The sequence below is a fragment of the Uloborus diversus genome, chromosome 2 (assembly GCF_026930045.1).
Source record: "Uloborus diversus isolate 005 chromosome 2, Udiv.v.3.1, whole genome shotgun sequence".
Taxonomy (NCBI): domain Eukaryota; kingdom Metazoa; phylum Arthropoda; class Arachnida; order Araneae; family Uloboridae; genus Uloborus; species Uloborus diversus.
Genome location: NC_072732.1, coordinates 165,686,654 through 165,758,742, shown reverse-complemented (window position 1 = coordinate 165,758,742; position 72,089 = coordinate 165,686,654). Strand labels below are relative to the sequence as shown.

At 31.8% G+C, this 72,089-nt stretch overlaps 1 protein-coding gene across 1 annotated transcript; it reads right to left on the bottom strand.

Moving 5' to 3' along the window:
* Positions 1 to 18,981: 18,981 nt before the first annotated feature.
* Positions 18,982 to 67,745, bottom strand: LOC129216133 (histone acetyltransferase KAT6B-like). The gene is made up of 15 exons (XM_054850289.1): positions 67,650 to 67,745; positions 67,127 to 67,208; positions 64,987 to 65,134; positions 60,179 to 61,257; positions 58,819 to 58,916; positions 52,457 to 52,566; positions 50,265 to 50,337; positions 47,483 to 47,713; positions 44,111 to 44,204; positions 43,006 to 43,155; positions 38,410 to 38,497; positions 34,857 to 34,968; positions 34,326 to 34,770; positions 29,191 to 29,669; positions 18,982 to 23,286 (listed from the first exon to the last, which is right to left on the bottom strand). Exons 1-15 carry the CDS (start codon positions 67,698 to 67,700, stop codon positions 20,743 to 20,745), a joined length of 5,784 nt encoding a protein of 1,927 aa, XP_054706264.1. The 5' UTR covers positions 67,701 to 67,745; the 3' UTR covers positions 18,982 to 20,742.
* Positions 67,746 to 72,089: the final 4,344 nt, after the last annotated feature.

Genomic DNA, 72,089 nt, shown 5'->3' with positions numbered 1-72,089 from the left:
CTATACAAAAAATGTTACAGTGTTATAAAAGACATTCGTGAAAGATAAATCATTAAAACTAATGGAAGGTTAAAAATGCGCTATTTTGAAATTTACTTCAAATGTTTCTGTAGCAATAAAAGACTAAAAATATTCTTATTTTTCTTTTAGTTTTGGAAGAAAAATTAAATACTTGGTCATCTTTGACTGTCCTCTCGATCAATTTATATTCGGTAAGACTTTTATTAACTTAATCCGGTTTTAACCATACAAAAAAAATTACAAAAATTTGAAAATGTTTTCACAGAAAGTATTCGACGTTGAACAAGAATAGCATAAAGTTTAATGTCATTTTTGATAGCATAACGATGAAATCTCGTTTTAGAATAAACAAACAACTTAAATTGACGAATTAGGAAAGTGGTAATTATTCCTCGAACATCAAGTGAAATTCATCTTGTGCAGTATTTTAAGTACTTTAACATGCTACAAAAATCGAAAAAATATGACCTTTTTTCGATGAGATACTCTCAAATTTACAATTTTCTTTAAAATTGGAACAAAAATCACGGAATAATTTTTTTTGAACGAAAGGTACCCTCTGCTTTCCCCTCCACCCCTAATCGGTTGAGAAGGCGTGGAAACATAACAAACTAATAAACAAGCAAATAAATTCATTTTAGCATTTATAATACTTTAATGAAATAAAAAGAAAGGGGGTATTTAATGAAGAGGATGTAGTTACTTTGTGGATGGGAACTTTGTGGGTGGGAAGAAGGGGGTATTTAATAAAGAGGATGTAGTTACTTTGTGGGTGGGAACTAACGATGTAAGCCATAGTAACAACGATGAGTTTACAAAGGAATGGGATTCTTTGTTGGACAAAGCAACCAACTGTTCGGCAAATGTCCAAGTGGTTGATTTGCTTCCCAGGTATGGAGTGCATAGGAGTTGGTTAAACCAACGGGCTAGGTATATGAACCTGGTACTCAAGGAAATTTGCGTTAAGCATAGTATCAGGTTTATTGATGTGTGGAGTAAATGTAAACGCGATTGGATTGCTAGGGATGGCCTGCATCTGAGCTCTACAGGGGTCAAAATGGTTAGTGGTTTGGTTTTAGAGGCTTCAGAATCAAAAAACTAAGTTGGAATGGGGGGGCATGGTTTAAGGAGCAGAATTCGAAAGGGTACTAACTATTGGAATTTTAGTAGAAACGGAAATAGGGTGGCTAATAAGAGAAGAGATTTTAACAGTTGGGATTCAAATAATCGTGCAGCATTAAATAAAAGTAAGATGGGCTTACTTAAGGTTTTTTATACAAATGCTCGTAGTATTAGGAACAAGATGGAAGAATTGAAAAGCATAATTATAGACGAGAGGTTGGATATTATTGGAGTTACCGAGACATGGGCTACCGAAAGTGATGATGATTTATTATCTAATGTTGGGTATAATTTGTTTAGACAAGATAGAGTAGGTAAAAGAGGTGGTGGGGTTTTATTTTATGTCAGAGACACTTTAATTTGTAATGAATTGGTAATTAATGATAAACCTAATGAGATTGATATGATTTGGCTGGAGTTGATTAGTAATAAGGGCAAAAAACTACGTTTAGCGAACATTTATAGGCCACCCAACTTAATCCAGGGTCAAGACGAACAGATGTTTAGTATTATTAGTGACATTTCTAGCGAGGGGTCAGTCATCATAATGGGAGATTTTAATTTTCCAGGAATTGATTGGAATAATTTTTACCATAGTAATAGCACAGAAGAGGAATTTTTGAAGGTAATTGGTGACTGTTTCTTAGATCAAATTGTAACTCAGGGTACTCGACAGGACGCGATTTTGGATCTAGTTTTCTGCGACATGGAAGGCTCTGTTCAGGGGTTATGTGTAGGGGAATACATTGGAGATAGTGATCACAACAGTATTAGGTTTGGGATTAAATTTGATATGCATAAAGTAGAGAATTTTAGGTTTGTGTCCAATTTCAGAAATACTGACTTTGTGGCACTTAGGCAGAGTTTGAAAGCAGTTTTTTCTTCTGGATTGGACAATAGCGATGTGAATCTTCAGTGGGCAGAGTTTAAGGAAATTCTAGCGAATACGGTTGGGGATCATGTTCCTTTTAGGAGAAAGGGTGTCAACACTAAAATTTGGCCAATGTGGTTCTCCAGGGAAACTAAAGACGCTCTAAATTACAAGCAAGCTGCTTTTCATAGGTTTAGAGAAACAGGTCACAGTGCAGATAGGCTCCAATATTGTAATGCAAGGCGTAAATTTAAGTATTTGGTACGGATTCAGAAAAGAGAGTTGAAGCAAAGACTGGCAGATAACATAAACAGGAATCCCAAGAGGTTTTTTGCATACGCTAATTCGGGGAAAGTTCGAAATAGTCATATTGGGTCACTGGTTGCTGAAAACGTAATTTTAATTCAGGACGATAGTGATATTGCTAATGTTCTTAATAACTTTTTTTCGAGTGTTTTTAACGATAACTGTATCACAACAGTTGACACCAACAAGACACAAGCTATAGTACAGCTTGAGGACTTTGTATTTTCCAGGGATGACGTTTTACTTCATTTGAAAAAAATTAAAGAGACTAAGGCTCCGGGACCAGATAATATTTATCCAAAAATTTTAGTTGAATGTGCAGAGGAATTAGCAGATGTAATCGCAAACATTTTCAATGTTTCTTATAATTCGGGGACAGTGCCAGAGGACTGGAAGCTGGCTAACATTACACCGCTCTTCAAGAAAGGGTCTAAAGGGAGTGCGGGAAATTATAGACCTGTGAGTCTAACTTCGGTGGTTTGCAAAATTTTTGAAACATTGATGAAAATTAAGATAGTACATATTCTAGAGACTAATAATCTATTGACTAGTTTTCAGTACGGTTTCAGGAAAGGTAAATCTTGTGCAACTAATTTATTACATTTCTATGACAAAGTTACCATGGCTTTGGACAATAAGAAGCCTGTAGATGTTGTTTGCATTGATTTTCAAAAAGCTTTCGATAAGGTACCGCATGTTGCTCTACTGAGCAAATTAGCTGATATATAGGAATAGGAGGGAAAACTTTCATTTGGGTAAAACCTGGCTGACTGGAATTAAACAAAGAGTAGTTGTAAGGGGAAATTATTCTAATTGGAGTGAGGTCTTAAGCGGGGCTCCTCATGGATCAGTGTTTGGGCCTGTTTTGTTCATTGTCTTTATGAACGATATTCCCAAAAATATTTCTGGGAACATGAATTGTTTTGCTGATGATGTCAAAGTTATGGGGACTATAGAAAATGAAGAACAAGCAAATCAGCTGCAAGAGGATCTAGATCATATTACGGAGTGGGTTGATAAATGGGGTATGGCTGTTAATGTTGGGAAATGTCAAGTGCTACGTTTAGGGCATGGAAAAAAGTGTACAAGTTATTATTTGCAAGGTTCAGTCATTAGTCAGGCAGACAAAGTAACTGATCTGGGGGTCTTAATAAGTCAGGATTTAAAGTTTAGCCAACGGTGCAACATTGCTAGCAACAAAGCCAATAAGATGCATGGGTTTATCAATAGATCTATTTCAAACAAATCTAAAGAAGTTCTTCTGCCCTTATATAGAAGTTTGGTAAAACCCCATTTGGAGTATGCTGTTCATTTTTGATCTTCTTATGTTAAGAAAGACATTAATGTATTGGAAAGGGTTCAAAGGCGGGCTACAAGGCTAATAAGTGGACTTTCCCACTTAGATTATGATTCCAGGCTTAGAAGGCTTAAAATGTAGTCTTGAGCAAAGAAGAGACCGAGGGGACATGATTCAGCTGTTTAAATTTATTAAAACGAAAGATGTTACGGGGCTGAAGTTTAGCAATGAAAACAGGACAAGGGGTCATTGTTTTAAGCTATTTAAATCTCAGGCTAACATGGATATTAAGAAAAATTATTATTTTAGCAGGGTAGTGGAACCTTGGAACAGCTTACCGGAAGAGGTGGTAATGAGCAAGGGAGTAGACAGTTTTAAGAGGGCCATTGATCTTCACTGGGGATTGTAAATTGACTAGGACCAGTCTAGCTGGGCCCAGAGCCTGTTGCTGGTCGTCACTTTTGTATTTGTATTTGTATAACATATATAAAGAATTAATTATTTTCCACACACACACACATACACACACACAAACAATTTCTTTTTTAAAAATCTCCGTTCTTCACAAAGAAAAAAAATAGTCACGAAAGAGCTGTTTTCGTTATTCAGTTCATTAAGTTTTCCGGTTAGTTTGAGAGAAGATATCATTTACATCAACTGACATTTCTAAAAAGGTAACTCTAATTAACAAAAGATCAAGCTACCGAGATCATTTTTACATTTATTTTTTGTTTTCAACAAAATTAGCCATTTGCTTCTGACTATATGAACTTGCAAAAAGTCAGGAAGGAAGTAATTGAATTGGTTGAAAAAACCTTTTTTAAAAACTCTTTACGAAACCAGAACTTTTTCCAATTCACTTTATAATACTCCGAATTAACACTGTCTCATAATGTTTTTGTTTTCGCCCTCAATAAAAAATGCGTACGAACAAATAACTCTTTCCTGCATGTATTTCCAACTCAATAATTAACATGACTTCTTTTAGTGCATCATAGTTAAACCTTATTTGTTCAAAAGAAACTGCTCTTCGTAATTAATAACTATTTTAAATGTTGAAAATACTTTCGGGGTATGGCTAATGAATAATAAAATAAAACTTTTTTTTTCTGGCGTGGAGCTGAAAAGGTTAATCAATTAAGAAAAGGGAAAAAATCAGACAAAACTGTTTGTTTGTTTGCTTTATTAAAACTGCGTTCGTGAATTTATAATTTGATTACTATACGCTGCAAATTTCCGGTACACATCGGGAACGTGTTTGGAACACTTCAATTCAGAAAATAGGGTTCTAGTTCTAGTTGACTGAATGTGAACTATGAAGTGTTCCGAATGTGTGCGCTGTTATAAAGAAAGTGTACTAAAATGTTTAGTCTGGTAATGTTTGTACAGGGCTTTAGGAACCCCTGCTATATTCAGTATGTATACTGTACTGTAAAGATGCTGTTTTTATTATTATTATTATTATTTATATATTTATTTTATTTTAGCACCGCAGTCTAAACACTACCCTATTCTACCGCAAAGTTTTCAAAGTGTATTATCGGTCGGAGTAGCGAATGCCGACAGGATGTACTTAGACCAGTGTCACTCCGATGAGAGGTCACTGACCTCCGAAAAAACTTTCTTATTCGGTAAATTTGGAAACAATACTGAAACATTGAGATTCTCTTTTTTTTTTTTTTTTTTTTTGTTTGTTTTTTTTTTTTTCCCCCAAAATTAAAATCAAATTTTCAATAATTCCTAGTTTTCCTTTTCGTTAGATGTTCACGTGTAAGACATGTGTGCAATGTGCATGCCCGTATTTTATCATTCGGCAAATTGAGAAACTCCCCCCTTCCAAAGCTTTTAGTTCGGGGTCCCTCGCCTCAGATCTTCTGCGGTGAAGGGCTGGGCCCTGCCACTATGACTTTCACAGTGTAAGTATTGCACTAACATATGCACTGGAAGAAGACGAGTGCTCCATAAATGTTTTAAGATGTGTCCCCATCTCCCCAAAAAAGTGAGATGCAAAGTGCTGTAAAGAAAGAGGTTATGTGTCAGTATTTAAAAAGTGTTCTCAAATGCGGATTTAAAAGGGTTTAAAATGCATGCTAAAAAGTGCTTCCGAAAGTGTTCTGATTTTTTTTTATATAATTTTCAAAACAGTATTAATTAATTTATTAATTTTTATGTATACATATTTTTTAAGGAATTTATTTATTTTGCTCAGTAACGGACGTCTCACATAAAATACGTCTGATAGATATTGACTGAGTCAAAAAATATTTTTTGAATACCAGAAGGCTCAACCATCTGCTCCAAAGAGGTTATGTGTCAGTATTTAAAAAGTGTTCTCAAATGCGGATTTAAAAGGGTTTAAAATGCATGGTAAAAAGCGCTTCCGAAAGTGTTCTGATTTTTTTAATATAATTTTCAAAACAGTATTAATTAATTTATTAATTTTTATTTATACATATTGTTTAAGGAATTTATTTATTTTGCTCAGTAACGGACGTCTCACATAAAATACGTCTGATAGGTACTGAGTCAAAAAATATTTTTTGAATACCAGAAGGCTCGACCATCTGCTAGCTTCGCTCGCCATCCGTCTTTCGCCACCTGCAGCGAATAATAATAATTGATGATTTTAATGGTTTTTCAGTGTGTCAGGAGGACATCCTTTGATGCTCAGTCCCTTAAAGTTTAAAGATGTTGGACAGGGCGGAATCTTTTTCCCTGGATATCCTGTATCCAATGGCACCAATATTGACCTGATAGACATTGGCAGTCCCTAGGAGATCGGGTTAAAGACACACGCACACAGGTTTAATGGTGTACGTTGCTTCTGAAGATCTTCCAAATTAAATTACATTGTATAAAAATTGAGTTCATGTTCTTCATAAAATTCATGCAACGGAACATGGATCAAACATATGGGGAATCGTTGTAGGGTGTTTTGTGCAGCCACTAATACTTCTATCAAAATGGAATTGCCGTTAGTATCATCGAGAAGAAATAAAAGGTGGAGAGAATGAAGTCTTTTATTCTTGAAGCAAAGATGGTCAGTCACATGACAACATTTGAAGTAAAGTATTCGATGAAATCAGGTTTCTTTCAATAGTTTTACGCAAAACGTGTCCCCCATTCTTCGGTTTTGAATCACTTGACTTGCGATCTTTGCCTCAGCTTTTCCTAAGCTAATTATTGGACTTGCTCTCTCCAGTTACTGACTCCTGCTGTAATTGTATCTAGTCAATTTCATCTTTTTTATTTTAGTGCAAAACGTTATTTTTTATTCTGAAAGCAAGACTGAATCGAGTACCTTTAAATTTCGATTGCCATCAAAAATCATGAATATTTTGGAATAAAAAAAAAAAAAATAACATCCCTCAGTGAAACGCAAATAATTTCTAATTTATGGTTAAAATAAATTAACCTTTATGCAAACCTAATTGGAAACTGGAAGTTCTCCAGATTATCAGTTCAATAAATTGAACCTGCTAGGAATACGAAAACTATTTTATCCCTCTGTTATCTTTTCATTTCCGTTAATATCATTATCTACTGCCACATCCAGCATTCGGTCCACAGGATATCCAATAATAATTAAGTATTTCGTATTAGAAAAGCACCCGTTAGGGATGTGTTAATGTATACATGGCTAGTTCTCGATTTTAATGAAGTTCGTAGATAATTATAAAACAAAGCATTACTTCCAGAAAAATCGGCAATTATTTCTGTCAGGGATATATTTTAGAATAGGTTATTGCTGAAATAATTCATGTGGTTGTTTAATTTTCATTTAAATCGGTGTCACAAAAAATAAAGGTTCAAAAATAAGATTCAGTTTATGCTTTCATGTTGATTCTAATTCTTCAAAGGGTACCGGGAATCTGAAAAGTTTGGGAACCTCTCTGACTTATATTATTAATTTAATAGGTTTATTGTGCCGTATAATTGTTGCTGTAGTGAACTATTTAATCATACTGTATTATGTTACTGTACTGCATTGTTAATCTAATCAGTTTTAGATGTATGATTTTGTTGCTGCGTTTGAAATGCAGGAATAAATCCGCATGAAACATTCATTTTGTCTAAACCTATAGAAAAAATCAAAAGATAAATAAGAGCAATAAATCTTTAAACCGATATCATTTTTAACTTAGAGTCTTTTAATAAGGGGTCACAGTACCTTTTGATAATTTTTCTTAAATTTCTGTAAATTTTGTTTTTCCTTGAAACCGTAACATACACACTCCTTTCGCTATCAATAATTTATTTTCAACATCTTAAAATATTGCCTACATTTTTTAAAAATTAAAAAAATAAGGAAATTTTCAATTCTTTAAAATCCCTAAGGCTTTTTGGTTTTTACACTTATTTAAAAAAAGTTTTTTGCTAAGCAATCACAATCATCATCTCTAAAAATCTGTGCATTCATTTGTTTAAATATGTATTAGAACTTTTTCTGTGATTAATTATGTAAAAAATCGTAACTTTTTTTTTTTTTTTTTTTTTGAAAAGTTTCGTTTTTAAAGGTTTAACATGATCTAAACATTTGAATAATTTACAAAATGTTTATCCAATGCACATTTTTGTTAAATACATTATCCGAACTGCAAAAAATATTACTACAAATCTCTATCTTTAGTAGAAAAAAATCCTTAGGGATTCTAATGACTTGAAAACACCGAAAAACGATCACCGAGAAAAAGCATTTTAAAGTTTTTCTTTTGCATAAGAACACATAGCGAGCATGACCTAAAACTAATCATAACTTTTTAAATACTTGTACTAAAGCGATGAAACTTTTTTTCTGTGTTTGGAATAATTTGAAGTTTTGAAATAAGCAATACAAATTTTTTTTTTATTGTTTGGTCATTTTTTCATTCCACTTAACGACACAGAACAAACAATAAAAACTTTTTTTTTTCTTTAAATTACGGTTTCATTACACTTCAATATTGGCTTTACAGTTAAATATAGGCTGCGAATAAAACGCATTCCCAACATGAAAAAATTCTACTTCATTTCACCGAGATGAGCAAAATTAAGAAAATAACTAACGTTTGAAAGTAGTTGAAACCACCTGAAATTCTGCAGCCGTTTCTTGAACTATGAACACTCGTTGATTTAAAATAATAATAACTTTTAAAAATCTCAACGGAAAAGAAAAGTATTTTATTAATGAAACTCTTATGATTACACTGATTTATTAATGTACACTGTCAGTTACACAGAAAAATGCTAAATTAATCTGGATTGGTTAACTTTTTCACGTCAAGGGGGGTAAAAAATTAAACGTCATCATACACTGTTTAGTGTTTTTTCACCATCTTCATATAATTAGTCATTATAGTTACAGCATCGTAATTGCAGTGTAAGGTCATTTTAATTGACATATTTTACTATGTGGCACTTTCGTGAACATATTTGCGGGACGTTAATTCAATAGCTAGCATGCTTCAAATCTGACGTCCAATTTAAACTGACACATTAAGATAATTTATTTCTGAGAAAATAATATAAAAAGACGACAAGGTTCCAGAAAATGTCATCATTAATTAACTATGATAAAAGATAAGTTAATTTGGCATTCAGCTTCGACGTCTTAATCAAATTCTAATTAGAAATTACCTCAAGCAGATGACAGATTGATGATGTCAGTTCCACACAAGCGCAGAGCCTCCATCAAGTTGCAAAAGCAGATGCTTTTGGCATGAACATTGAAGCAGAAGTCCAGAGGTACAACTTTAGTGCAACTCTAAAATTGCAGTTCGACAAGACATTGCTTGAGGCAACAGACTTGTTATTTCAATCAATGTCTCATCAAAACGGGAAACAAGAACTTTTTTTAACAGGCAAATTTGTAAGCGTTTTTGAGATTGAAAATAGCTACCTTTCGATCATGTTGATCTTCGGCTCATCAAACAGATAAAATATTTTTTAACATAACTGTCAAGTTTCGAAAATACTTTTGAAGGGAAACTTTTAGTGCGAAGGCTTTGATAGCCTGATTCGTTTCTTTTGTGTGACGGCAGCGACGTACAGTTGATTTTTGTGTGACGAAAAGTCGCAAATATGCTCTTCTCACTTTCTTTCTTTCTCGTTGTCCTTGGTTGCGCTGAGATCATCGAGTACAGCTGTTGGTTATACACAGCATCCGATAAAACACGTGTGTATAACCAACGACATTCGAGTAGTGTTCTTGTTGTTTATAGTATATTTTCTTCCTTAAAATATACCCTTTTGTTGAGAATATGCCTAAAACGTCTTGAATGGGACTCGATCCAGGGTCCGATGGGTTCGAAGCTTAGCGACCTGTCGGTTGAGTCACTGTGATTGTCAGTCAGATTGCGCTGTTCAGCAATATTAGAATGTATACGAAAACCGCGCTAGAGAAAATTGGTATCGGAACTTCAGATGTATAGTTTGATTGTTTCAGTTAATAAAAAAAATTTCAATCGTTCACATTTGAAACAAGTTATGTAAGAAAATCGGGTTCTTAACGGGAAATGTTTCACGTGGAGCTATTATTTATTTTAAGAAATTAGTTGTTTTGCTAGATTTTCTGAAAGGGCGTTTTACTAAACTTTTCATCAATTGCTTGTACGACCTAGAAACCAGCAACAATACTAAAGTATAAAGTACAAGAACTTAAACAAGAGTGGATCCAAAATGAAGGATAGGTCGGCCTGTCCTCTGGAAGGGTTCTAGGACGAGTCTCTGGTTCATCGAGTTCGTCAAACTGACAGACAATACAACCCATCACCCAATTTAAAGCTTCCCCGTAATACAAAAGTTTCAATAACTATCGCGTGTCTTTATCGACATACTGCATTTTTTTTTTTTTTGTTAAGCCTTCTTTCTGAATTTGTTGATCTTTCGTACAATTGAATTTGCGTAGGTTCATTTACTGTAACTGCTGACCGATTCACAGTCCCAATCGAAAGAATTATCTAAAAAATTAATTTTTAAAGGACACTATCCTTAAAATTTCTGAATTTTTAAATTTTGTGGAAATTTTTTTTCTTAAAATTGATCAAGTTGCATACCAAATTAACGAGCATGTAATTTTCCTTAAAATGAGCTATTATGCAACTCTGTAGTTCTCATAGAACTTGAGTCATAACGTTCAAAAATTAATTACTCATCAATTATGGATGATAGATTAAAAAAAAATAAATAAATAAATAAAGATGCTTGAAACATTTTTGCGAATTAATATATCCTCCTTGGTTTCAGTTTTGATCCTGACCAGGAGATGTGTCAGAAAACTTGTGGCACTCACACATTTTTGTATTTTTCTGGGACCTATTAGAAAAATACACAGGCCCAAGTTCTGCGTTTTGAGCACTGATTTCCATTTGTCATCTTATAATAAGATTCTTCCGCGGTTACAAGTTTTTTTTTTAATTGTAATTCTATCTAGCACTACCTGAAAACAACGCAAAATATTTAGCTGAGTCCTTGATGTTTAAGTTTGCAATCAGCTAGAAAAGAGCAAACAAACAGAAATCATATTCGTTTAGAAGCGAAATTTTAATAAAGACAAGTGGTTTTCTGTAGTAGACCCTCACTTAACGGATTGTATACAGTTTGAGATTTCAAGTCTTGATTTTGTTTTAAGCGAATGAATTTTGATTTTAAGCGGAAGCGGTATCGCAGATTTTTTTCCACTTCCTTCAAAATCCAACAAGCATTTTGGAGTGCTACTAAGTGAGCTTTGGTCACTGCAGACATTTTTCGCAATTGTTTTCACTAGAACCCTAACTTCCAAAAGCAAAGTTATGCAACTCACACAATTCAGGGCTCACCGAGAAGCTTTTGGAAGTGACAAAGGACAAAGTCGACGAGGATACCGACATGAATGTCATGCAACCCAAAACTTTCATATTAAAAGTTAGAGCCAACATAGATGGTAAATGATCTTTCTGATTTTATTAGTGAAGGAAGATAACAAAATGGAAGTAACAAGCGAGCGGAAAATCTTATATTCGTTCATGTTCAACAAAGAATTTCACAGAACAATGATTACCAACATTCTCTATCAAAACCAGCTATTTTTTTTTTTTATCACCAGTAACTTTATTCATGTTTTCTTTGTGCATGTACGTATATGCATCGAAATAATTGCACATTAAATTTGTTAAAAATTTATCAATCGCTAGAATGAAATATATTTTTTTCATCTATGAAACCTGAACCCCTACTATTAAGTCTTAATTTAAGCGATTTTGATCTATGTGGCGCTCCCATGGAACGTAATTCCCGCGTAAAATGAGGGTGTATTGTACATTATTGATTTACTAAAAATACTGGCTATCATTAAAAAATTTCATAGTTGAGATATCATTCTTTTTTTCTTTGTGGCTTCAATTCACATTCTAACTATACCGATAAGTCGAAGCAAAAAAATCTCACCTTAAAACATTGGCGGCTGGTACACCAAAAAAAAGTGCGGGGTCAAAAGAAATGTGTGAGATAAAGGGGCGTGGCCTCAGCTGTTTTTTTTTTTTTTTTTCCCTCTCTTTTTGTAAAATTGGGTTATGTCAAAGGCTTTTAACAGGACAGATTCTATTACCTCCAAAAAATGTGGAACATGGCCTTAAAAATCGGAACGGGTGGTCAACGTAGACTTACTCCTTCCAATTCAAAGTAGGGGAGACCGGGGCAAGATGACGAGCCGGGCAAGATGACGAATATCTTAAATTTTCTGTTTTCCAAAATGTAACAGCATCAACTGGATACCAATGGCTCTCCTATCCGCTGTTCGCTCAGAAATAGTATAGAGTCGCTGAAATCGCCATATTTGTATTAGTTCTGAAGCTCTGATTGTTTACCGTTTCCACGATATAACTTTTATGCATATGTAAATAAGGTCTGCTATAGATACAAATAAGATTTCTCGTGTTTCTTTAGTATTTATGAGTAATTTAGTTTAAATACTACCTATTGCCATGAATAAATGTCAATTAATCGCCATCCTTTATGGCAGTAGAGACGAATTCGTTCAAACAGGCAGTCCGGGGCAAGATGACCGGGCGAAACGCGGGGCAAGATGACGACCTCGTTGGTGATGAAACTGAGAATAATAGTGCTAATCCTCAGACCTTGGTCGTAGAAAACCAACATATAAACCCTCCAGACGAAGCAGAACTTACGGCAGTTGCCGATTTCGATGCACCAAAGAAGCCTGTTAGTATTTCTGATTTCAATGCATTGCCTACAGCAACGCAATAAGAGAGAAGAAAAGGCAGAAAATTGAGCTCGAACATTCTTACAGGCACACCCATCAGAGAAATGTAAGAACAAGGAGCAAAACGGAAGGAAAAAATAGATTATTAAAATTTAAAAAAAACACGGAAAATAATCCCGTGAAGCTAAAAGGGGAGTAAAAACAACTCGAACTAAGTTCTTGTAGGTCCAAGTCTATACAATTTGTGCCAAGCAATCTAGTTGCATCAACTTCAAAGGATGGTGTTATAATATGCCCTGCTTGTCCAGAGGAATATTGAGACCATCCAACAGATGAATGGATCCAGTGCTGTAAAAGTCAAGAGTGGTGGCATGAGGAATGTTCCAGTTATGAAAATGGCATTTTTTTTTTTGTCCATTGTTAGTTGCACAATTTAATACTTCAACATTACGCTGCAATGTATTATACGCTTAATTTGATACTTTGTAAGATGTAAAAACACAGTTATCATTTGTTAAACTAAATAACATATTCAAATCATAATTTATGCATATCCTTTTTCAATGTTGTCATCTTGCCCCAACGTCAAAGTCATCTTGCCCCAGTACTGGGGCAAGATGAAGATTTGTTAAGGTTATAAAAAAATAAAAAGATCCTTCATTCTTTTTATTTTAAAAACTAAATGGTGATATATTTAATGTTACAAAGGACAACTTTAACAGCTCATGTAAAATTAATTTTTCTATTCTTATAAATAAACTAATAAACAACGAAAATTGTTAACATAGTCATCTTGCCCCAGTCTCCCCTACCTTTTTTTTTTTTTTATCAAAGATGGAAAAAAAAAGTCAATTTATTTGAAATTTTTAGTTTTTACTTTCGTGAAATAAATCAACCCATCCTGCAAAAACTCATCTTTCAATCTTTTATTTTTAACTCTGAAAGGGGGGGGGGTGAACCCATACGACCCACCAATGCCTTAAAAAGTTAAACTACGAGCATGTTTCTAAATATTTATTTCGAATCGTTTAAATAAAATTTTTAGATCGTAACAGATATTTCTGCTTTTAAAAACATAAATGTACGCAAATTTGTAAGAGATAATTGAAATGCTTAACTGAACGTCCAAAATTCCAGACATGTTTTTTAGCTATTATTTAAAAATTACACGTTAAAAAAATGGAGGGAAGAAAAAAAGAAAAAAACCCAGACACATAAAAACACAAGTCGATGTTTCTTAGAGATGAGATTTTTATTTCTTACATTATATAACAACTAGGAAGTAAAACATTCTTTCAATGCTTAGAACAATCTATGAACACTATACACATATTTTTATGAAAATTCATTTTTTAAAAAAACAATTTAACACAGAACATATAATATTTTCTTGTACAAACAGATTGAAGTATCACATTTGTTAATGATGCTATTTTTTTTTTTCCAAAGAAGAATTTAAGATAAAATCACAGACATTTTTCAATGCGAGATGGTATGCATTTGGTTAATTGCTAACACTAGATTTTCCAAACTCTACATTCTTTCCATTTCTAAGATAAACGGTAACACTTTTATGTGTTTCATTTCAATACAACGTTCCAAACACACTTAAAACATATATACATTGAAAGGATAATTTAGCTAAAAATGGCATGCTACAAAACTGTTACATCATGCATATAATCAAATTACTAGAAAAACAACTGATTTAAAATTTAAACGTACAATTAAAATAATTTGATTTTATCAAACTCTAATAATACGAAAAACACAAAAATTATCAGGCATAAGCTCATAAAACAGAAAAATATATAATATATATATATTAAAGGTATTTTTATGAAATTGTATTCTTTTGTAATAACTGGATAATTTAAATTGCATCCACATAAACATTTTAAAATGATTTTAAATTGGAATGGGACAAAAATCATTTGGTGACATAAAATCCATAAAAATTTTTAAACCTTAACTCAGTCTCTACGAACAAAATTGTTCTGCAATGTAAATGTGAAAAACTGTAAATAGTATTTCAGACTACTTTTTAAGACAAGATTTTGCGCCTCCATTTAAAAATAGAAACCATGTTTTTCAGCAATTTTAAAATGATAATGATTATTATGCTAAAACAAATTTTTGTAAATTTTACTCTATTACAATGTTACTTGTACTTAAAAACAAAATTTAAATTCATATAAAAGTAATTATATTGCCAGAGATCAGGTAGCTTTAAACACTGAGACAGAAAAACCAGGTGGCATTTTGGGCTAAATTTCGAATTTGTCTCGATTTATTACTAGACTGAAAAATATTTATCCTTCTAGTGATTGTAATTAAAGACACAGTCAATTGGCGATAACTCGAATCTAAAAGGACCGAAGAAAAACTTTGACTTATCGGAACTTCGACTTTTCCCCAAGTTTCGGTTTTTGACATTTTAATATTAAAAACCATTGAATATTTTAAATATACGCATCTAACAGAGAAAATTACAGATTTTAAAAGTTTTTAAGCACAATATGCGCAGTTTAATCAAAAATATTGAGAGAAAAAAATCAAAATGCATGGTTTTGCTTCGATACTGCTGGAACCACTTGAATACTAATTTTACTTCAGGAAAAGTGCACATCTTCATTCATTTTAAATTCGGATTCATGGATTCTACCACTTTAGAAGTTTCTCTTTTTCTTTTAATATCATTGACAGAGTACTTGCTTAGACATCTTTAATAGTAAAGAAAACTCACTCTGTCTCTCAGGAATTTAGCAAATGATCGAATTAAAGAAAGAAGAGGAATGCATCTTAACTTCAGTCAACATTTGAGTAAAAGTACAATCAGTTGACATGACAGCTTAAAAGCTAATTCCTAATCCAGCAACATGTCAAGGCCCTGGTGCAAACAGTACACTACAACAAAAGAAAACAAGCTAATTCACTTCCGCAGGTGTAACTCCTTTATCACACATTGGCTCAACAGGTGCTCTTCTTGCTTTAGAAGGGGTGTAGGAATTTTTTTGTGCAGGAATTGCAAGTGAAAGTGAATTAATTTTTCTCTCATATATATATATATATATATATATATATATATATATATATATATATATATATATATATATATATATATATATATATATATATATATATATAGTCACTTGTTTGTTTCTTTTTTTTCCATTCTTTCAAAATAAATTTTGAGTCATCTTGGAAATAACTTCGAATTAAAGGCAGTTAACTTTGAGATATTGAGAATACTTAGCATGGAATTAAAGACAAAAGGGTCGGGACTTGATAAAAACTTCCAGTTATAGTAATTTTCGAGTTATCACGAATCGACTGTATATAATTAATGAAAACTGAAATGGGATGCACCTTGGGGTTTGGGAGGACTGGGGGACTCACTTAAGAAAAGCCATTTTGAAACCATTTTTTAATATTTTTACAAAATTAAAAATATATATTGCTCGTTTGCAACAATGCCACAATACAATTTTTTTATTTTTTCACTTAAAGGGCTTCAAATGACGTTATCGTCTTTGGAAAAAAATGACAGATTTTTTGTTCTTTTCTTACAATAAATTTCCTGAAGAGTTAAATTTCAAACGCTTTTACTGTAAAATTCAACTTTTTCGCATTGTGACACTATTCTTCCAAATGAGCGATATACAGTTAACCAAGGGCGCCCATATGCAAAATTTTAAGGAGGAGGGCTCAGATATTTTCCCCATTGTTTAGCAGGATGTTTTCCCCCTAGAAACTGATTTCAGTGCAGGTTAGAGTTATTAAAATTTGACATTTTTAATAACTTATTCATTAATTGCTGAAGAAGAAATCTTTTTACCTTTTTGAGCCCCCATTTGCCCCCCCCCCCCCCATATGGGCACCCTTGCAGTCAACTCTCGATAACTTGAAGTCCCAAGGGATCGGCTAAAACGTTAGAGTTATTGGTAGTTCTAGTTATGGGAAGTTTCTACAACAGTCTCAAAAGTATGGGACCCAATGAAAACTTTGAGATAAAGGAATATTCGAGTTATCCAGATTCGACTGTATATATATATTTCGGGGACTTCCCCTGCCTATACTATTTGGAAATAATTCTGCAAAAGTTAACTTTAGATCAAAGTGGGCAAAATACCATTTGTGTGTTGCATTTTTAATAACTTACCTTTTATATTGTATTGATGTTCAAATTCATTTATTTGTTCTCAGTTGCCAAGTATTTAAATACATCAAAGGTGACAGAAATTTGTTAAAAACAAACAGTGACCTATTGGAGCCATAAAAAGCACTGGATAGAGCATTAAATATTGATTAGTATATTATATTTGGGGGTTAGGAAACAAAGATTACACAATGGATTTAAAACCTCATGTTATCAGTGCATAGGATGAAAAAAGAATAAATAATACATACAGGGTGCAGCGAAAGGTATGCCCTCATTTTGGAGAGCAATAAATAAAATATTATTAAATGTAGAGGATTGAAATTTTTTTTATTACCTTTGGTACTTCAATTTTTTTTTTTTTTTTTTGCATTAACGTTTAAAAACAATATTGGAGAGATGTCTGTATGGGTATCGCCCCTATACACTACAAGAACTGAAAAGGAAAATCATCAAAGAGGTGAACGTCATGCAGATTCAGATGTGCCAAAATGCAGCCAGAAGCTTCCAAAAACGGCTACATCAGTGCATTGCTACTGCAGGCTGCCATCTTGCAGATATCGTTTTTAAACGTTAATGTAAAAACATTGTTTGAAGTACCAAAGGTAATTAAAAAATTCCAATCCTTTACATTTAATAGTATTTTATTTATTACTCTCCAAAATGAGGGCATACCTTTCGCCGCATCCTGTATTAATCGTTCCGCAACATTTTGTCTGGATAACAAAGAAGCTTACATTCAGCCACTTCCTGTATACATTCTGAACTAAAATCAAGAATCTGTTCTGCAATTAATTTGATCGACAAAAGCATGCTGACATGTGGCAAGAACTGATTTACTGATAGGGAAATAGCATACTAACCAGAGCTGCAACTGCTATGAAAAAATTGTAGTTTCTATGAACTACAGCTTTGACTAACCAGTCTTTTCATCCATAAGCTCACTTATTTTGCATTGAAAAAAGGGTTACCTGAAACTTCAAAATATGTGAATGCAGTAATCTGCAATTTTACGCTGTTTTATTTTTACTAATTTAGATTTTCAAAAGTTGGCAGCTCTGATAGTTACTACAGGAAATCCCGTCGAACATTTGTGATTGAGGTAAACTTGGACAGTTTTCTCTTTCTTTCAACACTATAAACTTTAATTTTTTTCACTGTAAAACTTACATTCAATAAACCATTCCTTTCGACCAACTAATTTGTAGACACTCTGTACGTTAAATAAATTAGATGCCTAAACAAAGTCTGTGCAAAAAACTAGGATTGTACTATTTATGTGAAGTCGTCCAATATTTATCCAATTAGAAGCATTAAAATATTGACCTCAGATGCCTTTTATTCAACTTTCTCTCTCCCCCGTCCCAATTGCAAGGATCATCAAAACTTAATTGATTTAACTTGTTATCATGCATGATTCAAGATTATATCAATAGCACCAGAATCAGTTTGATTTATATGATTGATAAAAAGCAACATAAAAGGGGATTTTTTTCTGATGAATATTTGCATTACATATCCATTGAGGACATCTTAAGGCACAAATTTTGGGTTAAATATAGCAGCTATCTATTTTAAGGCATGAGGGAACTTTTATCACTGTAAATCAGTACATTAAATTTTGAGCAATATAATTGTTGAAGCATGGATTCCATTTTGTACAGAAAAATTCTTTAAAGGTTTTTAACTCAAATCTTCATTTTCCTCACAGTTTTCATTGGGTATCAAAATAATTTAGTGTTTTTCAACACAAAGTTGTCTTAATAACTTGAACGTATATCTTACAAGTGGAAGTTTTTTCGATACTTTGTTTTCATTTCATGTATGAAAGCACAGCCAAAAAAATAAAATAATAATAAAAAGAATCTTCATTTTACAAATTGCTTTACTTAACATGTGCGATAAAAATTGAAAAGGTAGCCTTTTTCTTCTAGATGACACAAATAATTGTGCTTTTAGGGCAAAATGACATTGAAGAGCAATTTGAACTGAATTCAAGAAAAAGGGGCTTACGGAAAACTATTTTAAAACTTCTTCAAAAACTGAGGTTTCAAAAACAACAAAGTTAATAAAGTTGAAGTGACTGATATATACATACAATACATATATTGCCTCTGTGCTGAAGTTAAGTTTTTTTTTCTAAAGAAAAAAAATATTGTTAAAGTATCTTACATGAAAAAGTACAAAAAAGAAAAAAATAAATAGCACTAAATAAACAAAAAATTATGTAACAAAAGAATATGAATAGATCAAGACTTGACAACTACTAATTTGGCCAAATGTTGTTTTTTGCGGTTGGGACTTTCATAATCCATTTTTGTGACATCATTTATATAAATTTTGAAATTACACATCTTAAGCTAATTTTAGCATTCATCTTCCTCTGAGTAGGTCCTACTACATACGACTCATTGCCATGGTCCAATTAAGATATCGGGAACAAGGCAAAATGCTTTTTTTCGTGCCCTTTTGAAATCAAAACATACAATTTTAGGCATAGGTTAAAACAATTTTATCCATTTGGGGGCCTCTAAAAAGCAGGGGCTATAGGCCACAGCCTTGGAATATTCAGTAATCAGGCAATGCTCATCACTGTAGTTTAGCACTGAGAGGAAACAGTTGTACTGCCAGGGTCCTTCATAAACACTGATTGACGAATATGTATATATATGTGTAAGAATTTTTTTTAAAAAAAAGTGTGTGCATATGTGCTAATAAAATATGAAGAATAATAATTTTCTTTTCCATCTTTTTTTTTTTTTTTTTGTAAAAACCAAATGCAAGTATAGTGACATCAATCATAGTGAGATTCTGGTAAATCATATAATATATAAATATATACATACAGATAATAAAATCTCTGTATTTGTACTTTTGTACGAAAGGTAGTTGTGCAAGTTATTGTACACTATACAAACTATTTTCTCTCTCTCTTTCTTTCCTTGTATGATGTAGTTCACTAAATTAACAATATTTATATTTTATACATTTTTTTTTCAAGTAAAAAATTATATAAACCATTAAATGCAAAAAAAACTTCAGATTCTTAGAAAAATGAAGTGGTTTCTGCTTTTTAAGCTTTTGGGGATTAAAATGCATCATTTTGATGCATGGATAATGGAAACAAGTGAAAAAAATATAATAAAATAACAAACATGAACTGTCATGTTTTTGTCCCCTAAAACATAGAAAATCTGTCGAGCAATTTTACATTTAAGATTCTTCTATCTTAAAAATATTGCTTGCTTTCCTCAGTTTTCCGCAAACTAATAATAAAAATTTGACTAGCTTTAACTCTTGTGTACTGGCTTGATTTTGGCTAATTTTTCTTGCATTATACACAAATACGATCATTACGTAAATGGTTATTTGCTATTGTGTTCCTCATTTTACAAAACATAACTACTAATGAGATGATAAAGAATTTAAAACACATTAATTTCTTAAAATATGTCTCATTTACATACAATTAAAAACTCTAAAAACAAAATCGCGCTTCATATTAAAATTTTTAGTACGCTGCACAAAAAGTAAAAACTATATACAAAATCACTGGTGCAAATGAAAATATAGTGATAAAATATGAGTATTAACCACAAAAATCAATATTTTTGTTTAAGAAAAAAGGGTTTCACCGACAAATGCATATCATGCAAGAATTCATTTTAAATATAAATCTTAAGTATGGCTCGTAATAAATGCCCATCTACATTTATGAGGTAGACACTCTTTCATGAAAAGAAAACATGTGTGGAAGAATGGAAACAATGTAGAGTTTGGAAACTTGCTTACCGCCGCATTACCGAATTTATAGACGGTGGCTGTAAGTTGCCACTTATGTGATAGCTGTACGTTGTATACATTGCATTCTGTGGCCTATTAGGTTGCAAAGTCTCCTGGTATGGAGTTTGTCCATGCATATTTACATTTACCATCCCCATCTGGACTGCAGCAGAAGGTGGCAGCTGTGCTTGATTAATAAAGCTAGCATTTGTAATATAACCGGTATTTAACATAGCTGCAGCTGTTGGAGCTTGCTGTATACGATAACCAACGCCATTGATAGTCTGATAACTAGCTACCAAATTGGGACTAAGAGCAACATTTGGATTCCTCTGCATTTGGCGATGATGAAAGTGATATTTACTATAACTATGAGAATTTGACTGCATCGGTAACTGAGGCTGAAGTCCAGTCATTGCTGGGGTTATAGAGCGCTGCATTTGAGGTGGAGGAGTCATGTTAACTTGAGGAGAAGGCGGAGTCATATTTGGTGGTGGGGTCATGGTGTTACAGGGTGGATTGGGAACAATGTCCATAATACCATTTGTAAGCTGCTGTAATTTTGCTAGGCTACAACTGGTACCAATTTGTGATGGAGTATTAGGTGTAGGAGTTGGTGTAGGAGTATAGGTATAACTAGGAGACTGTATATGAAAATTTGGGGTAACTGAAGAAACTGGACAGGTATTTGGAGCTATGCTTGGTGACACACCAACATGTGTTAGCCTTTGCATAGCACCAGAAATTGTACCTGAAGGATGGCTGGCAACGGAAAAGTTTTGAGGCGATTGCTGCAATTGGTGGTGATTTTGCATAGAAGCAGCGGCGAAAGCAGCAGCTGATTGTGGCTGTATAACGGTAGCAACAGGAACTCCGACCATGTATGATCCAGCCACTGGACCACCGCCAGCAGTTGCATTACTACATGGGACACTCATGTTCATTGCATTCATGTAGCCATTATTGGTATTGGGAGCTGGTCCAACAAACAAAGCATTTACAGCAGTTGCGTTAACACTTACCATACTAGACTGCATTAAACTAGAGACTGGACCAGCGGATGGTATATTTGCTATTCTCTGGGCTATAGCTGCATTTGAATGTTGTCTTTTTCTATTAGAAACATTGACACAGTGACTACTTTGGTTGGTATGATGAGCTTGTGCCTGAGCTTGGACAACTGCAGCCTGTGCAGCTGCTGCCGCAGCAATCATTTCTCGCCGAGTAGGATTAGAGCATGCTTCAGAAATTGATACATTGGCACAGTATGGCGAAGCATTGTTTAGCTGTGCACAATCTGGGTATGACTGTGGTGTAGAAGAACGGGTTGCCTCAACAGAATTTTGTGCAATTTCACTGCTGCAAACTGATGTGGGAGATTCTAAGCCTAACTGACAAACATCAATTTCTACAGAGTTATATCCACTATTTGTAGAAGAGTCAGGTGTATAAACACCCATACTAGACATCTCCTGAGGTGTAGGTGTATGTTTTGAAACAATAGTTCCAACTGGTGTCGATGGATTTGACATTTGACTTGACAACTGAGAACTTTGCGACAATGGCTGAGAAACTTGAGGAATATCAACAATAATTTCAGGCTGATCCATCATATCTTGAGAATAAGAATCATTCCCTGCATTAAGGTTCCTTTGTGCAACATTTTTAAGTTGTTCGTGGTATCTACATTCCTGAACATTTTCAGACATCTTATTTATTGGATCATCTTCAACATCTTGACATTCCTCATTATTTGAATCGTCCACTTCTTGAATCGAGTTCTCACAATCATGTTGAGGTTGATATGGACTAAGGTCTCGAAAATGTCTTGAATGATCGGACTCTGGAGTTTGAGGCGTTAGTGGCATATCTATACCAGATGAATGCTCCATTTGCTCATTAATTACTTCAACTGCTTCTCTTACTTCATTTTCTTCTTCTTCATTTTTAAGCTCATTATGTAAACATAAACTTTCAGAATTATTATGCATAGATGGCTCAGGTGAGCGAAGAGAATGAATTTCCATTTTATCAGACTGATCGGGAAAGATGACTTCGACACTATCATTACTCATGTTTTTACTGCTGTTAATATCAACCATCTCTTCTCCGGCTAAATCAACTGATTCTCTTAACTCACTTATTTCATTTTCAGCACTTACTTCTACAAATTCACTTTTTTCTACAACAACAGGGCTATCTTCCAGTGAATCATTGTTCACCTCATTATAAAAAGTATTTTCCTCTATAACTTCAACATCAGCGAAAAGAGGAGCTACCGCTCTATCAATCATATTTGTAATTGCACTATTACAGGGATCTGCTGTCTCTACTGTTTTTGGTTCTTTAGAAGTTTCCTCATTGAATGTTTCTTCAATTTTCTCTGACTTATCTATAATATCATCATCAATTTCTTTTTCTTCCTCAAACTGCTCAACATGATGTACAGGTACATCTTCAGTTTCATTATCTTCATTTTCATCAATAACTTCTTCAAGTACTTCAGTAGTTAAATTCTCAGCCTCAACTTTTGGTGAATTTACTAATTGCTGAAAATAAAAAAAAATAAATAAATACACAATGTAATTATGTAAAAAACATAAAATGAACAATAATTATGTACACTGTATGAAATATCTAATAAAAATATAAACAAATGTGATTACAAATCTTAAAATATTTAACCGAAAAATTAACTAATCAATATCCGTGCAATTGAGCTAATTGATTGGTAGTTAAAGCATCCCACATAAAACCATTATTGTCTAGCTTTTTAACACAGAAATATGTCTTACACTGTCGCTGTGTTTTGCTATGGCAAGTTGAAATTTTCTACAAATCAGTTTTGATATTTGACAAATTATGAGAACTTTGAGACAAAGGAAGCACTCTTCCGAATTAGTACCTTGGATAAATTGACACTAGTTCAGCGCCACAGTAGTTGTCAAAAAAAAATAAATAAAATAAATAAAATAAAAAAAGATAGAAATAAAAAACCTTGCTCCAAAATAAGCAACAAGACATTAATCAAGCCCAAATAAATTTGAAGGGGTACTAAGTATAAATGAAGATAAGCCAGAAACAATTTGCTCATTTTCATGCTAGCTCACTCATTATAACTCAACAAGAGTTTTCGGTAGACATAGCTCTAGGTTTTCTGAATATAACATCCAAGACGAATAGTGATGATTAAAAAAATTATGTCTGGAAAAAAATTGCCTATACACAATTCCAGAAAAGAAATTACTTTCCAGTGAAAAGTTTTACATTCAAAAGGACATGGCAGAAAAGAGAAAATGCCCTCCAAAACTGCAAGTTGATTATTAGCTATGCTTGTTTATTCAGTCATTCATTAGTTACATAATAAATAATAATAAAAATTAAAAAAACTAGTAGACTCTTGAGTCAATCACTTTATTGACTGACCAAATCCATAGCAAATGACCTAACAATAATAACAAACACATTTTCCTTTGTCGCAGTTCACTTTGTGATTGAAACAGAAATTTACTTTGTTAATGTTGTTGTTGAAGCTGCAAAATGAACTCTTAAATTAATCAGCATGCGGCCAAATTTGAATTCTGCGGCATGTTGATCAACCTCACTTATTTCTGGCATGTTCGCTGATGCGGGGAAACATGGCAGAATTGTTTATTTTTTTTAATTTCATACAATTTGAGTGTGTGTTAGTTTTATTTTAATTGTCCATTTTTATAACTTTCAATGTGAAGGTTATGATTGTGTTATATTTTCATCAAACTTTTTTACAAATGATTTTGCTGACATTCAAGTTTTGCTTAGTTTTGTGAAAGACCGCTTTTTCAAAAGGCATTCTAGCTGTTTAGAGATCAAATTAAGTCTCTTAAGAAATCACCACTAAACATATAAAGAGAGCGTGAGAGGTCTGAAAATAGACAAAAGCTTTTTCCATTTCATCCTAAATTTTGAGCACTATTTTAAATAAGATATGTGGCTTAAGTTTGCAAGATTTTTTTTTTCAAGTGGTAATTAACAAAACTATTAAAACTATTGCTTTTAGTTTTTTATTATAAAAATGCTTTTCACCTGGCTGATTTTTTTTTTTTTTTTTTTTTTTTTTTTTTTTTTTTTTTTTTTTTTTTTGCATGCCTGCTGATTTATGCCAAAATAAAAGCAGATTATTACCAATGGTAAATGTCATTCATTCACATGCCAACTTCAAGTACTCCTGTCAAAGTTAAGATCACAAGAATTGTACTATACTCAGCCCCGAATATGAAAATCTAGCCTGACTTCAAATGATGATAATCTGAATCATGATCAAATGCTAATCCAGAAAAATGTTGTTGATGCAAGGAAAAAGAGAAAAAGAAGAGAATCAGTATCTAAAAGTACCTTTCAAAGATGAAAAGCTACTAAGATGCTAAACTTGCTAATTTATTTATCTTGACGCATTACAGGAAAACTGGGGGTGTATTCAAAACATGTCAGTGAGAAAAATGAATTAATTTCCCAAGAGTAATAAATAGGGCTACCAAAATTTGGTAAAGTAAAAAGAGTTAAATGAGCTACAATGATTTTAAAAATCCTATCAATCATGTTCTGATAGTCGCAATAATTAGAAACTGGAATAGTAAACAAAATACTTGAATAATTTAACTATATCCCTTTTTAAAGTGCAAACAAATATAATATTTTGGTACAAAAACAGTTAGGGTTTAAAATTATAAAGCTATCAATGAACTAATAGTAGTAAAATGGAAAAAAAAAAATCGATAAAAAACAAGAAATGTACACACAAAACGCACGGAAAAAAAAGAAAAGAAAGAAAATCAATGGATAGTCTGAAAAGCTTTAAAAATTCCCCAATATTCAGTGTTAGGGAAACATCTCGCACAGTAATAAAACTTCATTATCGGATGAATACCTAACTGAAATTCCTAAAAACTGAATAAAAAATATTGAATTTTACAACAGTTATTTACCAAGAAAAGGTACATTACATGACCTATACATTTTTTTATGTGTTGAAAAATTATACTGTTGTTACTTTTTAATTTTATTTACTTGTTAACTTCTTTTAAATGTAATTATTAATACTATCAAAGAAAAAAATCATTAAAAAATATAAATAAAACAAAAACTTGGTACTAGAATATTTTTAACATCCCTTCTGCTTTTAACATTATTTAGTAAATTCAAGATATGATTTCTTACAGTTAAAAAATGTATGAGTTTAAAGATTTATTTCTAATCTAACTAGAATTAATTCCCAGTAATCAACAATGGATTGATGATTCAAACATAATTTTTCATTTTATATCATCAAAATGCCTTATTTCCTTTATTCTTAACAAACATATCTTGAGTAATTCCAGACCAGGGTGACCTTATGTGCAAGGTCGTGCGGCGCACGACGGCGTCAGAGTAAAAAAGGCGCCAAGCTCTACCAATCAAAAATGCTCTTAATTGGGAGGGAAAAATCTCCAACCACAAAGATAAGATTGACCTTTTCCTTATATCTACAAAAGCAGCGGTGAAATTATACTGCTCATTAAAACAAGTAATCCTCCTTGCTGCCAATCTATAAGGAAAAATTATTGCCTTTTCGTGTCTGAAAACACATGATGCTAATTAATGCATACATTAGCATGTTTCTTTATATGTGGAGCCATGAATGTTATTTCGGTATGTCTATAATTTCACAAGGTTGAGCATATGAAGCAGCCCAAGAAATTGGCTATTCCCTATTTTGGTTCTTGCAGTGAATATGTTACATTATAATTTGTGCAATATGTCTTTTTGTGATTTTTAACTTATTGTTCATGGTAATTCCACTGCAGCATGTTATCATACATTAAAAAATATGGTAAGCACATTTGCATATTACTTACCTGTGCATAATATGCATATATTGTAGACAATAATTTAGGTTAACTTTTTAGTTCCGAAAAGTAACGACTTGACCATAATTACTCAATTCCTCCACCCCATTTTTCTTCGACTATTTGTGTTTTAAATTAAAGAAATAGCTTTGGACAATGTGTTTGTTTAGATATTAAATTCAATGCCTTTTTAATGATTTCGTATTTTCGATACATTCGTTTTACCGGCAAGTTTCAGTTTCAGATTTTAAAGAGGAATATTCTTTACAATATTATCCTTCAATTTAGAGAGATACTCAGTAACCTTCTGTTACATGGCGCAACCAGAGGAAGTAGGGGTCCACAGAGCACCCCTCTGGTTGCACAGCCCCGTGGCCCCACCTTTTCAGAAGGTTTAGTTGAATGTTTTTCAAAAATATTTACTTATTGTTGAAGGAGCAAAAAAATGCGTCTTTGGAAAACAAAGTGATTTTAATAAGGAAAAAATAAAGATGTTGGGGTAAACCTTTAATTTCTTTTCAGCTAATTGGTCATCTACTCCCCCTCCAACCTATTTCTTTTCTTTTTACATTATTTTTCTTTTTTCCAGATCGAAAAAATGTTAGAGTAGCCTCTGAACCACTTCTAATATCATAGAATACTGCTTAGGTTTTTAGGACTTTAATTTTGAAAAAAATTTCTGGGGGGGGGGGGGCTCTAAAACTTCCTTCGAATAAAAATCTTCTAAGTTGTCTGCAATTGCGTTTTTTGGAAGTTCAATTTCAAAAATTTAAAGGGAAAAAAATAATTGATTTCTTTTTATTTACCAAACAAAAAAAAAAGATCGGGTAGAATCCTCGAGTTTCATTTCTCATTCTAACGCCAATAAATATGGCCTTTACTCATATTTTAAGGCTTTAACTTATATGAATTCCCGCAGAGCCTCTTCTACCGTTTTTTCCCATAACACCATCAAAGACCGTCTAAAATTGAGTTTTTAAAACTACAAGTTTCAATTTTTTCCTGGGGTGAACACCCGGACCCCTCTTATTAAAATATATGTTTTTTCTTTTTTTTCAATTTGTGGCCCCCTAAAAGTATTTTCTAGCTGAGCCATTTCTCCTGTCGTCAGGTTTTGGCATTCAAAAAAGCTTTATTAATTGTTCATCACTTAGAGAATAAATAGATATTCAAAGTGGCTTTAACTTATATTAAAATATTTTCTTCTTCCAAAACGCATTATTTGCATATCAGAGGAGCTGCTGAACTCGTAACAACTTCGATATATGAAGTAAAAACGTACACTATATTGCGAACTTAAATATACACACATATTTTATATAAATTGAATGCCAAACGTATTTTTTAAAATTTTATATTTGTCTACAAAACCTTCCTCCAGGTATTAACTTTATTTTCCTCAAACACCGATTCATAAAGGCGCTCAAAGAGCATTTGCACGACGGCGCCGATCAAGCTTGGCGGGGTCCTGTTCCAGACCCTTTATTTCTCTTAAAATTCTGGGTTTCCTCAGTAACTGGAATTTATATTATATAAATGCCTCACTTACCAAATCGACTAACTTCATAAAGCAAAAAGTAGAGAACAGTGGTGGTGATTCGGGGGAGCAAAAGCCCTCCTTTCTTTAAAGTCAAAGATGAACTAAATTTGCATTACAAAGACTCCAGTTTGAGGGGGGGAAATCAGGAAAAGAATCCCCCTAGATAGTGTAAAACTTAGTTTTTAAGATTCCAATTTAGGGGTGGGGGGGGGGGGGAATCCGAAGATTTATTTTTCTTTCTGAAGTCCCCAAAGGAAGTTCAAAACTAAGTTCTTAGGATTTCTTCAGTTCAAAAAATAAATACTGGGAGAACATCCAAACCCTTTTGTTTCTCCTTAAATCAACAAAAGAGAAGTCTGAAATAATGTTTAAAAAGCATGTTAAACTTTGCAAAATTTCTGAGAGCGAGAGCCAAACACCTTGCTCTTAAGTTTGCTAAAGATAGCTTTAATTTGAGTCTTTAAGACATGAGTTTAAGATTTTTTTTTCTGAGAAGAACCTTCCTTATCCTCACATTACCAAAAACAGTGTAAACTTCTTCGTTTTTATTATTAGTAGTAGTAATTAGACCTTATTTTCAAAAAAACATTACGGGTACAACCCTGGAAACTCCTTTTTGTTCTCTAAACGTTGTCAAAACAGTACAAAACAGCGATTTTAAAATTACAATTACAAAACATTTATGCGAGAGAACGTCAGAAGCACCCACCTCCCCCAGTCACTCAAGATGGTCTAAAATAGTCTTCAACTTCCTAAAAAACTTGCCCTTAAACTTAGAAGCCCCACTCACCACCTCTAGTAGAGAATAGTTATGAAGAAGATGGTGTTATCCATAGGAGTCAATAGGACCTCATGTTACATTTTCTGCCATCACATGGTCAGAAATGAACTGAACCAAAATTTGAATATAAATTCACATGCTAGGCATTGATAAAGCACTATTAAAGAAGAAATAAGGATTTTTTCAAAAAGTGGAGTTAATCAATTTGACAATTGAGGCATACATATGATAAATATGATTAATACAAATACATCTAATAACCATTTACCTGTATTTCTATAACATCCTGAATTTCTATTTTGATTTCATCTTTCTCTTCAACAGGTAAAGGTACTACATTTTCAATAGTTTCAACAGTTTCTACTACTGATGCTTGTAGAAGAGGAGGTGGCAACAAATCATGTTCTGAAGCAGAGTTTTCTTCCCGAGAGGAGTCATCTTCTGATAGAACAGCAGGAAGTAAAACAGGAGGAGTTTGAACACCTTCTCGATCTCCATCTTTTTCAGAACTTTTATTTTCCTTCTTCTTCATTTTGACCTTATGCTTTTTCTTATCTTTCGTAAGTTCCTGACCATAACATTTACTTTTATCTTTCTTTCTTAGCTTTTTGTAACGTTCTTTTTTGAAACGTTTGTGTTTCATTTTTTTCTGGCACTCAATGTTAACTTTGCTGGACTTTCGAAGAAAGCTATGGACCTTAATTTTTGAGCTCCTGCTTTCTCCTAAAACTGCATACTTTAAAATATCTAGGGAAAAAAAGATAAATACATTATATGCAAATGCACACAGATGATGTGTTTAACTAAACTTATATCTTGATGCTAGTGCAATATAAAGAGTGAAAATGCGTTTGCGTTAAAATGTGCCAAAGCGTTAAAATGTGATCATCTCAAATGAATTTCTGTACACTTACAGATTAAAAAAATATGATGTTTTATGCATGTCAACTCGTTACAATATACATCTAAAGAAATTCTACAGAATATAGAATTCAAAACTTTTTTATCAAAGAAAAAACACCCTTTTTGATAATGTGTCTGTACTCGGGTCAAAACTCTAAGTTTTTCCCCTTAATATAATTAATTACATTATAATTTTCAGATCTTGACCACATACATTATTTTGGGATTAGATTGCATTGTAAAAAACAAATAAAATGAAAACTAATGAAAACAGAACTCATAAAAACAACAGGCTACAGGAACTGTATTTAAAAAAAAAGAAAGAAAGAAACTTTATTCTTTTTATGATCAAGTTCACCAAATTTTCCTGAACTGCATTACTATGATAATGGTTTCCTCCATAGACCCCCATTTGAAAATAATTGATTGTTAGACAAAATGCAGTATTAAAAATATTTTCAACTGATATTAAAATTAAAAGAAATAAAACTAACTTTATAGTAAAGTAATTACAAAAATGTATTAAGGGGTTCAATAAAAATGAATTACTTATGGAGAAAAACTGGAGGAAATTTATGGAAAAAAAAATTGCATCTAATAACCTCTCAGAAACTTTAGAGTTAAGTTTAAGGTTATTTACTGGATCTGTAATGTTTTCTACACATATGGGGAAATAAATATTTTGTTTAGTTATTTTCTAGAAATGTTTCCAAATTTATTTTGTCATTTTCCTTTTTTTTTTTTTTTTTTGACTCGATAGAATATAAATTGCTATCTTACAGGAAATTTGAACTTGACTCAACACATCTTGTTTATTTACCCTGTTGAGGGGTGGCTATGTATTGCTTGCTATGAGCTATACATATTGCTTAGATTGGACTTTGGATTAGAAGTATGAAGGCACCAATGATTGGCGATTTATCCTTATCGCCAATAATGTCAAATTTTCAAATTTTTAGAGAAAAATATCTTTTTTGTTTAAAACACTTGAATTTATAGTGTTGAAAATGAGAACATAAATTTTAAAATTAGGTTTGCTTGTAAAGTAAAAATTTACAACAGAGTAAAAATTAAACTTCCTTAAGTGGTAGTACATACTTTTCATAGAAAGAATTGAAAATAGATAAATGATTATATATATATATAAATGATTGGTTATACTTTTTTCTTACATTAGAACTAAAAATTTGGTTTAAAAAATGTTGTAAATGGGCAATTCCAGGTGTCGAACGCAAAAAATGAAGAAAAATTATCAGTGTTAATTCCATTTACCAAATATAAACTGAACCAAAATGATCAAATTTTGGAACTGAATAAAAAATCACTGAATAAAAAATTATGTTAGTTTTTCAAAATAGATCCCTAAAGTATAAATTTAAAAAATTTAAAGAGTTGGTGTTGGATGTAACTGAAGCATATTTCAGTTTTCAAATGATATTATAAGGAATAAAATTATTTAAAAAATATTTTTAGCTTGGTGTCGGACGTAAATTTTCGGTGTTGGACGTAAACTGTTCATATTGGGCATAAACTATTGCTCTTAAATGAAAATACATAACAATGATTACAGTCATAAGTATGTAAATTATGGGTTAAATGTACTGAAACAAAATTTACCAAGTTAATTCGAAAGTAGGGTTGATTGGGGGAAGTGGAACACTGGGGTAAGTGGGTCACTCCCAAAAACTAAAATATCCACATGGTTTTTATACTTTTTTACATTAATCATGCCATGGTTCATCACAGTGATTAGTTTTGCATATATTTGGGTTACGTAGAATTTTATTTCTAGGTCAGAAACTTAGTCAAAAAAAAAAAATCTGAAAAATATTTTTTGGCGAGTTTAAGCAGCATTTTTCAAAGATGTGTTACCCGGTTAGCATTTATTTTTTTATGATCATTAAACATTCATGTACAGTTTGACTTAAAGTGCATACTGCAATCGGAATTTTTGAGTAAAATATTATTAAAAACTTTTAGAGTAGGGGCCCCACTTACCCCATAAAATTTGGCCATAAGAGGTCCCCACACTTTGAGGTAAGTGGCTCCCCAATAACAATGAGGATTTGAAAATCAAAAGCAAACTCTGATAAAATTTTGTATTAGTGAAATACAAGGCAACTACGATGACTTAGTAGGAACTGATAGTTCAGCTACAAAAGCTGGTGATTATTATGTGCGAAACTTACCTGAAGGAAAACCATCAAGATTTATATGAGTTGAGTGTTGATAATGGTTCTTCCTTAGCCAACTTTACATAGACGCAGTCATTTAGTATTTCCAATTTCTTTTTGCACTTATAGTTTTGGTAAACTTGCCAAAATTGATCTTAATCAACTGTATTATTATGTTCATTCAACACACCTTTTCTCAAAAGGGGTCGAACTTATCCCTATCAACCCTAAATGTATATATAGTAAATTCACTAAAGTGTTTTTTTTTTTTTTTGCATGTTTCACTTTAACTTTGAAATTAAAGGCAAAAAAAGGTGAAACACAGTTGAAAACATATGTTATTAAAAGGAATGTAACAGTGTCGGACGTAAAAAATTTTTTATGTCCGACACCTAAATTTTAGTAAAAAATATTCACTTGTTACAAAATGAAAATAGGTTACATCAAAGAGATTGAAATTCTTACTTTGTACCCAAAAATACATGTATGTAGCTTTAAAATTATTGGCTCAGCATAACTAACTGCCCATTTTGGTGTCGGACGTGAAACACTTAATGTATCACAGAAGAATTCTTTTACAAATCAAAATGAATTATATTTTGACACATTTTTGCAACATCACCAGCAACACATTGTGCGTTTAAATGGTTATTCATCTCAATTTATAATATTAGTATGTATTTTTTTGGAAAAAACTGAATTTCTTTGAGAGTCACCAAATATGGTTTAAAAATACTCAAGATGTTGACCTTAGTTTAACCTCCTGTAACTTATTTATAACTGAAGTTATCAAATTTTAGACAGGCATTTCAAAATATACAACTCTTCACCTTTAAAATGACACCTCATTTGTATAGAAATTTTAATTTTGAAAATTTGGTCATCTGGTTGACCTTATCATGGAATTGCCCAAATATGATTTCGGGATCAAAAAGAACAACTTGCAGTTGCCTCATTTAATCATGAATTCCAAAAATTTTAACAGGCTGTAAAGCCTAAACCATCTGAGATTTACCATAAATATTTTTTACACTTTCTTAAACACAAAAAAAAAAAAGGTAACCATGCTAAGTTTCATTAAAGTGAAAGACTGTGGGAACCAAACCCCATTTTGTGATTGACTTGCATATTTTATAAAATAAACTAAAGAAATAAAAATATTGAAATAATGAATAAAATAAGCGGATATATAAGGTAGCATATAGTAAAAAACCATCCAACATTAAAAATGATTGAAATATTTGCAGGATGTAAAAAGATTGAAATTGCAAAGGAGGCATACAACTTTCAGTGCAGCATGTGTTTGGCGTCGTTGCCATGCTTTCCAAACATACGTTTTTAGCAGATATAGTGGGAGTTGAAAATTAGAGGGGGGGGAAGGGGAATAGAGAGAATAAGAAAACAGGGACCGATTATTAAGAAAAATTGGAAACTTTTCAGATTTTTGAGAAAAATAGGAGCACTATGAGGCTTGTAAGAGGCTAAAAAAGGAGGCAAGGTTTTAAAAGCCAACAAAGAAAGCCGGAACGCGAGCAAAGGCTGGAAAAATCTCATCTCTGTTAGCCAAACCATTGCCTTTTTAAGGAGAATCACCCAATTTGATAAGGCTTTTTTTTCCTTGAATCAGTTTTTCCGGCATTATGGAATGTCCAGTATTATTTTATTACTTTAGGAAACTCCCCGGGTCTGCTGCCATTTAGAAAATGTTTATAAAGCTCAAATTTGAAATAATAATAATAATAATAATAACACCAGCAAAAGCATTCTTGGTCAAGCAAAGCCCCATTTAGCATAACAAGCAAAAAATGAAGTCTGCAGAATATTTTCCACACAGCCATCACTCAAAATCTCTCTTATCACATAGCGACAAGTGTTTCCCTTATTAATATAAAAAATGAAGTATCCATACAGTACATGAAGTACACTGCCAGATCAGTCAATTCCAGCCGAGGACTGCAGTTTCGTGCTTATTAGCACTCATCAGTCCGGCATAGGACTAACTGATCTGGAGGTGGAAAACCTCATAGGAAGCCAAGTGCCAAACCAGGCTGATGAGTGCTAATAAGCACGAATTGGCAGTCCTCGGCTGGAATTGACTGAGCTGGCGGTGTATTTCATGTATTTCTGCCTTAGCCCTTGCCATAGGGCGGTAACGTACTGAATATCCATACAGTATTTTAATACTTTACTCATAAGAATGATACAAGTAATTTTTAGATTGTATTGGATATCTGCTTTGAGGCATTGCAAAAAAAAACATCCTGATTGGTGGGGTAAGGGGAGTCAATTTAAAAACGATAACAGAGAATTCTTAATTTATTATTACCTGTTTCTTGCTTCTGTTCTTCGAACCTTTTTTGCATTTTCAATTTATGCTTCTTCAACCATTTTCGCTTTAAATTTCTAATTTTTGCAGTTGTGAATTTAACATAATCAGCAGAATCATCACTAGAATCTAATACTGAGCTGTGAACAGGTGGCAATTTAAGTCGCTTCTTTTTAGGCTCCGCTAATATGGTATCCAATTCAATATGTCGTTCAGCCAATTTTCTTTTGTTTTTATGTTTTAACAACTTTCTTCTTTCTCTTTCTTGTGACAATAAGCAAGTCTCACATTTAATTCTTTCTTTCGAATACCATTCTCCTCCAATGAAAACTTTCTCAATTTTATTATTTGATTTTGATCTTTCATTCACCAGCTGCCTTTTTTTGTCTCTTATTTTAGAAGCTTCTTTTTTACACTTTTTGCAATTGTCATTCTTAGAGTTTCGCTGAAAAATATGAATTAAAAGTTTTAATGATTAAAATATATTTTTAAAGGATGATACAAATGCATGCTCTTTTTACACCGACTAACCTGTGGTTCCCATGAGAGGCAATCTGCACTAAGAATAATTCTCTTTATTTTCTTTCTACTTATTTCTTGCATATATACTTCTAAGGATTTTTCATCTACAGTCACTAAAAGCCTAGACGGGGGAGAAAAAACATTACTATTCAAATCAACCTTCAAGGGTAAAAAATAGATATATCGAAGGAAATAAGATCTCTACATTTGATTGTTTTCCTATTTCATTCATATCACAAAAAGAGGCAAATTTCCACTTATTACGAAGTAGTTTACTATTCAGGGGTGAAAACTGTAAAAGGGGAAGGAGTGTACCAAGTTTATTTTTAACCGACTTCAAAAAGGAGGCGGTTATCAGTTCATACCGTATGTATGTTTTTTTTTTTTTTGTTTGTTCACTCATAGCGTCTCACCTAGTGAACCGATTTTGATGATTCTTTTTTTAATGGATAGGGGATGGCTCAACTTAGGTCCCATTACTTTGTTTGACCATATTTGTTCTTTAGAAAAAAAGTTATGGGCAAAAAACAGTACATTTTATGCAATTTCCCTATTAAATGATTAAAATGATATTGTAGCAAAGTTCGCACTTTTCATCCGTGGATAACGGTGGCTCAATGGTTGAATTCTCGCCTCCCACACGAGCGACCCAGGTTCAAATCCCGACTAAGACACAGTGAATTTTACTAAAATTTCGTTTCTACGGTTTCCCGTATTTTCTCAATTGTTCTATTAATTTCTGTATCTTTCCAAGTCTGGAAAGTTCCAGCACTTTCTCAAGTTGTATATAAGGAGATGTAACGTTCATTCGTGGTTCTGAATAAAGATCTCGAGTTGAGACTAACGAGTATTTGCTTCATTTGGCTTTCACATTGTCTTCGCTATCATCATCTACGCGACAATATGAAACTCATTGTTATAAAAGTTTGGTGCCATATAACAGTAACATTAATAGTAATTGTAATGATAATTTTGAATAAAGGCTTTTCTAAAGCAATACAGTGATATAGAGCCGAACTTCGTACTAGGTAACTTCTTACTTTTACTGAAATATCTAAATTTACGCTAAAAAGAATGAAATTAAAAAAATTTTGAAAAAAAAAATAGAACTGACTTCAAAATTGCTCTAAAAAGTGAAAAATAATTTTATTCTTTAAACACCATCGATAATGCTTTTAAACATAATTTTTGAAGTTGGCGCAAAAACGATAGATAAAATCATTCACAGTCATAACTTAACTACAACTATAAATTTAACCAGGCCCAGTTTCTTCACATCACATAAATTATGCATTGATGACAACATATTTGAATAACGATATAAATGTTTCGTTCGTAACTTTGGATGCTTTTCTGAAAAAAATATGAACGAAGCATGGTTACACTGGATTTTACGTTTTGTTTTTGTGCTAACTTCAAAAATTAGGTTTAAAAGCATTATCAATGGTGTTTAAAGAATAAAATTATTTTTCACTTTTTAGAGCAATTTTGAAGTCGGTTCTATTTTTTTTTTTTTTAAATTTTTAATTTAAGTACAATGCAACCTCGATTAATTGAGGTTTCTGATAATAAATATGATAATAAAGTATTTTTATCTATTTATTTATTTGTTCTTTTGTAAATAGGTAAGCCCTGGGAAAGACTTTTTTTTTTTTTAAATAATGTAAATTTAATGAAATGGTGAATTTTCAATTTGAAAATAAAAATATCGCTTGGAAAGTTGTGTTTTTTTTTTAAATGTTTTCAATTGACATAGTAGAAAATTACAATTGACTTTTTAAAACTTTAATAGATAAATTTAAGTTTTAAGAACAAAACTTTTCATTTCTCAAGAAAATTACATATTCAAACTAAAATAAATAAAAAAAACAATTTGCAGCACATTTTGTGTTATTTTCAAAAGTCTGCAGTTAAAGAAAACATCAAATTCTGCTTTGTATTTGGAAACTTAAGCATTTAAGCATTGTGTCTACGTCCATGTTATGAATGATTAAAAATTGCGACTACCTTTCACCAAGGCGTTTCACGCATAGCTGAAAAGAATTTGATAAAAAAAAGGTTTTTCCTGATAGATCCTACCATTTGAACGCTTGTGCTTCAGAAGCAATAAATTGCCTTCTCCCCTGCTGAATTTGTGCAAAATTCCTGTTCACCCTAGGAATTTTTTTCTTGGGAGCAATTGAGGGGCAAAAATGGCATCCGCAGAAGTTTTTTTTGGGGGTCACCTTTTTTTTTATTGCTAGCATCATTTCTCCTCAAAATGTTTCCAATTTTTTTCAGGAAACATGGATGAAAATGAAGATTAGATCTCATAATGCAAAATTCCCTGGGAAAAAATTGGAAAAAAAAAATGTTTTGGGGCAAAATTGGAAATTTCCCTGAGAATTCCAGGTTTTCTTAGAGAGTACAAACCCTGATTTTACTCTTAATGTTTGATTTTTTGGGAAAATGTCATTACAAAAAAAATTTAGATATCGTAATCGTTAAATAGGGAAAACTATTGCTTGTGGTCACTAACGCAGCCAGATTTTACATTCAACGGCGGATCACATTAGTCTTTACAAGCATATGAACTACTATATTAGATTAGCAATTAAGTGTCATTCGGAAAACATTCAAGCAAAATTAATCGAACACATGAATACAATGAAATCACAGTTTAAAATTAAGTCTTCAGTTGTATTTTGCACCTAAATTTTCAGTTTAACTACAGTGATTTTATGTCCATTTGCCATTTTTTTGTGTATAACTTTTTATAAAAAAAGCTGTATTTTTAAACACACTTTAACAACAACACAAGAAACATAATAGTGACCAGCAGGTAATACTGCTTTAGCAATTAGACTTATCTTAAAGTTATGGCTAAGCAATATATTTGTCCACTAAAACAAAAAAGTAGGTGCCAATGATGCCTGATTTTCTTACCTCAGGAATAATTGTGATCAGTGTTAAAATTTTTAAAAAAATTGCAGTTATAAAATCTTAATATTGCTACAGATATACATCACCTTCTTTCTGGATCAAAACTAACAAAAAAAAAAAGTCTAGTACTAGCGTTAGATCAATTCTCCTAAAATCTACTGATTTTTTTCAAAAAAGTACTATTATTCCATTTATTGTAACTTCTTTTCAGGGGAAAAGTAAACTTCAAACAATTAATGGTGAGGCCAAATTCACAAAAGTGACCCCCCCCCCCCCTGAAACTTTCGAATTGTAAATTTGAAAAAATTTGCAAACTAAGATTTTTCTCCAGAGCACAATTTTTCCTGACATCCTGCTTTCTAACCCTGAACCGAGTACATGCATTTCAATGGCTGTACCTTAGTTCATGCATGGAATAAAAAAACTCTCATTTTTACGAAGGAAAAAAACCATAACTGCATAAAATGCTCAAAATGATAAAGATGTAGAGGACCACAAAACTAAATTCATTTAACATTGTTATGTACAAAAAGAAAAGCTACTGTAAGAAAAATTATTAAAGTGTTTCATTAAAATAAACGAAATAAAAAACAAATGAATTTATTCCAAACTAGCAACAGTACAAAATAAAGGCACTTACTTTCCCAATTCATTTCTTGTTATCATATTAAGGACAGTCAAAGTTGATACAACGTCTAAAAATGTCATGCCTGTAGCCCTACATATACCTATTAAAACAAATTTTTTAGTAGTACTGAATTGAAATTACAATAATTAACTGAAAGCTACAAAATGCAATAGTTAAATTAATGAAAAAATATCAAATGAGGAAAAGAAAGTAAAATAGAAATACATACAAAAAATACAACTACAGTAGACATCATTTAATGTGATCGCAGTTAATGTTATCAATTGCTTAGGCACTTATTAAAATCACTCGGTTCACGTTTTCTCTTTTTTTTTCTTTGTTAAAATTATCGCTTTATGCGACCCTTACATGGGTTAACCCATTCGCGACTATGAGCACGCCGGCGTGATTGTGCGATTCTTCCTCTACGGACCGGGCTATTGCCGCCATGATTAGACTTTCCGTGCCAGGAAGCCCCAGAGCACGCCTGTGTAATTTTAGTTTAGAACGATTTATTTGAAGTTTTAAATGACACTAGATGGCGGTTGAAGTTGAAGTCCGTTATCTTCTCACATAACGTTTCACAGAGCATTGACCTTCAATGCGTTTGGATCAGTGGTTGGAAAAATTACATTTTTTTGTAGCGAACTATAACTACAACTATTTTATGAAAAATGTAGTTAACTACAAACTACAACTATTTTATGAAAAATGTAGTTAACTACAACTACTTTTTTCAAAATGTAGCAACTACAAACTACTTTTGAAATATAGTCCCTACTTCACTACTTTTTTAAAAAAATAAATAAATAAAAACATACACATACATATCGTTTGATGATTGAACAAAAAGAATTCAAAAAGTGGTTTAGACTAATAAATTAGCTCATTTGAACGTGGAATTTTACTAAGAATTATTTATTCTTTTTTTCCTGTAATTAGCTAATTTGCCATTCGAAGTATTTTTTACGAATACAGTAACCTGTGTAAGTTGGCCACTCGCGGTGCACTACTTTAGTGGTCAACTTAGAGAGGTTGATTTGTATGATAAGGGCTAATTTTGTGCTTAAAAAGAGCGGTGTACTTGGACAGGTGGTCAACTTCACAGGTTTTACTGTATTCGCTTCAGGAAAGGATTAAAAGTTGGAAGAATGGGGTCGTTTCCAAAATTTAAAAAGTATTTTTTTTCTGAAAGAGCATGCTTTAAAACATAGGCTCTGACCATTTTTTTTCTATAAATTTGTTTATGTTTAATAATTTTAAAAAATTACTTAAATCGCAGCCTTTCATTTTTTACGGTTTCTGCCGATGACATCACAAATGATGAAATGCTATTCAGTGTTGCCATTCTCAGTGCAAAATATTTAATTCGCATCTGAATTGACAACCATATGGTTGATAGCAAGCGTTGAGCGCAATTTTAATTCACTGCTTGATTATCATAATGTGGTAACGTAGTAGAAAGTTGCGGCAAAGTGCATCATTTGTGACGTCAAGACCATGCCTTGTTTGAAAAATCGGACATTTAAAAAAATAATTTAAAAAAAAAACTGTTGGGAAAATGAAAGTATTTTCTGGGTCCATGTTTTCTTTTTTTGTTCATTCTATCCATTTCAATGGCTTAAAGTAGTACTTTTGACTGAAGGAAACCACCCCATTCAAACTTTAAATTTTTAATCCATTCCTACAGTGAATATTTAATTCAAGAAGTGCAACTTGGCTACTTGAAAATATAAACAGATGCAGTCATAATTTAATTTAAATTTTACACAGACATACATATTCATAAAATTGATTTCAGATGATGATAAACATTTCTTAAACAAAATTTAATTATCATTATAGGAGTTAATTTTATAGGGAACTTATATTTTTTGTAGGAACTAATTCATTGGTTTTGAGCAACAAGTTAGTGGTCCGGACCTGGACACTATCTCCCTTTTTTCGCCACTGACAAAATGAAATAAAAGCATTTTTCAATTTTACCAAAAGCCTCAAAAACTAAAATATTTAATAATTGACTTTTATTAGGTCAATGTATCAACACACTCAATCAGTAAAAAAAAGAAAAAAGAAAGAAATAGAAAAATATTGAAAACGGTACTAGTATTTATAATCGAATATTAATAAATATTCCAAATATGAAATGAAAGCTTAATTCTCTTCAATGTATAATTTTAAACAACAGTGAACTCACGCGGCAACGCGATTCGATTTATGCAGAGTTTTTCTCGAGTAACGAATTTCGGAACTAACGCAAATTCCTTACCCGCAACACACTTAATATTAGTTTCGTGAATAAACTTTCCCTTTAGCAATCACTGCAAGCTGAATTTCCCCATACCGTACTAGTCGAAACATCGCTTTGTCAGTGTACAAGCTGCTCCGCTTCTTTTTCATTCTAAATATGAAGTTGATGATACATAATTTCCCATAAGTTATCTGAAGTTCAAAAATTGAAGGAAAAATAGAAAGTTTCTGACAACTAATGAAATGTTAAGATTTTCTATATGCTTGAACAACTAAAAAGTAGAATATAATTACTGTATCCACTGTACAGTACTGTTGTAATGTTGCATTTTATTATAGCTACATATACGTACAGTACTGTTTCACTTTATGCCATTCTCCTCCATTGAATTTGTGCATCCTAATAGTGATTTTATTCAATAACACAGCTTATTATTATTATTTTAATACAGTAAGATTTTAGTTCTCTATATTTAAATTTGGTAATATGAAGTTAAGAAATGGGTTAAAACAGTTTGAGGGACGTTTTTAAATGTCAAAAATTACAGGTATGTTCATGAAATTCGTATAGATACCTTTTTGATCCCCCCCCCTCCTGTCAGAAAACACAAACGCGGTACTAAATTGGCAGTTATCGCTTTTTCTTTTCTTTCTAACCCATGCTCTATTCAAGGCGAATATTTGGGAAAAGTGGAAATTTCGATGCCAAACAAACCAAAATAATATGTCTGAGGTCAGCTCGAATTTTTCCGAGTCTTAACAATTTGATTGGTGCAAGTTACACTTGCATAAAACTTGCACTCATCAGATTCGCTAGAGAAACCTCTTTACTTTACTTTTTTTTTTTTGAAAATTTATTTAAAAGTAGTTTCCAGAAATCGCTACAAACTACTTTTTTTTGTATCGAACTACTCGCTACTCTACTTTTTTAAGAAAGTAGTGCGTTACACTACAAACTACTAAAAAATGTAGCTACTACAGTAGCGTTGCTACTTGTAGCGCACTACTTCCAACCACTGGTTTGGATTCAAAGACAAAAAGAAAGATGTTCTCATGTTATCAACAATTACACGGAAACGAACAAATTAATACTGGAAAAAAAAAGCTGAAAAACAGGAGAGAAAATAAGAAAACCACACTGTGTGGTGGACTACAATAAATATATGGGTGGTATTGATACTGGAGATTCTGTCATGCATCACTATCCGGCTTTCCGAAAAACTGTAAAATAGTACAAAAAATTATTTTTTGGTTCTTTGGACATAGCACTGTTAAATGCAAATGTTTCATTTAGTAAACAAAAAGGCATGCGAAGTTCAGCTTTGGAATTTAGAAGAAAAGTTGTTCATCAAATGGTCGAAAGATATATTATTGTGAGACCAGTTAGAGCCTAAACTACATCACATGTCGCCAATCCTTTATGACTCTCTGCGGGTGCCATTTTTCGAGTTTTTATATAGATAGTAACGGTAAAAAGTCAAGATGACAATGTGTAGTGTGCAAAAAAAGTTCTTTAAAAGAAAAGAAACGCAAGCTATCATATTACCAATGAAAAACTTGCAATATAGGGTTATGCCCTGAGCAATGTTTTGAGATGTATCATAATCTACAAAATTTTTATACATTATTTAGTTTCATACATTTAAGCTTTTTATATTGATCTTATAATTGTTCATTTTTATTTTGAACACTAGTTTGCCATGCTTATAAATCTTTTTTATCTTTTATATATACATATATAATCTTTTTATTAAATAAACCCATTTTCCTTCAAATTCGTAATTGCTTTTCAATGTATCTTTAAACTTTTTTTGCAGTACATGTGGATGCTCTCAATAATAACTCACTGGAAATTTCAGCAAATTTAAACCAAGTGGAGATTTTATATGAATTTTAGTGGGGAAAATCTCTCAGGGCCTGTGCGTGCATATACCTCCGAAGCATGCAGGCCCCAAGGGGAAAGTTTAGTTCTTCTTTTGCCGGTCCTGAACGGGTTAATGTTATCAAGTTTTCACATCATGTGTAGTGTTTCAAACAACCAAATGAGTAACCAATATTTTGTTCACGGATATTCGAATAATTATCACTGTCTACTTAATAAGAAAATTTAAAAATCTGTTACAGGAAGCAAAAATATTAAAAGATATTAAAACAATTATGGAGTAAAATTAACAAATGAAAAATTTCAGTCTAACTGCAAAACATTCCACTGTCATGCTCGTCCAAAAATACCATTTTGCCCAAAAAAGTTTATAATACAGCAAGACTTTCATTTCCACAATATTTGCTTACAAAACATTTTACATTTAAAATATGATGAAAATAATTTTGATATTACATAACATTCAAAACACTCACTTTTGATGGTTATTTTCTTTTTTCTATCTACTTTACTTAAATGCTCTAGTACAACTGATTCCCAATATGATTCGTAACAAATATGGCCCAGATTTGACAATGGTTTCTCAGGAGTACCACATCTTCCTTCCTTCTGAGATAAGAGGTAGCCTGATAGATTTTAAAAAATAAGAGAGAGAAATTTAAATTAGCAATATTGGCATCTGTTATGATGTTGCATAAAGCTCAACAATTACAGAATACGGTGGCATAGGCCAATGCACAATTTGTAGATAATCTAAAAACTCATAGTAGCTAACATTTGGCAAATGGGATAACAAATAGCTTGTTTATGCAATCATGGCTTTCTACAATTGTTTGTAGCAATTTTCTTTCTTTTTTTTTCCAAAAAACAAACTATCTGACACAATGGTGAACTTAGAAAACTTTTGGAATTAACAAAAGGATAAAACTAATGAATGCTCAAAACAATAGATATGCACCACCGAAAAAATAGGTATCGACCAAAAAATTACTTTCATTCAGGTTATTTGTCCACTAGCAGGAAGAGCGGTGGTTAGGCATTGGCTTTTTACAACCTAAGTTGAGGGTTGAAACCAGATTCCAAGCCATCGGATTTTCAAGAAGCAAAAAATAAACAGCATCCTTGTTGTATGAGCATGGGACATGTTAAAGAGCCCTTGAGCATTCATTTGGCTTGAATGATCATGGTGAAATTACATTTGTGGAGATAAGAAGCTACAAAAAAAAAAAAAAAGGAAAAGAAAAAGGAAACAAGCTTCATTGATTTACTATTAATGTTTGCAAAAATGATGCTCTCCTGTCCAAGCACTGGAGCAAATAAACATATTTTGTCACTGTTTTTTAAGGCATATTTTTTTTCCCATGGAAAAATTATTTAAGTTCACTTTATTTCAAGGGTTCTTCTAAGAACAAAATAACATATTAGGGAAATAAAGCAAGCTGTAAAAGCTTTAAGGATCAAAATACCAAAGTAAAATTCAAAGGCATGAAAAACTGCAATGATGAAGACAATAGACATAAAGAAAAATCATTCAGGTAAACTTAAACCAGTACAAAAGACAATTGATAAAATGATCCTTACTGAAATCAATCAAAAAACGCCCATAACCATTTCTTCGATGTTGAGGCATCACCATTAGGCATGAGAGATTATACCTCTGCTGGCAAAATTTTTCCTATAGAAAATAAAAGCAACAATTAAAATATAATTAATGATAACATACATCATGTCCATTTTTTATTCAAAAATTTAGTGGGAAAATTATACAAGTTTATCTTTATGTGAAATAAAAGGTAATTCTTAAATTACCAAGTTTTGCCTATTGAAGATGTCGGGGTTGCAACCCGGTAGTTGGAAGTAGCGACGCTACTGCAGTAGCTACATTTTTTAGTAGTTTGTAGTGTAGCGCACTACTTTTGAAAAAAAGTAGAGTAGCGAATAATTCGATACAAAAAAAAGTAGTTTGTAGCGATTTTGAAAAACTACTTTTGAATAAAGTTTCAAAAAAAAAAAGAAACGAGGTTTCAAACAAATCCGACAGGTGGAAGTCTTAAGCGAGTAAAAGTTACACCAATCAGATTCGCGTAAGACTTTGAAAAATACGAGCTGACTTCAGACATGATACTGTATGTTCTTTGTTTGACACCATTAATTTGTTTGCCATCGAGATGTTCAAATTTCCCCAATATTCGCCTCGAATAGAGCATGCATAGAAAGAAAAGAAGCTATAATTGCCAATTTAGTGCAGCGTTTGTGCTTTCTGGCAGCAGAAAATGTCTCGTGGATGAACATTTTAAAATGTTTTAGGCCCTGACAGGTTTAACAATAAATAATACAGTGTTATAGAAATTTATGATAATGGAATTTTTTTCGTTTCATGCAAACTTTGCCCGTCCAGCAAAAAGCTTTCAGTATCAATGTCATCAGCATATACAGTCAAATATCAACTTACGTGAGGGCGGCGTTCCTCACATAGGTGAAAAAACTGTTATTGAACAAAAATACTGTTAGGATGCACATAATCAATGGGAGCGAATGGCATAAAATGAAACAGTACGGTACGTGTAGTACGTGGCAATAATAAAGTGCAGCACAAGCACAATAATAGTACTGTACAATAGATGCAGTAATTATATTCGACGCATTTTTAGTTGTTCAAGCATATTAAAAATCTTTAAATTTCTTTAGTTGTCAGAAACTTTCTATTTTTCCTTTCATTTTCAAACTTTAGCTAAACAGCCCACTTGTGTGAAATTATGTTTCATCAACTTCATATTTAGAATGAAAAATATACGGAGTGGTTGATTTGTACGTCAACAAAGCGATGTTTCAACTAGTAGTGCGAGAACTTCCGCTTTCAGTGATGCTGAAGAACAAGTTCATTCACGGCATAAAAAATATTTAATTACCCAATAAAAAAAAGGCAATACTTAAGCCCATCGATTGAGTTCCGAAAATTTTCCTGTTGCGGGTGAGGAATTCGGGCTAGCTCCAAAATTCGTTCTTCGAGAAAAACTCGCTATATAGCCATTTCGCGTTTTTTGAATTGTGTTGCAGTGCGAATCCACTACAGTTTAAAATTACACATAGGAGTAAAGTAAAAATTCTTAGTTCTGTTTCATATTTCAGATATTTATTAATATTTGATTTTTAATACTAAGACCGTTTGGGATATTTTTCCTATTTCTTAATTTTTTCTTTTTTACTAATTGAGTTTTGACATGTTAAACATAATAAAAGTCAGTTATTAAATATTGTACATTTTTGAGGTTATTCGATAAAATTGAATAATGTTTTATTCATTTTATCAGTAGCGTAAGAAAGGAGATGGTGTCTATGTCCAGACCCGTAACTTGAAGCTCAAAATCAATTACTTAGTAAGTTCCTACAGAATCCTATAAAATCAACTCCTATTATGGAAATTAAAAAATTTCTCTTTTGTTTAAAATATGTTTTTCTTCACCTAAATCAATTTTATGTATATCTATGCCTATGTAAAATTTAAATCAAATTACGTCTGCATCTATTAACATTTTCAAGTAGCCGAGTTGTACTTCTTGAATTAAAAATTCACTGTCAGGAAAGAATTAAAAATTTAAAGGTTGAATTCTTCCACATTTTAAATCCAATGCTTTTCATTTATTTATTTTTTAAAATGTTTTTTTAAAAGCGACTACTTTTTAAAAGTAGTTTGTAGTTGCTACATTTTGAAAAAAGTAGTTGTAGTTAACTACATTTGTAATAAAGTAGTTATAGTTCGATACAAAAAAATGTAGTTTTCCCTACCACCGATACAAGCCATTTGCATTCAGTTTCATTTCAAGCCATTTTCACTAGGATTAAAACCTATCGAGGTTTCCAGTACTTTTTCTAACTAAAACAAGATTATCTTTACAGCATATTTAAACTTAAGTAAACACTTTTGATACACTGGAACTTCAGATATCCGAACCAATTAGAGTTGAACCCTGTTTGGATACTTGAAAGCTTAAATTTACCAGGTGGTCAATTTTAACTTTTTTTTTAGTTTAAAAGTGACCTAAAAGTCTCTGTTTAAAGTTTAAAATAAAAATTTTACCCCTAATAAAGCATGAGTGTTTAATAGCTCATCTACTGGTATAGTAGCAGGGATGTAGCTGTAAGTATGTACTGACAGTAAAAAGAAGTATGAAGCAAATATACTGGTGCCTATGTTTATATATATTGATGTGATGTACACTATGTGTAACCCGTCAATCTATTGCTTGGTAGGAATAGGACTTTACTACATTTCACTTCAGCGGAACATCAATTGAAGTAGTGTTCATGCGCTGCTGATGCAAAATTGTGTCATCAATTTGATATAAGTTGTTAAGTCAACAAATATTACCAAATTCAGTTCTACATACTAAGGTACCCCAGAGCGATATTATCATACTCAAACGTTTACTACAGGTCTTAAAAAAAAGAAAAAACTTATCCTAGTTACAGTCAGCCCTGCTTAAACGAATATCAACGGTTCCAACATGCCTTATTCAATTAAGCAGGGTATTCGATTATACAGGGGATGCAAGAAATGTATTTTTGAGGTATTTTGCTGGCAATATATTCATTATTACTATGATAAATGGTAAATGTTTCTTTATAACTTAAATATACACATGAATTTCACCAAAATTAAAATACTTAATGTTTTTATGTAAATCATAAAAAAATTACAAATACAGTGGAGGCTCAACTTAGGCGAGAGATTTTTTAATACTTGTTTTTAAATGCTACAAATAGCTGCACCCATGAACAGAACAAATGAGTAACATGAGTCGCATCTTTATAACATGATTAGCTGAAGAAAAAAGGGCACAAACAAAATTTTAAGAGGCAAAAATGTCTAACACGATAAAGAAATAACATAAAAGCAACTAATATTTCATTTTCAAATACAAGTTAGGTGTATGTTTGAAGAGTTCCACTTACCTTAGAAAAATAGCCGACAAAATGGCATCCATTTCTGTCATTTTTAGTCAAGATATAAAATAAGAAAGATTCTACATCATAGAATAATGTTTTTCGTTCTAGAAACAACTTTGCAAGCAAACACAAATTTTGGCAATACGTTTTGTTGGCAATGCCATCAACTTCAAAAATACTTAAATCTCCTTTCCGATAAATTTCATCAGCTGGTGGATGTTTAAGAGAACATTTCATCTGCAAAAAAAATCATTCCTATCAAAAAATCAGAAAGCCAAGTATATGTGAATGTGAGCGAGTATATGTATGCTACAAAATAGTAGTTTTAAGTTAGAAATGAAAAGGAAAGAGAAAAGTTGCCTTAGCTCTTGTGAGAAATGTTTCTTCAATTGGTTGAAATGGAAAGAGAGAAATCAGTAAGGGCGATTCTCATACCAGTTGAACTAATTCCAGGGAGCCATAACGCACCAATGAGATGTGGTGAGCTATACCACATCCCGCGGTGTGCCACGCTCACACAGATAGGGATAAACTCTCAGCTAGGCTGACGCCCAGAAAGGGGACCTTTACCGGCACAATATGCACCATGACATCCGTAGCCTTTATACCACTTCCAACTGCAGATTCCATCAGTGCGAGAGGCCTGCTACCCACCCCTGACGATAAAACCCAAGGCACATCGCTAAGTGGTTGACGTGATGTGGAGAAAAGTTGAACTTGTTCCACTCTCATTCTCGACTGAACCACAGGATGAAATCACTACTGAACTCGCAAGAGAACTTTCTCTACACCTTCATTTTAAAATGACAGCATTATTTATGGTCCATTTCATTTTGACTATTTGGTAGGTTCTGAAGGTAGGTAGAAGCCCCTTTAATTTGCTTTATTAAGCAATTTTAGAGTTATAAAGTTGATGGTAAATTTCAGATTTTAGCAGAGATTTTTGAATGTAGAGATGCTTTGAAAAGTAATAATTTATACAGTTTTCTGTTTTAGATTAAAAAAAACACAAAAAAGAAGGGTTAGAATAAATTGCGCTTATTCTAGACTTCTGATATGCAGGAAAGTAGCACAACTGCTGGACTCTTCGGCAAAAACTCTCTGGATAAAAATAGACCCAGTCATAAGAATCAAAATCTCCAACATCTGATTTTAACTAGTTTATTGCTCATTTGACAAATTTTGCTGATGCACCCGTATTAGATCAACATAATTTTATTTAATGGTTCCATTTTTAAAAAACGCTCGACCAAAGAAATGAACTAAAACCAAAATTACAAGCATAAAATATACTTTTTTACTTATTTTTTAAATCATAAATAACCATTTTAAAAATTTTGAATTCCATAAACTCAAACCAGGGATGAGAGCGGTCAGAGAGCAAAAAGGAGGAAATCCAAAAAAAAAATTCGTGAGAGGGATGATATCTAAAACAAATTTGTGAAAGGGATGATAGCCAAAACCCCAACAAAATAGAACCTCGAAACCATGATATTCAAAACTTCAACAACAAATGGTCAATTTACCAGTTTTAAAGGTAATACGTATTTAATTAAGTATAAGTAATAATTTTGTACAATTTGCTGCATAGTACCACTTCTTGCAAGAGGGTTTATTCCTAAATAAATCTACAGTCTGAAAAAGAGGCAACAATTTCTAACCCATGAGTCCTTGAACAAAGGGTTGGAGGATTGATTGTTGGGGGAGCCAGAGATTAATCTTGGCTGTATCACACAATAGTGTCAACATTTTATATTTTTTTCAGAGAAAAATACATTTTTATCATTAAAAAATTTGAGTTCATAGTGTTAAATGAGTGAGAACATAAATTTTAAAATTAGGTCTGTTTGTTAAGTGAAAATTTACAACAGAGAGAAAAATCTAAAATTTCTTTATGTGGTGCAACATATTTTTTATAGTAAGAATTGAAAATAAATACATATGCGTATAAACGATTGGTTATCTTTTTCCTTGCATTAGAACCAAAAATTTGCTTTTAAAAACTTACTAATACAATTTGAGAATCAAAAGAACAACTTGCAGCTGCCTCATTTAATCATGAAATCTCAAAATCTTTAATAGGCTGTAAAGCCTAAACCATTTGAGATTCACCATAAATATTTTTTACACTTTCATAAATACACAAAAAAAGTAACCATGCCAAAATTCAATAACTTCGAGACTGTGGGTGCTAAGCTACGTTTTTTGATTAACTTGTGCATTTTTTCTAAAATAAATTAAAGAAATAAAAATATTATTGAAATGATGAATAAAATAAGCAGATATGAGGTACCATATAGTGAAAAACCACCCGACATTTAAAATAATTGAAATACTTGCAGGATGCAAAAAGATTGAAATCTCAAGCGAGGCATGCAACTTCCGGCGCAGCACGTGTTTGACGTCGTTGGCATGATTCTAAAACATGCGTTTTTGGCAGATATCGCGGAGGATGAGGATTCGAGGGGGGAAATGAAAAGAATAAGAAATCAAGGAGCGAAAACTTTAAAAAATCGTATTTTTTTTCCGATTTTTGAGAAAAATAAGGCTTGAAAGAGGCAAAAAAAAGGAGGAAAGGTTTTAAAAACCAAAAGAAAAAGCCGGAATTCCGGCAAAAGCCGGAAAAATCTCATGCCTGTCAAACTCTAAATCAATATTTTTAAGTCTCTAGTATCAAATACCTAAAATAAACATTTTCTTTTTCTTTTAAAATTGCAAGATACAAAATTTTACAAAACAGTTTCAGTTTCCTGACATTCTACCATGTAAAATCTTAAAAGAATATTACCATATGCCTGTCAAGAGTTTTGATGCTTTTCATAAACTTGAAACAGAATTCACACAAAACCAATTTTGGTAACCTGAGGAAAGAAAAATATAAGAAAAATATTCAGAATATAAGAAAAAACATTTTCATTAATATTTTCTTTCCTAACTCAATATACTGTTTATTGTATGTATGACAAACTATTACCTCGTTTGAATGAACTTTCATATGAATACAACTTTTTTTTTTGGATTACTTTTTAAAAACGGTACAAAATTAACACATGCACTGATAACTAATACGCTCTCTGCTCAGAATACACAACAGTCTGTGTATTCTGACAGACTATTGTGTATGTTTACAAGCTATGTTTTTGTTGTTCACCAAAAACATAGACCGAAAGTAAACAAGGAGAGAAAAGTGCTAGAAGGTTTACCACTTTAAGGGAATTTTCTCTTGAATAAAAAAAGTCAACCAATATTCACTGTCTGCTTGGCACCAATTTATTATTGTCAATGCCAACCGTGTGATTGACACTGCCAAATGCCATATTTCTATGTCTGCATCCAGTCTATCTTTCAAATGATCACAGCATAACTATGTTTTATGACAAAAAGATTTTATCATATTATGACCAAAAACATTTTAATTTTCTAAGATACCTTAAAATGTTAAGTTACAACGCAGTGTAAAAGTAACAAGAAAATGCATTGACTTTATGCTCCTTAATATTTTGATATCCTTCCATTTCATATTTGTTTTGGATTGACTGGCTACCAAATTTGAGAATAGAGTTAGTTATTTTGAAATCAAAGGAAAAATGTAAACATTTATTTTTAATGTTCAATAATCCCCCCCTCCCTCTTATCTTTTTACTAAGATTCAAATAAAGTTTCAGGAAAATCTCTTTATTTTACCCTTTTTGACTAAAGGATTTCCTTATTATTTCTGCACAATGTCAAATGTGTTACTTCAAAAAAAGCAAGGTAGACCTGATTTTGCACATCTTTATCCATCAAACTGAAATAACATTTTGCAATTAAAAACTTTAAGAAAATTGGATAAAAAGTTATAGACATTTTTCCCTTAATTAAATCAGTTTTTAAGTACACAGCAAAAAGCAACCCTAACAGAAGAATTTTTAAAGTTACAGTAGTTGAAATGCAAGCACAAAATTTCACATCTAATATGACCTTGTTGAAGAAAAGTCCAAGATAATAGATGGCTTGATAAACCGATATGGAACGATCTTCAATTGAGGTAGTGAGAAGCAAAGGGATGCAAGTGGCAGAATTAAAAATTTGGCGATAACCAGTACAAATAGTAGGGGAACCTCTCCTATGTCTTGGGGCAAGAGATAGTACTAGTAGCCCAGGTAGTTGTTTCAATACAGCATTATTTAGAAAAAAAATCAATGAAAGCATACCTAGGAGGTTATCTTAAATCGGGTTTTACTCAAAACTTGAAAATGTCCACTTACATCCCTTTGCTTCTCACTGCCTCAATTGACCTCAGTTATATCCTGCTGTGGGCAGGTAAAGTGCAAAACTGCAAATTTTTCATTTTTCTTTCATCTATTGTACATTAGCTTTATTGCATAAGCTTGCTTATTTGGTTTCCACTTAAAAAAAGAGGAAAAAAAATAGTCAAATTCTAACATTTCCCAATTATTAGTATTGAATCCAAAACGTGTTCTGCAAACATCTCGAAAACCCATTTTTGCAGAAAGCCCATTTTAAATTCAAGGGTTATGCAAAAAAGTAGAAATGAAAGGATTGTAATTTTTTAACATGAATATAAATATCATAAGCATTTAAATCCTAATTTATTATTAATTAGGATTGACGCAGCATTATTTACCTGCATATAGCAGGTAGTGATGTTAATATGTCTAAGCAGGTTAAGAACTGTAATTAAAACATATAGTTGATTCTGACAAAAAAGCTTATGTAATGTTAAACAACAGAAAGCCCATTTTAAATTCAAGGGTTATGCAAAAAAGTAGAAATGAAAGGATTGTAATTTTTTAACATGAATATAAATATCATAAGCATTTAAATCCTAATTTATTATTAATTAGGATTGACGCAGCTGGCACATTCCCGAGCTTCACTACTGAATGCAAGACTTGAGAAAACAAAATTAAGTCTGAAATCCAATTTGTGTGCTTACTTTTTCTATACCTATAAAGAAGTGTCAAAGAATAAAAATACCTTAAATATTCTTTGGGGTAAGGTGAAGAATAAACTACAGCTATTTCATACTGGCCAAATTGAATCAAGGAGGGCTTTCTTGCCGTTGAACTTGAATCATAACCTAAATTCTGAAATAAGTAAATAAATAATTGATTTATTTTAGAAAGTAAAATAGTATATTTATTTACTCTTCCCAACTTCAGGAAAAAAAGAACATGAAAGAAAAAGATCTTTGCATGTACATAGCTTACCAGAAATTGAGGTAGAATAGGAACCGACATATATGAGTTATTCCATAGTATTTGGTGTTACATACAGGATGTTTCACAGCTAAATAATTGGATATTCTGCTATTAGTATTTTCGAATTGGAAAAAAATACAAGTATTTCAAAATTTAGCTGTGAAATGTCTCGTATGTAACACTGAATACTGTAGAATGGCTCATATAGAGATGTAAAATTCCCGGAAATTTTGAAGTGGTGGAAAAAATACAGTGTTTAACAGTTTTTTCGGGAAAAATTGAAAAAATGGATTTTTTTTAATGAATGAAAATAGGGTTTCTTGATAGCTCTGAGTTTCTGGGAAGATATAAAGGGTTGAGCATTAAAAAATATTTGCAATCCACGCCTCTTCTTTTCTGCTTGACAGAAATACATATAAAGGTAAGTTTAAATAGAAAAAAAACTTTGTTTTATAACCGAGAACTTTCTTCGTCAAACACCAGAAATAAGTTAAATCGACATTCAACCAATAATATTGGGTAAGGTATGTCTAATCACAACAATTCAATTTTCTATTTCAACTAGAAATAACAATAGTAATTATTGACTTTCAAACATGATTGATATTGTTTGAAAGAAAAATAAGTATGATTTCTCTTTCTTGCATGTAATTTTACTGTCTGACAATGAAAACTATTGAGTTTTGATTTTTTCCAATCCAGTCTAAGTCCAAATCAAAACTAAATATGTAGTTTTTTTTTTTCTTTCAAACAGAAACCCCAAACCAAAACTGCGCAATGATTTCTAAAGCTGAACCAAAACTTAAACTGGAGTTTCAAGTTATTCATACCGCCGTGCCAAGCACAGTAGTAAAAGTAGTCATACCTGCAACTTTTGAACAAAACTGAGTTATTATAACCAAGTTTTTCACTATTTTGTATTTTACTTAATAAAATGTTTTAGGGTCATTTCTCATTTAGGGCTCAGAAACTTTTTCTTTAAAAATTCTGAACAACAAAGGAAAAAAAGATATCTGAATCAATATATAGAAGAGCCAAAATTTAAAACACAATATCTCAGCTTGAGCCCAACTGTAGATTACCCTTTTGTGCTTACAGGGCTCCCAACACATTTTAGCCATAGAAAAGGGTAAAAGAGGACCATTTTGAATCAAAAAGGGGACCAAAGAGGGCCAGTTAGGATTAAAAAGGGGACCTTGTGAGCAGGGCTGTGGAGTCGGAGTCAAAGAGTCGGAGTCTGACTTATTTTTAGGTAAAGGAGTCAGAGTCGGAGTTGTTAGAAAACATGCCGACTCCGACTCCGGGCTTCTTTTTTTCTTTCCCTTTCGCTGACTCTCCTTACATTTTTTAAAAACTGACTTCCAATTGGTTCGATTACATGTATGAAAAGATACTAATGAGAAAATAACTGCCATTATGGCAATCAGCTAGCTTGAGTGCTTACAGAACTTTCTGTAGCCGTCCCCTAGTTTGCTTGCTTTTTAACTTAACTAATAGCAACTGTCAGCAAACGGTTTTGTTGCCTAACATTTTCAAGTAATCACTTACAAATAAAAATAGAAATATAGTGTTTTGTTCGATCTCAGTTGTAAAATAGTAAAAGAAACGTAACAAATTAGTAAGTCGAGGCCCGTAGCTAATGTTGAAACGTTTAAGGGTGAACCGCAAATTCAAAAAAGTTCTGGCACGAAAGCACGAATCCAAAAGATCCGACGAAATAATCTAATGGTTTTTTCTTTATTAAGACTATTTCTAAGCTTGGTTCTCACTAAAAAGTATGGAACAAAATAAGTGTAAATGATTTCTTGATTACAACACTCAATAATTGCAGTTAATCTTAAAATCTTCACATTAAGGTTAACTCTAAAGCAGCAAATAAAATTTAAATTAAAAATTTTGCGAATGAGAAACATAGGTATAGTAAAAGCTATTCGTACAAATTTGTATACCGCCGCATTTTGTGTAAAATTAGCTCCTGATGTATATGCGCCCTATTTTCGTTGCAATTTTATTGATGAAATATAATTTAAAATATATTCGCGAAAATTTTCAGAATTAAAGTATTTATATTTTTTTATAAACTCTGAAATTAACTTTGGTTACCATCTACCAGATGGGTGTCACCCTAGGCAAACCACCCCCTCTCAAGAACTTGGATTTAGAAAAAAAGGTTTTTGTTTTCCCTTCAAAAATTAAAAGCACACGATTTGATCAATGTCTATTTGTTAAACATTAAAGGGGAGCAAATTACAGATAATCCTTTTCAAATTTTTTAAAAGGGATTTTTAAGTCATCTCACTTTTTAACTCGTAACTATTGGAAAATTTGATTTTTAAATTGAATTTCTGACGTTGTATGCGTCTTGGGTTTACAATAAAAAAAAAATGCGAAATTTTCATAAAAAGGAATTAATACTTCAATCTCTGTTTAGAGGTTTTCCCCCTTCCCCTGAAGGGAGAGAGGGAGTTGAAAAAATACAATTTAAAAAAAATCCGGAGTCGGAGTTGGAGTCGGACGTTTCAAAATCCAGGAGTCGGAGTCGGGGTCGGCCATTTTCCTTCCGACTCCGCAGCCCTGCTTGTGAGGACCACTTATAGTTAAACCCAGGGAAGCACCAAAAGGCAAATTAGCTGCCTGGCACTAAATACGTGAAGAAAATTCATTAATTAACCATAATAATGATTTTAAATGATAAATCCTTATCACCTTCTGTACAACTGAACTTTTTATCCATTGAATTATATTATTTACACAAACATTTGGATGGGGGGGGGGGGGGGGGGTGACAAGCAAGCATGTAACTGACCATCTTACAGAGTAACTTTAATTGTAAAATAAATTTTCCACTAATTAATAGTAAAAACTGGCTAATTAAAAATAATCACCTAAGTGACAGATGAATCAGTGCATACCTAATAAAGACCTTTTAGATACAGTTATTACAGTAAACACCTTAGCACATAGTAGTTTATAAAAATTTTCACATAACCAGTTTAAAGGGAATGGGGTGATTTAATTCAGTCAAACTACTACTTTTAGTCATTGAAATGGATAGAATGAGGGAAAAAAATAACATGGACCCAGATAATACTTTAATTTTCCCAAAAGTTTTTTTTTAATTAATTTTTTTAAATGTCCGATTTTTCAAACAAGGTGTGGTCTTTATGACGTCACAAATGATGCACTTTGGCTCATCTTTCTACCGCGTTTCCACGTTATGATAATCAAGCAGCGAAATAAAATTGCGCTCTACGTTTGCTATCAACCATATCATTGCCAAAGCACGTGAGTAAAGATGCGAATTAAATATTTTGTACTGTGAATGACAACACTGCATGGCATTTCATCATTTGTGATTTCACACGACAAAAGTAAACAATGAAAGTGCACCGATTTAAGATTTTTTTTTTAATATTAAACTTAAAGAAATTATTTAAAAAATTGTCAGATTCGTTTTTAAGCATGCTCTTCCAGAAAAAAAATACTTTAAAATTTTGGAAACGACCCCATTCATGTTGATATAAGGTACAGCAAGACAAGAAGATATAGTTTGTTAACTTATTTATTTTTAATAAAGTTACAAGGAAAATTGCTTCCCCGGGTTTTTTTTTTTTTTTTTTTTTTTGCTTTTTTGCAGTGTTCTGTATATTTGGTTCACAAAGACAGCAGAAACATAGTTCTGTGAATAAAATTATGCATGTTTGTTTTATGAAGAAGGAAAATAAATTCTTCACTAAGAACATTGATTAAATTTTTTTTTCTGCAAAAAGTATAAAATGTTTTTTGATTTATATGCAAATTATATTACCATACAACAACTTGCGCTATCAAAGTTAGACAGCATTTTAACATGTAAGAAGGGGGTGGGGAAGGAAATTGCATCAGAATTTAAGTATGAGAAATTTCTAATCACTTTTTGCTCAAAATTGAATTAAAACTTCCTAAAAAGTTGAAAACATTCAGTTTTTCATTTTTTCTGGAGTAGAAATAAACCCTTTCGAGAAAAAAAGTATTTTTCCGGTTTTTCCGTTTTTCTTCCGACTGTTTTCATCTCTAGGTCCATAACAAGTTCATTATTGTAGAATGATCCATAAGCAAGTCCTATTTCCATAATACGGTTGGCTTCAAGCTCACTAAAAGCATGACAATTAAGCTCACTAAAATGACATTAGTTGATCAAGTAATACACAGGAATGATTTTTTTCAATTCCTACTTTTTGTTCACACTCTCCCTATACATATTTATTTATTTCTTAGCTGTGTTGCCTGGCTTTCCATGGTCTACCTCGAAAAGTCAAGTAGTGTGTATTCAACAATCAGGCTTGAAAAAAAAAGATCTTAATTTTCCGACAGATTGCGGATAGTTACCGAAAAAAGGAAATATTTTAAATCCTTCAATTACAGGAAAAACCTCAAAACAAAAGCAAGAATTTTATTTGTCCGTAGTCGAGAAAAAAATAACAGATCTTTCTGCTCAATAATTTTTTTCACAGTAATTAAAACTGAGCTCACAATAAACAAAAAAGTTTCGATTAAATATTGATGTTTCTTTACTTAAAAATACCTAAAACTTTTCCCCAAGTGATTTTACAGTCTTGGTTGGTACAGGAAGTAAAACTAATTTAGGAGTATTTTTTCGGAGCTTTCAAATGAGACTGAAATCAGAACAATTGGGTAATTATTTCGAGTAGGAAGAGCCATTTAAGGCCATTTTTGGGTCCTAAAGCTAAAATTCAAATGGTTCAGTACTGTTTTGATGTTTGAAAACCCCCCTGCATTTATTCTCAGGTGCCAAAGCAGCTTGCCAAATTTGATTGAGATCCAACCTAAACTGTATTTGTATAGGGAACATACTTTTTATACATACACATGTATTTTTTGTTTCATTTATACAGAAAACTATACAGGCTAATAAAATTTGGTATGCTACCTCAAGCCTGATGACAATGCAATATCCTTTAATCAAATTAATTAACCATTAATTATTAGTTTATTCCACTTTTAATCAACATTTATGCATAAATCCTCTAATATGAGGATGAAAAATTGCTTGTACAAATTATAATTAAATATTCAGATACCCCTGGTTTTTCTGCATCAGATAAAGTTTGTTCTAATGTTCAAAGGCAATTAGAATATGAATTACAATTGTTTCTAACAAATTTCATGCTAAAATGTTGGCAAGTCTTCAACTGAAAGTTCATTGCTGATCACACTCAATGTTGAACAATGTTTTTATTCAAATGTATCTCGAATTTTTAAAGCGAAAAAAAAAATACTGATTTTTATCAGACACAGCATGAAAAAGATGCCTAAGAACTGGATTGGGTGAACTTCACTGGAAAGGTTCCTTGCAATAATGAAGCATTAGAAGAGATGGATAGAATGAGAAATTATAGACCACCATCAACTGCATAAATTAGGAAAAAAAAAAAAGAAGTGAGTAAATATTCTAGTAATAAACAGAAATCCTAGACCAACACCATACGTAGAAAGCAAAATGGAAAATTGCGAGGAAATTGAATTTCTGTTTTGCCACTTAATTTTGTGATTCTGTCATGTATATTACATATTTATATTAACTGTAATTCAAATATATATAACAGCCAATAATTGAGTAACGCTCCTAACATCATCAAGAATGAAACTCGCGCCACAGCATGTTAATTTGATAATATGTTTTGGTAATGCTTCTTTGCAGGAATAGGTTTTATTGTAACAAGGCTGAACTGGATCTGGTACCTTTTCTAGTAAGACAATGTCATTTCAGGAGGATGAAGAAACAAAAAATTGGCTGACGGTGAACGCTATCTACTGGAGTTAAAAGTTAATCCACTAGAGTTAGGGTTAAAATGTCAACTATCAAAATATCACCAAATAGGCGATTGCTTCGTTCTAATGTAGAAGCAATATTCACACGTCATATCTTGACGGGCGATTTTCTAGTTATTTATAAAAAGTAATTAAAATAAACTTTTCTTTGTTGAAGGAATTCATAGGAATTATCTATTATTTTTATTTTTAATATAACTTGTTTTATACATTAATTACAGAATTAAAAGAGAAAATAAACAATCATATGAATAACCTTCAAAAAGAAAAAAATATGAAAAATTTCAGAGTTGGTATGATGCTTACTTGATCAGCAATTTGTTGGGCTCTTTTAAAGAGCAAAATATCATCTTCAGTAACATTAATGAATAAATTTTCTTCTTTATTAATTTTTTCTTTATTTTCTGGAACAAAAATTAAAAGATTAAGAGACTATACACATTAAAAATTTGAAAAAAAAAAAAAAGAACGAAAGAAAACTAGTTTTAAGACCACAGGAGTTAAAAGCATACAAGTCCGATAAGATTTTTTAAAATTATTATTATTTATTGATCTTGAGTAGTTTTAAATTTAATATATTACAATAATTGGCAATGCAGTCAAAGTATACACATGTAGTAACACTTAGATGTGAATTCTGTGATCATACTTGTAACTATAAAACTAGTTGCAACATGTGTAAGTTTCAATTTAAGTTAATAAATGAATTCTGCATTGGCGACTCAGATGTGATCATAATATGCATATTAATTTGCATAAAACATACATATCAATTGCAGATCAAATATTTTTTGAAAAGGTCACCTCCGACTAAAATTTCATTCTTCAGACCAATGATTGCCAGCATAAATATTAATGCCCTTCAGCGCAGAGGATGGTATTTAGCAGACACTTAAAATGAAGATTGTTGAATATTTCTGATAACTAATCTAATCAAATAATGAGCTTAGCAACAAAGAGACAACAAATTGCAGGATTTTTCTATAGTTTCCTTTTCTTAAGGTCAAAAGATCCTCAAATATTTTTATTCTTTTGATGGTAAATTAAAATTCACAGGACTTTTCTTCTTTTAAAGTGAGTTAAGGTTGTTACCCTTTTGTTTTACAAATCCTCTGGGTTATCAAATAAGGAAGAGCTCACTGTATATTTAAAAAAAGAATTGAATACTGAGCAAGAAATAACCATAATGAGTTAATTACATTTCAAAAAGGATTTCGGAAAGTTTATTGATAAAGCACACATGGATCGTTAGATTAGCTAATAAAACAAAAATCAAAATTTTATTTCAGGTTATCTTCTTTATTTCTAGTTAGATTTGTTTAATATATATTTTTTTCTTTTAAAGAATAATAATAAAACATGCACATTTTTTGCAGCGCAATCACAAAATTGCTCAATATTTTTTTGATTATATACTTCATTTTCTCGATGTTCTGCTAACAATTGCAAAAAATATTCCACTTCAATAATTCAGATTTATATTCTGAAGTAATATCATAATAATTTTTGATTGATTATTGCTGTAGGTTAGGTTATAGCAATAAAGTATGACATTTACATTAATAATAAGATTTAAAAGATACAGCACAGAATTAATAATTTTTAGCCGACAGTAAAATCAAACTTTTTTTTCAACTGACAAAAAACAATAAAATGTTATACACACCATCAAAATCTTTCTTGTCAACATTATCTTTGACATCCAGATTTGAACTTTCCTGTACAATGTTGGGTTCACCAAAAAATGTATTTTCAGGCACTGAAGAAGAAAGCGGCGATGAAGTGGACTTACTATCACTGAGAGCATAAGATGGAGATGGTTCTGCTTCAGAAAATTCCATTTTTACATTATTTGAGAAGCTTGAACTTGACGCAGACGATGATGTATTTTCAACATCCGTTTCAAAATATTCAGATACATTCTCTACTTCAGATTTTGTTTCCGAACTTTTGTCAAGCAATGAATCACCGGTACTATTTCTATCACAAAACACAGGTACTGTAAGATTCTTTTCTTTAAGACCAGAAATATCTTTACAAACTCGCTTTGGAGAAGGTAAACTATGATTAGAAACCTTTTGTCCTCGCTTACGAGTATCTGTTGATGCAGTATATAAATGCGATAAGCCATCAAAAAGATTTTTTAATGGACCACTTCCACTAGGTTTTGCACTCGGAGACTGTACATTCAGAGACATTGTTTGTTTTGAATTTGCATTAAATGATGGTTGAACGTTGGACGGGGAACTAATCTTTCCAGAGGGCACGAAAGGATCAGCACATAATTTATGCTGGGTTTCCACAAATAACTCATTGTCAGATGTTTCTTCATTAACTGCTGTTTGATCACAGAACTGCTTACCTGAGAAGCTGTCATCAGCTGCATGCTCTACTTGCATCTCATTACCAAGTGTTAAAGAATCACCTAAAGATGAAATAGCTACTCGTGACTTTCTTTTATTAGTCGGGGTAAAAAACCGCGACAGTCCATCAACCAGTCCTTTTGGTTTTGGACGAAATAAATTGCCCTTTGCAGAAGAAAAAGGTTGAATAAGAAAATTAGATTTGTTAAACGAATCATCTGATGATTTATTGACGTCCCTTAGACAGCTTGAAAGTGATTCATTCTTTGAATTTTCTAGTGCAGCAAGGAAGGGATTCTTTTCCTCACTAGCAGTAAAATTGTCCATAAAAGCTTGCCGCCGATGCCACTGCTTTTTAATTGGAATTTGAAAAGATGGCCACCTAAAAAAAATTAACAAAAGAATAAATAATCTTGAAAAAAGTTGTACATCACTTTACATTCAGTTTCATGTCAAGTGGTTTTTTATAAATGCCAATGACCATTAATAAAGAACTCAAGTATGTTCACATAATGTAAATTTTCAGTTGATTTCAATCAAAACAAAACTTTTTTACCAAAATAATTCTATTATAATTGTTAATTTTAAAAAAAGTGATTTAAAACATGATAACTCAATATAAAATTTACTCTTTAAAAGAAGCCAATTGCACATAAAATTATCCATCATTTAAAACCCTGAAATAATTAACTAACTACTTCTGCCATTTTGATAAGACTCATAAGATACAGTTTATAATTAGCAATGGAACAATTATTCAGCATTAGAAACAAGAATCGGAAGAATAATTTTTAAGCTCCATTTTTAAGGTTGAATCCAAATCCAAAGATATTTTTGTTTAAGGCAATTTTCAATCAATGGTTGAGTATTTTTTTAATTTTTTTTTTTTTTTTTTTTTTAACTTTTCCCACTCAATTCTCCCCAAAAGAAGTCAAGTGTTGAATTGACTATATATGCCAAACTGACAACTTTGAAAAAAAAACTCATAATTTAAAGAAATTCTGATTATATTCTGAATGTTCTTTGGCTAATTTTTTGAATGCATTGAATAAACATTAAAATAAAAAAATAAAAAGAGGCAAGGGATTATAATCCAAATAAAATAATAATTAAGTGCCAGAAAGTTAGAAAGCATTAAGTTATTAAGATTGATGCTAACAAAAATTAAATGGTAGCGGTGCAGCAAAAAAAGAAAAAGAAAGAAAGAAAAATGCCTTCAACGTGCTTTTGACTCTATACTTGCTTATTCTTATGTAAAATGACCTCCTGAATCCAAATATAACCACCATTTCCCCCGTCTCGTCTCAGTGTTTCGAAGAGTGCCCCCTAATTTTTTTCAGTTTTTGCCATTTTTACAGCCATTAATTTTATTTGGATGGATAAGAGAGCATTTTATTAAACATTAAGATTTTTCTGAGAGGCTAGAGAGGTGATAAGTTCAAAAGCATGAGCATTGTAAAAAATTGGAAGACTCATGGGGGTATTCCCCGTTAAAATATTTTTAAAATCATCAAAAACAAACTTCATTTTCTAGGAATAAGCTTCACAATTTCACAATTTTTTTGGTTTACAACCAAAGTTTTGGACTCACTCCTATGAATTTCATGTCCAAAAAAATTTCACATTGTAAAAAAAAAAAAAAAAAAAACATTTCAAAAAGTCTTGGAAACACTGCATATTGCGTACGAGATGCACGACATATCTTCAGTAAAGAAACCTCCAATATTATTTACATTGATTCAAGTTGCATTCAGATATAATAAATGATAAACAACAGGGGCAGTGCATCTACAGCAATATAACTGATATAACTATAAAGCATATTATACTGTACTCCTGATTATCCATGCTAATAAATGACCACAGGGGCGGACTGGCTGACTTTGGCCCAGTCGGCAAAAGGATATTTTGGCCCACCTCTGTAAATTAAAAAATTTAAATTAAACAGTGCTGGATCTCAATTGCAAAGACATTAAACTACCCTTAGTTCCCATTTTCCTTTATTGAATCAAGTTTTAAAGTTTGAAAAAAAAATGCAAAACGTAAAATAAAGCTAACACTGACAGATTTTTATGTGCCTTGAATGAAGGATACTAATGGTTACAAGTCTAAAAAGAAAAGGCACATCTTTAGGCTATATATCGACAGCATAAAAAAGACACGAGGAAAGGGCAGAATCAGGTAAAATTGGAAATCTTTTGAAATTAGTTGATCTATACAGCCTCAAGGAGAAAAGGGTCTGGAAGAGGGGTTCTACCTCCCTTCAAAGCGAAGTTTCCAAAATTGATGTCAAAAATCGCACTTTTACAGTTTTCGGTAACGTTAGAGGAGAGGGAAAGGAAGGGGTTCCCCCATGATTTTTTTCTTCCAAAATTGAAGTTCATTTTTGTCTATCTTTGTTTACAATAGAATGACGTTTGCACTTCACGGAAATTCCCCGAAATGTGAAGTTTTCGAAATGTAATTTTTGGCTACCTAAAATTAATGGAATAGGGAAGCATTGGGGCTCTCTACGAAAACTTTTCGACGCTTAACTATTAAAAAACTCAAAACTATCTTTGGTTACGTTAGAGAGAGAAAGAGGCTCAGTGGTCTCATTTGGAATCATTTCAAAACTGAAGTCTACTCGACCCAATTTCCAACTACATTTAGTTACTATAGGAAATCTGGCGACTCCTTCGAAATTTTTCAACTTTTAAAATTTTTAAAACTTATTTTTGTAAATTGTTTGGAACATTACAAGGAAAGGGGACAGGTTTCAAGAGTAATTTTTTAGCAAGGTGCCTCAAAATGTTTTAGCAAAGTGCCGTGTCCTTCCGCCTTTAAGCTAACCTTTGACTCTCCTTGCCTCTTAAAAGTCTCAACACAACTTCACAGAAGTAAAATATTTTTCGAAAGAAAGCTTCACATAAGCCTGTCCTTGAAACGTCATGCCCTCGATTCAATCACTTTTTCACATGAATCTGATTGGAGTATATCTGAATGTTTTTAACAAAACTAAACATCAAAAATATTTTCAATATTTTAAAAATAATTACTATCAAAAACACTTAGACTTTGTATGCAGCTAGTGTACCAAAAAGTTCTTTAAAAAAGCATATTTTTTGAATGACTAAACTTCTATCAAAAAGTGCTTTTATCTGAAAGCGCACTGCCCCTTTTTGGTCGAGGGGAAACACTAGTTTTCTCTGGACATTTTTTTCTGAATTTGAAATCAATTTTAGAATATAGTGCAGATAAAAGGGTTACGGAGCTCTCCCAAAGAAATTTATAAAAGTGAAATTTTAAGCTATCTTTAGTAACTTTTGCTCCCGTTCTATTGTTGTCTTCTTGGCTAACAACCTTTTTAAAAGTCTTAAATTCATTTCACCATGTAACGGATGCACAATGATTGCTGGTCTACGATTGAAATATCATGTATAGAAGATGGTGCCCAACCTACGGCCTGCGAACCACGAAGCTTATCTATGTGGCTCGTTGTTGTGTTACATGCTATGAAACGCAAAATATATTCTGAAACATTTCAAACTTACTGATCATCTTCATTCGGCCTTACAAATAATAGTTGCAAAATTTAAAGCCAATTAGTCATTTATTTTTTTCTAGAAAACAGATCCAAAGTTCGCATCAATAAAATAAGCAAGAAGTAATAATGGAAGCAAGTTTTGGTTTGTAATTGTCTTTTATTTCCCTTGTTTTTCCATTCTATTCAGAAAAAAATAATACATTTTATATTTGTTCTGGGCCGCGATATCCTTCTTAATATGAGGTGTGGCCCGACTAGCCGACCTGGCCAGTTCGCCCCTGAATGACCGGGTGTACATGGATAATCTGAAAATGACCAAGCATGCAGAAAAATGTGTATTTGGAGGTTATAAGTAATGTACACTAATACTTTAGGTTTAGCTACACTACTCTACTAATACAAAAAATAATGCATTAGTACTAGTAAAATATTAACTAAAATTTGGCATAATTTTTAGCTTTAACTAATTTAAAATTTTTAAATTTAAATTTTTATTAGGTTTTTTTTTTTTTTTTTAAATGGCTTCTTGTTATCAACCCAAAATCATTTGTAAACACCACACAAAAGAAAAATTTTGCAACTTACGTTTTTGTTGAACAAAAAGGTGTGGCACTTTGAGAAGAAGAGCTTTCTTGCTTCTCGGGACTTCCTTCTGCTTCAGCAGTACCAGTAACTTTGTTACTTTTGAAGCGCATTGTTTGTTTTTCTACACATGAGCAACACGACCAAGAGTCTGAAAATAAATTAGAAAATTATAAAAATACAAGTCAACACAACATTACAATACTTATACCAGAATGCATAGTAAAAACTAAAAGTGGAATTTTTAAGAACCATGTTTGAACATGTTTTCAATACAGAGAGTATTAACTGTAATAAAATTTATTTAAAAATCAACAAGATGATAAAATCAAACTCTTGAAATAAAGGCAGGAGGAACCTTTAAATCACTTCTGCTGCAATAAAAATTGATATAACAGCAATAAGTCACTGACATCTTATTTTGAACATACAATGGTGCCTGTGTAACTGCCTTGTTTGACAGGAAAAATCAGATGAATTATTCCTCAAAATCTTTTTCTATTGCGCATTACATGCTGTAATGATAATGCAGTGCATATTACTTCTTTTAACAAAAAAGGAAGTATTGTATTCGCAAAAAAATGTCACTCAAAAATCAACCTTAATTTCCATTTTGCTCATCCCTGAATGAATATTGAGTTTTTTTTTTTTTTTTTTTGACTCAACCACATAAGTGCCTAAGAAGGTATAGACATGCAAAATAACCATTTTGGCGATTTTGAGAAAAAAACAAGTTTTCTTGTGACGTCTGTATGTACATATGTGCGTATGTATGTCGCATAACTCCAGAACGGAATGTCCTAGAACATTGAAATTTGGTACGTAGACTTTGAGTGGGGTCTAGTTGTGCACCTCCCTTTTTGGTTGCATTTGGATGCTCCAAAGGGGGTCTTTTGCCCCTTTTTTGGGGGAAAATCATTGTTAATTTTGATGTAAACTCAAGTGGTGTTATAATTTGGTGGACACTTGGCGATATATCGACAGTCTTTTGGTCGCCAAGTTTTGTCGCCAACTTGGCAATTTTTTTTTTTTTAATTTGGTTTCAATTTGGCCACTTTGGTGATATTTAGAGAGTAAACTATTTAATCACATTAAAATTGACAATAATGAGAAAATGACATTAAATTGAAGTAAAAGGAAGTCATTTGATGCAAACATCAGTTCGTTTAAGTTTCAATTAAATTTAAGTTTGAAATTAATTGTGGGATGAGTGTTGCTCAATACCACAGTTAATGAAATAAACAGCATACATCAGCATTTTGTTGAGCCACAGCAATGATGCAATACCTGGTGAGCTAGTGAAATACATTGATCATAGGCGGGCTGGTGCACCAAAAAAGTGGGGGGGTCAGAATAATTTTGTGGGATTACGAGACGTTGCCCCTAAAGATATTTTTTTGTGTGTTTAGAGTTGAGCTATATTAAAAGTTTATAACGTTACTGATTCTAAGACCTCAAAAAAATGGAATATGATCTCAAAAATCGGGACAAATGTTCACCTTAAACTTTCCCCTTTCAATTAATGTTAATGAAGTAATATGAAATAAGTCCAATTGTTTGGAATTTTTAGTTTGTACTTTTGTGAAATTAATCAATCCACCCTATAAAAAAATATTTTTCAACTGATCATTAATTTTTGACTCTGAAAAGTAAGGGGGGCAGTTTCCCTTCTTACCCCTTCAAACGAGCCCCTTTATGACTTTGATTGCTATGCAATCTGAAAGAAATCATTTGTAGTTCAAATACCTGATGGTTGGAGAGGCTGAGAACTTGTCAGAAAACTTTACCGTTTACCAATGAGACAGAAAAAGAATTAATGTAATGTTTTTCACGAGATTTGTATTTCAATCTCATAAGAGAGAAACACTTTAGCACAATTACTTTCTGTAGGAGGCAATCCTTTTAAATTATTTAAACATCAAAAAAATAAGAAAAATATTTAAACATTGACAAAAATATTTATACATACATAAAAACATTCAAACATACATAAAAATATTCAAACATACATAAAAATATTTAAACATACATAAAAATAATTAAACATAGGTAAAAATATTTAAACATACATACAAAATATTCAAACATACATAAAAATATTCAAATACACATAAAAATATTTAAACATACATAAAGCACTTACACTTTTTAAATTTTGTACCAGGTAGGTGTGAACAACCCATGTGAATGAAATGTTTGCAGAGTTTGCAAACTATCAAAAGCTCCTGAAAAAATTATAAATAAATAAATATGTACAGACTAACCTAAAATTATAAACTTTTCTTTCATATAAAAGAGTTACGTAATCAAGTATTTATCAGACCTTGAAGGAACAAGTTTAAGATACATTAAATATCTTTTATTGTCTTTACAAAACAATTCATGCCTAACTAATACATTTAGCAATTTTAGCTTATTATAAGGTAAAGCACCTACAACTACCTACATATAAAAATTTATTTATTTATTTATTTATTTTATGTAAGATTAAATGATACATATTTAAAAAAGTCTAGGGGCAAAGATTTTGAAACCAATAAATTTATTTGAGAATTAGAAGTTGGAGATAAAGTGTTGAACATTTGAAAGAATGAAATATTATATATCATAGTAAATGAATTTCAAAAAAATCATAATAACATGTTCATCAGATTTAAGAAACTTACTTCTTGGTCTCTGCTATCCTTCCTTGCACGGACTCTGCAATTTGTGCACATATTCCAGATGAATTGATTCTTTCAAACAGAATCATTTTTACAGCACCACCACCTTTAGAGTAAAAAAAAAGTATAATGCAAAAGTTTAAAAGTTTCTAATGACTGAAGTAAAATTCTGAATAAGAAAGCATTAACTCACAAAAAATCTCAGATTCAACAACAATGCATCCAATATATTAAGAATTCCAATTATAAAAGTTCTTCACATTTTCTAGAGATAAACAAAATAACTTTCAGGGAATTGTTTCAAACAAATATTTATACATGCAATAAATGATAAGCATTTATAGATGAAAAAGTACAATAGAAACTTGAATGCGTACATTTTTAGTGACAATAACATTTTAGTGACAATAACATTTAAAATAGGGAAAAAAAGTATAATAGAATACAAATATTTAGAAACAAAAAAAAAGGAAAAAACCACTTTAATGTAACATAAAAAAAATGTAGCCACTTAAAACCAAAGAAAAAAATGCATTTTTTTCTTCAAACCCTCCTGTGAGGATTATTTAGAGACTTTCTCCCAAGCATGCAGCACCCATGACTGCACAGTATGGACAAATGCCAGTAAAAGCAATGGTGCTGATTCCTTACTTTTAAATACGTCCGTATGACTTATGCGGTCAGAACACAGACGCTCTACGCAAATACTAGGTGGAATGCGTGCCAAAGAAAAAGAAAAAAGTTCTAAATATAAATTTCAGACTGTTTTGCATACGTTGTTTGCATATGCAAATAGGATCTTTGTCTCAGATTGAAAATATGTATCTACATTTTAAAAGTCATTAACATAAATTACCATCAAATATACATGAAACTATTATTTTTTTTTACTTTTAAAATTAAATGCATTTAAAAAAGATTTTTGCATTTGAAAAATTTTGAAGACAGAAAACATTAGACAGGGGTACCCACCTGGGGGGAGGAGGTCATAGCGCCATTGAAATTTTTAGGGGGGTTGTTTTGAAGGGGTTACTTTCACTTTTTTTGAGGGGGGCTCTTGCTTTGGGTAGGGTCTTTTCGATATTTAGGGGGTGCATCCTTGCTCTTAGGAGAGAGGGTGCCCCTGCATTAGGTACACTTGTCATAGTTTGCATTTGCATCAACAAACTACTCTGAAACTCTGAACTCTATTTTTTATTTAAAAGCTTTGAACAAAGGGGACAAGATGGAAGATTACTTTAAAAATTAATTTGATTCAACTTGCTCTTGCTTTTATTATGGCAAACTATTGAAACTTTCTAACTGTGCAAATTTCTTTTTACTTTTCAAACGTTACGCATTTTATTGATAATTGTGTTTTGAAGATCAGGTGAGGGGTGCGAGTAGTTATTGAAGGTTCATCTCAAATCAACACAGAGAAATGTCATTTTTTCCCCTCACAATCTCAAATATTTATTTTAAATCTTTCGAAACAAGACCTTTAAAATTGGTAAAGGGCAATTCTTTGGTAACGGAATTACACATCAGAGCAAATTTATAAGTTTTGATTGGAATTAGACTAAGTTATTATTATTTTTTAATTTATCATACTATGCATGCATAACAAGTGTATGCACAGTAAACAAAATTTGCATTTGAAATAGTTCACAAACAATCCATACATTTTTTAGAATTTTTTTAATACTTGGTAACGGAATTACAGAAAAAAGACAAAGTTAAAAGTGATGCTAAGTCAAACTTGAATTACTGTGAATTTAAAACATGATTTTATTTATTTTTTCTGTGGTTCAATTGACCACATGTGATATTATAAAAAATATTTGTTGTTGAAAATATACTCATTAGTTAATATTTTTATTTGGAATTTAAATGGAAGTAACGGAATTACATCAACAGTAACGGAATTACATCTTATTAAGCTTTTACTTTTTAATTCAGAATTTTATTTTTAATGAGAAATATGCAGCATAAATATTGATTACATTTTAATTTACATTGTATAATTTTACTAACTGATCATTTGTGAAGGAAAAATGACCCCTGCGATCCATTTGTGTTTCAGAAATTGTCATCAATACATCTTTTTCTTGAATATTATCATAGTCATCTTGTGAAGGCCAGATGAAAGTGTCCCCATTTCGCTTTACAAATTTTACAAGTAGCCCAGAAGATTTTGTGGTCATCACTTGTCCTACGTAATGATGTATAGTTTCCTTTTTTTGCTTGAAGAAGCAGGCGTATATTTAACTAAGACCCACTGGCCATTACAAATTGGTAGATTAAGTTCACTCGTCGGCTCACAGAAAGGTTTGGGATTAAAATTGTGATATGTATAATCACTTGAAAGCGACATATTTTTTATTTCCATGACACCTTCGCTCATAGCTTTAGCATAATGCACATTACGCACATTAGGAATGGGTAAAATATTTTCCCATATTTTATTATACTCTTGCATATTTTTTTCTATTTCCTTTGTTTCACAGTATAACACGGTAATTTTTTCACATTTTGCTTTAGCTACACGATAAAAATCTGCAGCACTTTGTACTTGCTCTTCTTTGGACAATACTGCGGTTGACACAGTTCTTTTAACAATCCCACCAATCCCATCAACAGCACCCTTACCATGGCTCGTGGCGAAGAACTCCCAAGTGATGTTTCTCTTCAGATGGATGAGAGCACAAAGCAAGTACTTCTGCTTGAATTGACTTGATGCTCCATCGGAAAAAAATACTAACTCATCATATTGTTGTTTATGTCTAACTTCTAGTTCCTTAATTATTATTTTTAAAAATGTTATTACTGCATATTTGTCATGGGACATATAATCGGACACGATAACAAAGGAGTGTACATTTTCTGCTTCCCAAGCACAAACAGTAAACAGAGTAACTTGATTGTGGGACCAATAAGAAGATTGAATCTCATTTTGATTTATTGTTGTAAAATTCTCTGCAAAATCAACCTGGATAATTACTTTGGAGCTGTTGTTTTGGACATCTAGTTTCTGAAATTTGAAAGATTCTGCTTGTCTCCTCTTAATGTATGTGTGACGGAGAAAATTTGGCACTTGTTCTTCTAATGCAGCAAAGCAGTTCTCAACAGTCCCGTTTTCAACTGTCTTAAGCACTTTGGCATTATCTGTTGTCCACTGATACCATTCTATTTTCAAATCTTTGACTTCCTCAAAAGCATCACAGGCTTTAATAAAGGAAAGCTGAGGGCAATTGTTACATTCAGAGAACATACATTTTTCATTGTCTTGATTGCAAGTAATAACAGAACAAAATTCTTTGAATGATACTGGGACTTGAGGTAAAACTTTTTCTAAAGCAAGTAATAACAACCTTACATTTTCGTGGTACTTACATAAGCAAGTATTGTGAGGAACATCCTGCTGTAGCAAAATTTGCTTTGGGCGTAACATTGCAAATTTTGAAAAACTTATTTTCACGTCATTATTTTGCTGCAGGAACATACTATGTGCTTCTTTTAAAGTTGAAAGCATGAATTGTTTTTGCATTTTCATTTTCTTTTTATCATTTTGTACAGTTACATAGTCTTTTTTCCCAGGACAAACCCATGATGTTTCAAGAAAAAACATTTTTACTTTACTTTTGATTTCAGAACTTAATGCAAGAGTATTTGTTTGTTTTGTCTCCCTTTGCTTACAAAGTAATCCAACATCAGAGGCAAGTTCTTTTATTACAATATTTTTTTTCCTTGGAGATCTTGGTAAATGCATCTTGACACGCTGTTTTGCTTTTCCTATTGACTGAGGTGTCATCAAATTTGTCACAGACATTTTTGCTGAACTGGGATTGTTTGTGTCATTTTCTGAAGATTTTTTCTTTCTCATTCTGTGCTCTTGAACACGCATTCTGTTTTTCACTCTTTCACTAGCCAATTTCTTCTTACCCATACTCAATTTTGCCATTTTCTTTCTTTGTCTGTCTTTAAATTTTATTCTTTCAATTTTTTCAGGATTACTTTTTAATTTTTCTCTGTACCTCTTCATCTTTTCCTTAGCAGTTAAAGCCATTTTCAAGTTATTGTGATTTACAAAATATAATACTAAACTTACTTAGAATTGAAACACACTGTATAACTAAGAACAACATCCAGGCAAAGCTCACCTTGTTAAAAAAATATGCGTGTCCTTTTTATTGCAAAACAAAAACAAACAAGTTGAGTTGTTTTGCAACAACTTTTTATTAAAACAGCTTAACTTTTTAAAGTTTAGTTCTTTATTTTACTTCCCAAGAAGCAGTTGTATATTAAACTAAATATAGTTTTATGTTTGCACAACTTATAATGTCCGTTTTATTTTTATTTTTGAAAGAACAAATGAAACTGAATAATTATTTCAGATACAAAAAAACTTAACCACAACAAGAAATGAACTAAATTTGTTTACATATATGACATTACAACTACCTG

Excerpts from the sequence above, each read along its gene's own strand:
- LOC129216133 (XM_054850289.1), bottom strand. The coding sequence starts at position 67,700 with ATGTGCACAAATTGCAGAGTCCGTGCAAGGAAGGATAGCAGAGACCAA. Across the intron at positions 38,498-43,005 it reads AAAGAAAATAACCATCAAAA|GTATATGTAGGGCTACAGGC; the intron begins GTGAGTGTTTTG and ends TTGTTTTAATAG. Across the intron at positions 34,969-38,409 it reads ACAAGAAATGAATTGGGAAA|GCTTTTAGTGACTGTAGATG; the intron begins GTAAGTGCCTTT and ends TCCCCCGTCTAG.